Source organism: Harpia harpyja, chromosome Z (genome assembly GCF_026419915.1).
Source record: "Harpia harpyja isolate bHarHar1 chromosome Z, bHarHar1 primary haplotype, whole genome shotgun sequence".
Taxonomy (NCBI): Eukaryota; Metazoa; Chordata; class Aves; order Accipitriformes; family Accipitridae; genus Harpia; species Harpia harpyja.
In genome coordinates this window covers 11,419,423-11,488,289 of record NC_068969.1, presented here as the reverse complement: position 1 = coordinate 11,488,289, position 68,867 = coordinate 11,419,423, and the positions used below count along the sequence as shown (strand labels likewise).

General features: G+C 52.7%; 2 protein-coding genes across 9 annotated transcripts; one reads left to right on the top strand and one right to left on the bottom strand.

Moving 5' to 3' along the window:
• Positions 1-16,094: 16,094 nt before the first annotated feature.
• GATA2 (GATA binding protein 2) lies at positions 16,095-34,464 on the bottom strand. 5 transcript variants are annotated; one of them, XM_052777298.1, is made up of 6 exons: positions 34,278-34,464; positions 26,272-26,774; positions 24,905-25,504; positions 22,023-22,201; positions 18,852-18,977; positions 16,095-18,015 (listed from the first exon to the last, which is right to left on the bottom strand). In XM_052777298.1, the coding sequence occupies exons 2-6, from the start codon at positions 26,498-26,500 to the stop codon at positions 17,716-17,718; spliced, it is 1,434 nt and encodes a 477-aa protein (XP_052633258.1). In that variant the 5' UTR covers positions 26,501-26,774; positions 34,278-34,464; the 3' UTR covers positions 16,095-17,715. The 5 variants fall into 5 exon arrangements, with proteins under 5 accessions (XP_052633258.1, XP_052633256.1, XP_052633259.1 ...); XM_052777296.1 differs by lacking the exon at positions 34,278-34,464 and adding an exon at positions 27,293-27,400; XM_052777299.1 differs by lacking the exon at positions 34,278-34,464 and adding an exon at positions 27,056-27,213.
• Positions 30,425-37,608, top strand: LOC128136915 (uncharacterized). Of its 4 annotated transcripts, none has more exons than XR_008233523.1 (4): positions 30,425-32,180; positions 35,145-35,248; positions 35,979-36,612; positions 36,811-37,608. XR_008233523.1 is itself a non-coding variant. In XM_052777302.1 (4 exons), the coding sequence occupies exons 1-4, from the start codon at positions 32,005-32,007 to the stop codon at positions 36,894-36,896; spliced, it is 420 nt and encodes a 139-aa protein (XP_052633262.1). In that variant the 5' UTR covers positions 30,425-32,004; the 3' UTR covers positions 36,897-37,608. The 4 variants fall into 4 exon arrangements, 2 of the variants coding, with proteins under 2 accessions (XP_052633262.1, XP_052633261.1); XM_052777302.1 differs by lacking the exon at positions 35,145-35,248 and adding an exon at positions 32,989-33,040 and having other exon boundaries at positions 35,979-36,084; XM_052777301.1 differs by lacking the exon at positions 35,145-35,248 and adding an exon at positions 32,989-33,040 and having other exon boundaries at positions 35,979-36,414.
• The last annotated feature ends 31,259 nt before the right edge of the window (positions 37,609-68,867 follow it).

Here is a 68,867-nt window from a genome sequence, read left to right as displayed (position 1 = left end):
CACCTTCCCTTAGAGGCACTGTTGCATTGTCCTGCCTTCCCTCCCAGTCCCTCCCTGCTAGATAGCCCTTCCCCACGGGCCCACCAGATCACCTAGGTCCTCAGGACATCTACAGCAACTTCCTACAGGAATGTCATGTCAGGAAAGCATTTAAAGCCTTTGTAACTCTAAAGCCATGTAAACAAGGAGGTAAACCCACCCTACACCACCACTCCAAAGCCCTTTTGATGTTGATTTCTTTTATGGCCACCAGCCACACTTTGGGAATGGGGCACCTACAGAAGAACTGGCACTCCTGCAGCCTAATCCTACATAATGCTGAGTACTCAGAGCCCTAGCTGACTTTCAAGCCAAGTCAGGGTGTCCCTGGGAGCTTTGCCTGTATAAGGGCTCCAGCCTCTGGCACGTTGTCTGGAAAGCACTGTGTGAATAGGAGAGACAATTATCGCAGCCCTTTCCCGAAAGGAAATTCCATATTGGCACTGAACAGCAGGATAGTATGGCAGAGCACAGCCCTGACAGAGCAGGCTGGGCTGCGTGCGGGGCTCTGCCCTCCCCTGGCAGCGACTGACAGCATGTCGAGGGAAATTGGCTTTTCGGTGGGACATGCTGCTTTAGTGAAAGCCCATATGTTCCTGAGTTATCTGTTCTGAATCCCCATATTATCCCCATGCCTTTGTCACCACCCCCCTGCCTCTACCCTCCCCTCAGGCCCCCACCCTGATGCAGAGGTTAAATAAAATATCGTTTCCTTCTGATTTAGCCTTTGTCTTTGGCAATCAAAATGCCCTTCAGGCCCCTGTGGACTCAACCTTGCAGGTCAGGGTAGGACATGGGAAACCCCTTCCCAGGCATTTCACTGTAGATAATGTCGTGGCTGATTCATGAGATCATTCAAAGTGCTGCCTTCCGCTGTGGCTGCTGCTTTCGATGCTGATGCTTCTTGGCATAGGCTCTACCTCCTTTTCCCTCCCCGCAACACCACCTCTCCTTCTGGCTGGAATTTACAAACCATCTCCTGGGCAGCTGGGAGACAAAGGAGGGATGCTCAGAAGGAGAAGAAAAATAAAGGGCAGATTAGGTCTACTGCAGCAAGCCTCCCTGCAGGGGAGGAACAGGCTGGGTGAGTCGGGAGAGCCAGTGAACTCTGTCCCTCCTCCAGGAGGGGCTGACCCAGGGAAGCAGCAATGCTCTTGCAATCCTGCTGCTCCTGTTTGTGTCCCTGAGTGCCAGAGTGGACAGAGGAAGCATGAGCACTCCTGTTGAGATACTGCTGGGCAGATATAGCAAGAGATAGGGGAACTATATGTATATCTGCCTGTAGAAGCATCACCTGTGTGTCATTCCTCAGCTTGAGGGTGCAATACAAAACAATGGCATGTATTTTTATTTATTATAGCTCCTGTAATCTCCTGCTCAGCATCTTCTGGGAGACTCCCTCTAACATAACACCCAACATAACACCAACAGAGATCATGCTGGTAAAAGAACCAGTGGTGTAAGTAGAAGACCTATAAAGGACAGTATATTAGCTGTCTTTTATTATGGAGTGCTGTTATTTTAACCTCTCCTTCCTTGTGCAGTTTTACATACTTGGGTTGAAAGTGCAAAGAGACAGCAGGGAGATAGAGAGCACTGACTTCACCCTGTAAAGTGCAACACAGGTAAAAAGGGAGGAAGGTTGACTGTTTTTTGTCATTTGTGTGGTCTCCAAGGTAAGTAGAATGAGCATGGAAGGAAAGTCTCCAGTGTCGGTGTCCCATGCATTTTGCTGGCTGTGTTTATCCATTTCTGATGCAGTTAAGTGTGCCAAATATGTGGTGGGGGGAGCATGCTGCTGTCGTGGATGTGCAGCAGGTATACACAGGGATGCACTCTAGGTGAAAGCCTCTGTGAGTGCTGGGATTTCATCCACCTTTCTGTCTGATCAAAACTATTCTGGTTCAGCCCCATGTAGGGATACACATTGGTAGAAAATCACGCTAGTGAAAACTGTCCATGAACCATCAGCTGTCATCCCCAAACCAGTGTCTATTGGCATGGCTCAGTTACTGATATAATTGCCAAGTGTGTCCTAGGACTTGGCCCCAAGCATCTCCTCACTGTCTGCTCTCTGTAGGAGACCAGGTAGGGATGCAGGAAAAGGCAAGCATGGAGTAAAGGACAAGGTATGGGTTGTTTGTGTGCATCCACCTTACCATGGGGTTATCTGGGGGTCAAAGCACGTATCTTTGGTGGACGGAGCCGTAGGGAATTAGCTCACAGGAGTTTGGGCTATGAAGCCATTCCCTGGTTTTCCTTGCAGAAATAGAGCCTATTTATCTATTTATTTATTTATTTTTAATCAGCAGCCTCCTAAATAACTATCTAAAGCATTTCAAAAAGCCAAGCTGGCAAGACATAAAATCAGAGGGAGACAGCAGGGAGGGGAAAGCGCCTAAGAGCCGGGAATAGAGGACAAATGGCCCCTGCCTCAGCAATGGTCCCAGCCCCCCATTCTCACCCTGCTAACATCCCTCCCTTTGGTAAACAAAGACAGGCAGGTTGGCACCTTGTCTCCTCAGACAAAGGAGCTGACCCTTTGTTTCACTGTGTGACTCCCTGGCAGATGGGGGCTGGAGGGTGCCTGAGGGGTCTTGTTCAAGGAAAGCCTCCAGTATGCAAAACTCGCCCACAGGCAGACAGGAGGGCAATGGGTTTCCTCCTGTGAAAGAGCTGGGTGAAACAGTTTCTACCTCTTGATAGTTCTTTTTTGACTTTGCGAAAAGATAAATAGGCTGTAGTTTTCCTAACTGAGCCTCTTGTTTTTATAGGAACTGAGAGGGAAACCTGGGATTTGGAGCCAAACTTTATTTCTGGAGAGGGAGAAAGCCAAAATCCTGACGGCAGGAATGTGTGCATATCTTAAATATTTAAAATTCTTACGCAAAATTTCTTAGGAGGCTAGAATCTGGCCCACAAATCAGTGAGATGCAAGTTTTGCAAAGTCCTAATACTTGCCAATCCCTGCTTCCAGCCCCAAGGGATTTACTGGGTTTTATTCTTGTTGCTTTCAGGGGTTGAGCAAGGCAGATGGAGAGAAAATAGCCAAGCCAAGGCACAAGAGTTGATGACAAGCCCATAGTTGGTCAGTTAGTCTATCACCCACTGGTGTGTTTTAGCCAGGTCTTCTTCTAAGGCCATTGCACCACGTATGTGGCCTAATCTTGGTGTATGTGCATTCTGCAGCCTCCTATGCCACAAAAAGCTGGGCTTTCAATTAAATCACTGAAAATATATTGATTTCTTCAGGGAGGGTGTCAGGCACTGCATGGGGAGACCCATGGCACATTTCCATACCCAGCTCTACTGTGATGGGAGCTCAGATCTGTCTTTGTGGATGGGGAGTCTGTAGGTTGAAACCAGTTTCAGTCAATGGCCCTGTTGTGCTGGCTTGGAGGTCTTGGACCGGCTGGTAACAGGAAGATGCCCACACTGCTGTTGGCATGATTTGTCCCCTTGTTTCATTATTTTCCTTCCCTACTCTGACCTATTATTAACAGACCCACCTTCTACCTAGTGTTTCTGTTTCCCCTGATATATTTGTAAAAGGCCTCTTATTCTCCTTAATCCCTTTGGCTATAATTAACTCATTCTGCATTTTTGCTGCCCTTATCTTTTCCCTGCAAGCCTTAACTGACTGAATATTCTTGTTTGGTTGCCTCCCTGTTTTCCATTTCTACTAAAGGTTTTCTTTTTAATCCTTAGATCTCTGAGCAGGCTTTGCACACTCATATTTCTTGCATTCTTCTTCTTTATTTACTCTTCTTTTTCTCTCCCACCTTACTTATTGTGTGTGTAAGGACCCCTATCTGCCTTACACACAGGTAGATTTCAGGACCTCCTCATATGGCACCTTACTTGCTCAATTTCTTAATTCCCTTCAATGCATTCGCCTTTTACCTTTGGCACTATGCAATTTTTTTGGCAATGTTGAATTTGTCCGTCCCACTTGGGAGATTCCCACCTTCTCAGGCAGTTCCTTTCTTTCACCTAATACCTTTTATTCTACAGAAAACATGTGAAGTAAAAATTATGTCTTTTTTTTTTTAATTATTATTTGTGTAGGGTTTATTTTTGATCCAGAAAACTAAAAGGGCTGAACATGGGCTCCGTGCTATTCAGGAAAGTGGATCTTGGCTCTCGGTGCTTTGTCTTCAGAGTTTGGGTCTTTATAACATCCTGCCGTCTCTTCCCAACAGGACTCTCCAGACAGCCCTTTCCTTTACTCCTCTCAGTTCCCAGCTTTTCCACCCTTCTCAGCTGGGTTTGCCTTTACCATGATGGCTTTGAGCAGGTTTTATTTTCTTCTGAAACATTTTACCTCTCATGCCGACAGCGATATCTCCAAGGAGGCTGTGTTCCTGCTACTGGGGCTCAGCTGGGAAATGGGGTGTTCCCCCACACTCAGAGGAACAAACTTGTGGCACATGATGGGGATCCATTGTGTTTACCTGAGGGGAAGGTGCCAGGGGTCAGGCTGACGTTGTGTGGTTGTGGACCGGGGTGGTAAAAGCCCACAGGGGATGGTGGAGACCTGTTCACCATCGCAGTGCTGAGGCAGCTTGTCCTGACCGCCATTTTAGGCTGCAGAAGGAGGCAGCTTGGGCCACTCACTTGCTCCTCGGCCCGCTGCTAACACCCGCCTCAGGAGCAAGCATGGAGAGAGGAAACTTTTACTGCTAACAAAGAAGTGTAAGCAGAAGTGGGATCTCCAGCCACGCTTTTCCTCTTCCTCCCGCAAACCCTGCCCGGGCACCCCAAGGAGAGGCCACCGGCCGTGCAGGTACACCGCGTAATTCAGCGGGTGGGGATGGGGATAAACAGCCCATTCTTTTGTCCCCATTATTGTGGAAAAAGAGGCTAAAAGAAACCCCCTTGAGGGAGAGTCACAGGTGAACTTGTCCTGTGTGGTGTCAGCACCCAGGAGGCTGCCAGGGTGGGTGGTGAGGTCCTGGCCCAGACAGCCATCTTCTCCGTGAGAGGACAAGGCCGCCTGAGCCCTGCAGCCCGTGCTACTCACCCTGGGAGAGGGCAACCAGCTCACCGTGATTTGAAGAGGGGAGAAAGACAGCTAAATTGACTGTTCTTACCCCACTGCCAGCTCCCTTTGCCCTTCCCACCATGTTCCCCCAGGCCTCGGCCTCCATGGAGGCAAGGGCTGCGCTGCTTGGACAGCGGGGTGGCAGCAGGGAGGAGGGAGGTTTATGAGGGGCGGCACGTGGGCTGCCTTCCCTCCTCAGGGTCTCCCTCCCTCACACCAGGCAGGTCCCGCCAGAGCTGGCAGCTGGCTGCCCGCTCCGCTCCGCAGATGGCCATGCCCACAGCCTGTTTTGCCGGCCTTGGCCCCCAGCATCGCTCTCTGCAGCAGCCATGGACATTTTTTTGCCCTTTGCTCTCCTCCAGTTTCAGGCTCTGCCACTCCGGCACTGCGGTTCAGCGGGGCAGAGCGGGGGAGGGAAGGAGGAAGAAGTGGGGGGGCTGCTTTACAGAAAAAAGAAGAAAAAGTGAAAAGGCAGTCATTTGGGGCCTGGGCACGCTGGTGGTTTCGCCGCTTCCGTTGCCTGATCCACCTTTTCAGACACGCATGAGGAGACTTCTGAGAAACGGCCCTGGGCCGGCCCTGAGCGCTTTGGCATAACCGCGCACACGCATACGTGTATTTGCACGGCCCTGCGCGCAGGCTTGCACGCCGGGAAGGAGCCCGCGAGGCCGGGCTGCTCCCCAGCGCACACTCACGCATGCACACCTACCATCCTTCTTCCACAAAAGAGTTTTCTTTCATTTCCTGCGAGAAGAGGAGGTGGGAGAGAGGGAACTTGAAGGCTGCAAATTCCTCAGCCACATATCTCGCCTCCCTCTCCTTTCCTATGCTGCCTGCCAGCTCCACGTTCAGGAGCTGCGGCTCCTGCTTCCCATACAAATAGGCAAGGCTGAAAAACTGTGCTTTTAAACCTTGTGAGACATTTCTGCTGCTTTGCAGGTTATTTTTTTTCACAGTATTTGTGTGCTTCGCCTGTCAGAGCCACGTCAAGGCTGCTCTAACTCTATAGGGCCAAGCTGCTGTTTAGCTGGTTAGGAGCACAGGCATGCCTTGTGCTGTGGTTGAAGCATTTTTTCCACCCTTCTTGCCCCCAGCCCACCCCAGGAAGCTTGTCTTCATGCATATTAACAATTACCCTGTGGTGGAGCAAGGCTTTTCCAAACCCTGAGCAGTATACCTGGCATTTCAAAGGGATATTGCTGTCAAGCACCCAGCTTGTCACAAAACTGTGAGCTGGAGCCATTAAAGCAGCAGGTGGTACCCAGGTGTGTTAGGCTAATCCTCAGCTCTCCTAAGCCAGAGTTACTTTCCCTCATGAGTAACTAGGACAACCACAGCAGAGCCAGAGTGTTTCTGTTTCACAGTTATTTGGTGCTTGCAGGCTCTCCCTTATTTTCTACAAGGGAAGTAGTATTGCTTCTGTGTCATGGACAGAGACATTAAGGGTAGTGGGTGAGATCTTATCCTCTCCAGAGCTGTGGCAAAGCAGTTTACGCCAGCCACACCAAGGCTGCCATGGCTGTGAGGTGGTGTTTCTTAGCCTGTTGGGAGCATCCTGATGCAGTGTTGTGGCTCAGTTAGAACTGCTGCTGAAGTAGGAGGGAGTCCAGCTGGCTCTCCTGTTCTTTTGCCGGATGCTGCAGGCATAAATCAGTAGTATCAATCAGAAACTATGCCTGAAAAGGCAAGTAGATTTTTGTGTTCATCTAAATAGGGGAAATCCTGTGCACGGAGATTTCAGGACCTGGTGGCTGGAGTGCAGAATGCATGGAGAGAAAGTCCGCTTTTGCAGAACGTTTCCCAAGGCATCCAAGGACTCTCTCAAACCCACAAAGACTGCCCTAAAACCACAGCTGCAACAAAAGAGGAAGAGTCCACAGCAGAACTCGGAGCATATTAAACCTTGCAAAATAGGTCTCTTTCTGTGGTGGGGCTATGTGTATAAATACATACATACATGTACATGAAGAGAGAGCTGGGTTTGTTCAGCATCAGGGCTGAAAGTGAAAGCAGCCTGCAGGAATTCTGAGCAGGGGCGGTGATTTCAGGCAGGGCTAGCATTGGCAGGGCTGGATCACATGGAGGAGTGGCCTGCAGTGGTGGCTTCACAAGGAGAATGACCAGTCTTCCCAGGCCCTGGTGCAGCAGAAGTAAAGGACTCTGGCTGGTTTGTGAGCCACAGAGGTAAATTCAGCCAGGATTTAAATGGGAGAGTGAAACATTGGAAAGAGAGCACCAAGAAAGAAGGTGCAGATGAAAAGATGTCCAACTGGTGCAGGGTACGTAGGCCAAAAGGAGCGTAATTTCCAGGTGGCACTAAGAAAGAATGTAGGAAAAGAGAGTAAAAAGAGCATGTTAAAATACAGCCAGTTTTCTAACATGCTGGTACCATCTCAGTTCATGTCAGTCCTGACACAACTGAGTGCAGCCACTGTTGAGTTCAGAGTTGTGCAGGCTCCCATGAAGGCAGTGTTCAAGGCTGGCCCCAGTGAGACTCTACCTGAGGTGGCTGCATTCCTATGCATTGAGTCAGGAGCTCAGGGTTAACTCTTTCGAGGATGCAGGGCCTTTGCTGAGCAGGTGTGGGTCCCTCACAGACAGCCTTGCTGGAGCTGGAATGACACTGGCCAAAGGGATCTCGCCAAAGAAAGGAAATTCAAGGACATGTGTGCATGGACACAGTGTCTGTTAGAGCTGTTGCTTCATTTGGACAAGCCTCTGGCCCACAGTGCTAGTGCATACTTTGTGAACGTGCCTATGGTATGGTTTGCAGTCAGAGCTGCATATTTTGGTTGTTGTATGTACCCAGCTTCAAGTTTCCATTCCTGGGACGCGACCAGGTCCAAGGCCTGCACTAATACAGACTAGCGGATTGCCACAACCCTATGTGAGGTAGATAAATCCTGCCTTAACAGAGTGGGCAGAGACACTAACCCTCTGAGTTAAGCAGGTGTAGAGCCTATTCTAGATCTCAGGTGTCTGTAGCTCCTGGGCACAGTGGACTCACCTCCTGGATCACTTTAGAAAGTACAGAAGAAGGAAATGCACTGGAAATCCCTGCTACTATCTCAGCTCTTCTGAGCACAAGGTCAGCAGAAGAAAAGCTACTCCTTGCTATGTCTGGGCTGCAGGTAGACAGGCTCCACTGGGCAAGCCACAACCTTTGCTCCCTGGTCATCTCATCCAGGCCAGGGATGTGGCTGGAGCTCCCTGACCTCCTTTAGCCCATACAGCCAGTCTTTCTTCCTAGGAAGTTAGAACAGAGCTGCTGTAACCCTCAAGATGGAAGGACCAAGGGTGGCTGAGACCAGGGGTTACAGTAGCATTTCCATTCTGGGATTATCTGTGTCTCACCTTCCACTGGAGCAAAATTCAATTTCACATGCCTCAAAGTCAGCCTGCTGTGGAAGTGACGGAGAAAAAGAGTAAAGCAAGCAGATAATGCAGCGGAGGAGCATTTCTTTGCATCTTTCCTGGATAGAAGCATCATCTCCATTCCCACCACTTGCAGGACCAGCTGTGGTTTCTGGCAATGCCAGACACCACCGTCACCCTCTGGGTTCCTTTCCCTTTCATTGTCCCTGAGGAGAACAGGACTCCTGTAAAAAACCCTGCAAGTGTCAATGAGAGCCAGCTCTATTATTCACCAGCCAGTGAAGCAAGACAGGCATACTCTCCCACAACCTAGGGATGCCCCTCTGATCTATTACCAATGGGGCTATCTTTAATGGGATCAGAGCCTGCCCTTTTCCACATCCCAGTGGGACAACACCTGCCCACCAGAGAACAAAGAGGAAACCTGTTGTGATGGGAAAAAAGACAGAGTTCTCCCCAGAGAGGCAGGGAGGCCATTTGATTAAGAGCATCTTTCTCCCAGCCAGCTGGTTTGTTAGCAAAACAACTAACTAAACTTCATCTTTATGCAAGATAGAAAATCTCTGTGAAGCAAATGCCACAAGTCCAGTTTTACTCACCTACACAAACCATGAGAAATCGGGGGAAATCTTTGCAGAAAAAGACTGTAGGAGCAAGAGGGAAAATATTTCTGCCTGAAAACAGTATTTTAAAAATACTTTTAAACGGTAAATTCAGAGCAATATTTGAAATGCTGCAGCAAAGAGATCTAACTAGAAGCTTCATCTCTAACTTGTCCTCCTCAAAAGACCCAACGGTTACCCATTGCTGTACCTTTCTCTCAAGTGCCAGCCTTTGCAGAGGTGCAGCATCCCAGTCAGGCAGATTTAGTTCCAGCTGTGCCTTCTGCATGAATGTCCTCTGGACACTGACTGTCCCATGTGTGCACATCTGCCCAGGAGTGCCTTCATCTGTAGCAGTCCCAGCCCTGGGGCAAGGAACGAGGACAGGACCAACCAACCCACATCTCCTCGACAGTGGTGCCAAACTCCAAATCAGACTGTGCCTTCTTTTTCTCTGTCCATTTCTCAAATCAGAGACACTAGGCTTGGTTGCTGGTGCTTATCCCATGAGCTGCCCAGAGCAAAACTGGCATATGAGCATAGGTGCAGGCTCCAAGGGGATCAGAAGAAAGTTATCTATGACCCAGGGACCACTTTGTGGTACATGGTTCATTAGCCCTGTCCAGAGTTGGAGTAGGAGGACTCAGGCATGCTTGGGTGTGTTTGTGCATCCTAGTTTCTTTGGTGGTTTTGTGATTCTGGCAGAAGTGTAATTGTGAGCAAAGCTTTATTCCAGTGGATGCGGCACGTAACAAGAAGTTCACCTTCAGTTAGAGAGGATCTTAATATGACCTTCCATAAAAAAGAGGCATTGTTTTGAGTTGTTAAACAGCTGCAGTGTTCCACCCCAGTAATGGTTGCAATTCAGTAGTAAATAATATAAGCCTTAGATAAACACCCGGTAAAATAATTTGGGATCTTTCCTGGCAGGGGGAAGCAGGCAAGTTACTCTACAAAAATAAATTATTATTCTCTCTGCCTAGGAAATGAACTGTTCTCCTTTTCATCACCAAGTGGGCTGTCACACAAAATGTCTTCCCGCCCTCGTGTGCTGGAAGCAGCCCAATGCCGTCTGCGGTACTCTCTTGCCATCTTTACCTTCATAGGAACCAAGAGGACGTTTTAGTTTGGATTCATGTGTCTTCTCTGTCTTTTCCTCTGACCCTTGTCTGCTTCTCCATCCCATCCCCAATCTTCTTAAAAATAACCCTCCTAAACTGCCCATCTACTGTTCTGCGCAGGCATAAACACCATCTCTTTTCTTGAAGCAGCTACAACGTGACTGCAAGAGAAGCAAATGTTTCCCTAAACCACTCCCTCCCGTGAAACGCAGAGTGTCTGTTCAGTACATGCTGTGTCTGCCTGTGCTGGGGCAGGACTGAAAAGCGCCGGGCCTTGGGTCTTGGCCTCCATCGGATGAACAATTTCCCGTTGAAGGTTACTCACTTCCTGTTTTCCGTATTTAGACAATCTGGGCCTATAGGGAGGCTTTGATTTGTTGTAAACTTCAGCTGGTTTAAACGTTAAGTCGCGGGAGACCGAGGTGAGGGGGAGGAGGGGAAAGGCCTGGAGACAAATTAGGGCTATTTAATACCGCGACTGTGTTCTCTCGCAGTTTTCTAGTGACCATTAGAGCATGTGAAAGGAAGGTCAGGGGCTAACAGCATGGGAGATGGAGAAAGGGCTGCTTCACAATGGGCTGGGGCTGGAGGCTGTGCGTGCGTGTGTGTGCGTGTGCGTGGGGCTCTGTGTGTGTGTGTGTGTGCGCGCGTACAGCAGTTGGAAACAGCCGTGTGATACACTCCAATGACTAATTTCTCCAATGTGTCATTTTTGCCACAGACAGCTGTACAGAGGGGCTAAAGGCAGTGCAACAGCTCCACAGTGAAGGTAGGGAGGAGCCTCTAACCTAGAGAGGAGAGTGCAGTGCCCTTTCCCAGTGCCTATCAGTACACACCACACACTGACATTTGTTAGAACTTGCCCAGAAGTCTGCTAGACTGGAGCAAGTCAACACCTGTACATAGCTGATAGGGCAGGTCATGTCTTCTTTATGCCTGTTTTGCAAGGGGAAACTGAGGCATGGATTGCTATAACTTTGCTTGTTATCAGAAAGTGGGTGTGTGAGGGATTGGGGTGAGTCCCGGCACCAGTCAGGCAGTGGTATGTCTCCTGAGATGTGCTTCATCGTGAAGAAAATCTTCCCTGTGTTGGTGGGAGTTGTGCTTGGATAGAGAAAAATAGCGCACAGCCCAGAGCGCCTGTGGGCACAAAGGATACCTGAATGGTTTTGGTCTGCACCTTTTTGTTCATCTAGTTCTCTTCTAACAGATTAAGTCTCAAAATAGGGTGCTTTTACTCAAAATTTTACAAGGGTCTACAAAAAAGAAAAGAAAAAAAACGAGCGGGCGGGCTGAAATGCAGCAGGAGATGGTAAATTAATCTGAATTTTACAGCAAAATCCAGTAGGGATTTACAGGGACACCCTTAAATCACTCTAGCACTATAACCTGCTACCAGAATGATGGTGTGGGCAGGTGGGAGTGAATGAAAGAACCAGAGAGAAAAAATCACAACCAAAACAGCCAACATAATGCTCTTGTGTTCCAGGTAGAGAAATCTGCCTTGTCGTCTCTGCCTGATGGAGAGCAGGCAGGAACAGAATCAAGCTCCAGAGGAAAATAAAAGCACTGGGGAAAATTTTGGTGAAGCACTGAAGTGTTTAGAAGAAACAAGGGTCCACGTTCACGCTCTGGCATGGATAGGCCCAACTCCAAATGATTTACACATGCTTTTGACCCTCCTGAGGCAGAGCCAACTTCCCTCCAGGTAACTCCCTGCAGCCCAGAGTACAGAACCATAGAGAGAGGCACGGGAGCAGGGTACAGGCAGGTAGCTGTTTTCTCCCTGGTATTGCTGCATAGGCTGGGTTAACATTATACTTCCCTGATTCAGTTTTTATAGACCAAACAGTAGCAGTTCCTTCCCTCAGTGGTATGTCGAAGCCTTTCCCTGAAGGAGGGGTTAGTTCTCTATTGTGTTACTACCTGCTGGATGTTTTTTCTGCTGTATCTCCTACCCTGTAATTGCATTTTGCTCAGCTGAGCTTTTGGTGCTCAGAAATGCAACTTAGCTCTTACTGCAAATGCAAGGTAGTTCTTACTGCAGTCTCTCCCCGTAAGTTTCCTCTGATGGCACCATCGACTTCCCAGCAGCACCTTGGGGCAATCTGAGCCCTGGATTTAGGGTGAGATCTGGATCTGACAGGGACACATCAGACTGAATCAGGATTGACTGCAAAGCCAACACCATGGAGAATTGCACCCAAAGCTGTTCAAGCAAATGGTGTCTCTGAATTGGCACCAGCCGGCTGCCCTGATGCTGAGGTTTGATCTGTTAGATCCAGAGCAGCCTGGTTTGCACTCATATCACCATGCTTAAAGAACAGTCACTTAATCTCACCTAGAAATGTTTACTTGCGAGGACCAGATGGCCCAGGGAGTTGGGCTAAACAAAGCATTTTACTTCTAGGTCACACATTCTAATCCAGTCCAGGTTGGTGATAAATGAACATATTCACCTGATAGCCACTTTTGGCTTAATTTTTGGTGTTTTTCAGGCTGGTTTCCAAGGGGAGATGTCACACCACAAAATCTCCTTCTGTGCCCTGACACAGTTGGTACTGATTTGACTGTCTCTGTGGAGAAGCCAAGGATCAAATGCTCCATGGCGCCAGACTGTTTTCTTTTGCAGCCTGCAGGTAAGGGGAAGTTCTCCTGTGTCTGGCTGTGCCATGCCTGCTCTGTGGATGGGCAGGATTTCACTTTGCAAAGCTGTCAGTCCAACCCCCTCCACCAGCATGAAATTCATTAAAAAAATAGGGAAATGTTTAATTGCAGTTGACATATAGGCACTCTCTGCTATGAACTTTACACACAATCACAGATAACAGCATCAAAATTAATGCCTGCTTCCCACTTGTCCTGCTATAAGCAATAAACGTTTGGCAAGTCAGTAAATAACAAAATTCTCATGTGGCCATCTACAGGTCACCAGGATACTTAAGAAGTTTGCGTTAATTATACCATGTTTGCCATCAAAGAGGGGATATTAACCCTTTCGAGGTGCTGCAGGAAAGCAGTGGAGTCATTTGGAGGTAAGTAAATGAAATCTTATCACTAAAAGTGCAACCTTTGCAAAATAAAAAAATAAAAAGATGTTTGAGGCAAAAACCTCACTAGGCATCATGGAAAATACAGTACCTTTTCAGCTTTCCTTTTATTTATTTTGTATTTTGACATCAAACACTCCCTGTAACCTAATCTTCTTGGCTTTTGATGTGGCCGTGGAGACATGACAATTAAGCACGGCTTAAAACAATAATCCCAACAACGGGAACCAAAGGCAAGTAATGTCAGGGTTCCCCCCTCACAAATAGCCTGTCCCCCCAGTGTTTGGTGGTAGTGAAAGGACCGTAAATCCCAATTTGTTGCCTCGATATCTGCTCTGTGCTTACACTTTATGTTGAACTTTACACACTTGCTCCATTTCCATTCCCTGCTGTTTGTTTTTCTTCCGCTATGCAAAATGTCTGGAGACAAACACGATACACACGTTGCAGAGAGATGGTTTGATCTTTCACAGATTAGTGCCACCTGACAAACACAGGATTATTTGTTATCTGTGTTGCAAGAACCGCTGAAGACCCCGCTCAGAAGAGGCATGCCTCTCCAGGTGCTGGGGGGCTTCAGCACCCCTCCTGACAAGCTGATGGATTATGGCCCCAATTCTGCAAGCGGATCAGACCGACCCGGCAAAATGCCTGCAGAGAGGCAACACTAAGGTAAGCCGTCATCACAGCCTGAACAGGTGTGTAATGTGCAATCAAAGCAAATATCTTCATTATTCTAAATTATTTTAAAGAGATGTTGTTAGTTCTCCTGTTTCCTCCTCGTCTCAGCTATTCAAATATGGAGGGAGAGTGGCTGAGTTTAGTTATAACCTTTAAACCTGTCTGAAATCAAACATGTTTCTTTTTAAATGAAGCTTGCACGGTATGCTATAAACTGCCTTTTTTTTTTTTTAATGGCTGTTTGCACTAAGCCTCGCTAAACAAGTTAGAGAGATGATTAACTTGTCTGAAATGATGCAGGAAGGCCTCATCCTGGTTGCGTGTGCTTTCTTCAGCACATTTAGAGCTGCTGCGACTCCTTCTCATTTGTGAGCAGGGCTTGCAAACAGGGCTGGGGTGGAGGCTGCACGGTTAAAGAGAAGCAGTGATAGAAAGGGCTGGAATTTGCACGCAGGCGCTGAAAAAGGAACTCAGGTTATTTTTTTTTTAATGAGTAAGGAGTTATCCCCAAGTTGGTTTCCACAGAAGTGAGATGCAACTCCCGAGGGGTCAAAGGAGGAAACCCAAAGTTCATTAGCAGTTTTCTTGAAAATACTGTTTTAGTAGCAGCAGTACTCATCCCCACACACGGCAGGGGGACTTTGCAAGACTTCGCTTCACTTTGTAAGGCCCCAAGGAGTTCCTTGTGTGGGTCAGACTCAACCGCGTGATGAACACAGCCGCAAAGTTTTGGCCATGGGTGAGCTGCCTGGTAAGCGCTCTTCTCCAGCCTCACGTGCCAGCCCACATGCACAACCTCCTGCATCCACAGCTGCACCCCTTGTCAGCAGTTCCCAGGACAGCACCGAGCAGCTATGGGCTGGCCATCCCTCCTTGCTCCCTTCATGCCACTGATGATGCCAAATGGTAAGAAACAGGTTTCCAGGTTGATGGTGTTGCCTGTTACAGCAGTGCAAGAACCTATGGAGAGCTTTGCCCAGTCTACTACAGGCCCTGCCTTGAAACCCATTAGGCACCTGGCTGCTTTTCTGTTCACAGTGCTTTTTAAACTTGTTTTTAATTGAAAAGTATTTCTCCAAACACTTTTGGAAAAACAACCCAAAAAACAACAACAAAAAAAAACCCAGAGAAACCGCAGTTCATCATCTGCAATGTGGCTGCTGCCTTAGATTTTAAACTGGTTTAGAAACTTTAGCGCACTTAACTGCATGACCTCGTCACCCCAAAACAACACCGGAGAATGAGCTTTTGTACTTGTGCTTTTTATACTAAATCATTCACCAACCACTTTTTTTGTCCTACCCTGGTAGGTTTTTGAAATATCAATAGACGGCTCTGCATAAAGTTTAAGCTAATAATTCTACTGGCAACAATGGCAACGATAATTTTTCCTCTCTCCCTATTAAAAGCAGCCTTTATGACATGAAGCTGGGTACAGGTACTTTCACAAAAAAGGTATTTTATTATTCTTAGCAATATTCACCTTGAAGGAATATGAGGAAAGCATACACTTTTTACAGACAATATATAAACATGTTGTACATAATTAACAATAACTTAGTTCACTAATCCAAAAATAAGCAAAATAAAAATTAAAATAAAAACAGAAAATACTGAAGGATTTTTTTATGCTGATACAAGTACAAAATAATTTAAATCTCGACTGCCGTTGTCTATGCTGCAGTGACTGACAATATATTGCACTTTGTCAACTGTATCAGTAATCCCTGTCTTCCACCCACATCCCTTTCCCGCCCCCCTGCCCAAACCCTACAGAAATTTGAGTTGGGTACAAATAATGTAGAACTGTACCATTGTAAAAGGTAAAAAGTAAAAAGGACCCAATTTTTTACCTCAGTAGATTAAAAATTCTTGTGATTTCTCCCAACCAATTTAGTTTCCCGTTTATTTCCACTTCTTTACAAAGTGCACCTATATGCCTACGCAGACCAGAAAAAGGAAGAAAGCAGGATTTTCATGGCTGCTTGGTTCTTAAATCATTATCAAATATTTGAATTACATGTTCAGGAAAAAAATTAACATACATCCATTTTTATTTGTTTCGTGTTTTTTTCTTTAAAGCAGGACTTTTGCAGTAAAGATACAATTGGCTTGATCCAAAACAAAAAAAAAGAAAAACCCCAACAACAAAAAAGTTAAAAATTAAAAAAAAAAAGAAAAAAAAAAAAAGCTTGTCACAGAGTTAAGCTTACGTGGTTTACATTATCAAACCCCTCTGTTCATTGGGGCATTTTCATCAGAAGTATAGCTAAATATGTACATTGTATGTTATACTGGAGCTTGTGTTCACGAGAGGCATCAGATCATAACAATCAATAGAATACACTTCACATTGGCAATAGCTTTGTTCTCGGTCTTTACGTACAATATGGTTTAATAATGGGAGATTTAAATTTTTTCTTTTTTTTTGGTTTTTTTTTTTTTTCATATAAAATACGCTACGGAAAACGGACGTTCCCCTTAGAACGATGCTTTCCCTCGTCTCATCAGCTGTCGCTGTGTCTGGGATTTGACGGATGTGTGAAGCTCAAACTGATTGTCTCTCTCTTTCCCCTCTCCAGTGATCTCAACCTCATTTCTGCCCTTCCTCCCTGTGAAGTCCACCGGGGCCTGGATGCCTGAGACAGCACACGCGCTGGCTGGCTGCGTGTGGACATGGTGGCCACACTGCCGTAAGTTTACCCAAGCAGCTAATCTGCATTTTTAAGCGACAGCTGCCAACACAACAGAACAAAATGCTTCAACCTCTAAAGTCTGCGAGTTGGATGTTTTTATGCCCTGTGATGGTTTTTGCTGTGCTAGAAGTTAGCTGTGACACGGTTTGGTAAATGCCTGTATCTCACCCCTTGCTAGTGCAGGATTGCCTTCCCGAGAGTTTTTTCCCAACAGTTTGTCTGATCTAGCTGTCCGTTTTGAGGAATAATAGGGTAGTTGGGAGGGGGGCTGTTTTTTAAATAAATCTTTCATGTTAGGGAAAAGAATGAAGAAATTGTGTCAAAATAATCACCGTCTTGGGCACATTAAAACCCTGTATTGCAGCTACATTTTTGCTTTGTTCCCCCCCCTAATCTTTTCCCCCTTCCCAGTAGATATTTTGGTATGAAAGATAGATGGAGCTAATCCAAGGGGGTTGCTGAATATGTTCCCCCCTCTCCCCCTTGTTTTGAAGGCAGGCTTTCTTACAGGGTAGCCATTGCAAACAACAGCACAAAAACATGCAGTCAGAGGGGTTGAGGCTTTTTGTGGAAAACAAGAGCAAAATAAATATGACTTTGTGTCTGTTTTCATTTTAAAAATTACATTTGTATAAATGTGTCCTTTTTCTTCTTCTTCTCCTTTTTTCCCCATCCCAAACAAAGTCTGCGATAGAAATCCAGCATGTCTGGCTTCCAGTGAGCCGATTCCATCCTGGGAGGCTGCTTATATCTCTTTACAATATTCACAGTAATAACAAAGAGAGAAAGGAAAGCCAGTTCCAAGCCTTTTCCTTCAGCTTCTGCCACCTTTTGCTTCCTGCTGGACCATTAAGTATCGAACAGGTGAGTTCTTTTTCCTTATACCTGAGGGGGCAAAGTGCATTACAGGCACCACTACATGTTTCTGCAGAAGACCCATCATTTGCAAGGTTTTAGTCCAGCATTAAGAGTTAAACCACATGGGAGCAAAGATCCCCTTTTGCCATCCCTACATTCTCCTCTTGGCAGAACGTTTTCTTACTTTGTGTCATCTTAGGCAAAGCCCCATGTTCTTAATCTCTGGGTGGGTCTCTTGGTCATCAGGTTTTATCCCATGGCTGTAACCATGCTGGATGGGTGTGGATGTCCAAATGAGATGCTGGAAGATGGGTGGATGGGGGTAGGTGTTGGTAGGATGTGTCCAGAGTGGCTGAAAGGTGGCAAATGCCCCATGGGCGCCATGTGGCTAGCAAGGGCAGCAGCGCTGAAGGGAGACGATTTCTCCTGCATGCACTTGGACAGTTCCTCAAAACACTCAGAGCCTTTCTTGCTTTTCTTTGATTTGTTGGACATTTTCCTATTCCTGGTCTGAATTCCTTCCTTTTTCATGGTCAGAGGCCTGTTCACCTGCAAGAAATGAGAAAATCAGGCTCATGCAGACAAAATGACCTTATTGTGCAAAAATGAAAATATTTGGACAGCCCCCATGTGTTTTTCCTGGATGGAGACCTTTTTCTGGCCAAAAAAAACGGTGTTTCTCTCTGCAGAACTTGTTTATATTGATTTGTTTAATAAAACCACACACACAAAAAACCCATAGACATGAAAAACAAATTGAACTGAATTTGGCAGCTGATGACTCTCTTTCCCGTAGGCTTACCCTCAGTCCTCATTCATTTCCTAATAGAAGAAATAAAACTAGGAGGCACACATTGACCCAAATTCAGTCCTAAGACATGAGCAATCTTGTACCAGTAACCTCTGTTACTTACAGTTTAAATAACGTTCCAATGTGTCAAGTGATTCCTGCTTAGGATTAATATCTTTTAAAAAAATATATATAATAAAACAAAGCCTTAGATATAATTATTTTTTTTAAAAATCAAAATGAAGATGCCTGATCAGGATTAATTTTTGCAGAGAGACTGTTCCAAATGGCCTCTGTGTTTCTGGAGGGAAACAGCACGCAAAACACGCTTAGATAAAACCAAGTGTGGTAGCTCTATTTTGCCTGATTTGCCCAAGCGTTAGAAGCCAAGCTAATACATTGTAATGTCACTGAACTTAGCATCACTATGCTGACAAAGAACGGCTGTCACTTCCCAGGGGAACCTTAGAGACGGGGGAAGGAATAAAACAACAACCAAAACCCTGAAACCAATAAAAGCCTAGTGTACACCATGCAGTTAAGACATCAATCCCAGCTAGGCAAGCAGCGACACATGAGATGAGTAAATACTCACATTGTGCAATTTGTAGTAGAGTCCGCAGGCATTACAAACTGGGTCCCCGTTTGCATTACGTCGCCATAAGGTCGTGGTGGTTGTCTGACAGTTGGCACAACAAGTCCCTGCTCTCCTAGCCGCTGACTAACCAAAAGAAAAAGAAAATTAAAAATGTATCGGCAGGAGGAGGGAGATCATGAGAAAGGTCAAGTTGGACTCAGTATTTAGGTTGGGTAGAATGAATTACTACAATTTTTACAGAGCATCAGGGCTGAAGGGAAGCTCCTGTCAGTTTTACATTTTGTGGCCGTTGTTAGGTTTTTGTTTAAATTCAAGTATTCTCCTATGCGGACTGCAGCTTCAAGCCCCATGGCACCGTGTGTGCAGGGGAAGTAAGGAGAGAAACAATGCATCTCTAACTCCACAAAAATTTTAGAGGGGGAAACATCATCCAATTTGTTCAGGTTTTTCCTTTGCAGGATTTTAGAATGCATCATGAAAATGCATTTGCCTTTTTTTTTTTTTTTTGACTGATTTAGTTTGTGCCAATGTTGGGACTGGGTTTGAAAAGAGGGAATGATCTTCAAGAATGTGATTTTTACCCATACTCTGGCCCTTTAAAGATGGACACAAAAGAAAACTAACTGCATTTACTTAACTGGGTGCAGTATTTATCAGAGCCATCACTGAAAAATCAGTTTCCATTTACAAGTGAAAGGGAGAAAACAAAACCGGCTCCAACTTTCTTTAAATATTTAGCAAACCAAATTTCATGCCTTGCAGCAATGATTCCGCTGACCCGTCTGTGTCTGCTGCCTCTGTCCCTACTCAGTTCCTTGGCTGACAAGCCCTCAAACAACTGTCTTAAAAGAGGGAAAAAAAAAAAAAAAAAAACAACAACCCAACAAAAAATCCACCACCCTTTCCTAAAACTATTGTTCTGCTGAAACCAAGGTGGGGGGAAAGAAAAATGCCCAAACATTCACCCACCTCCCAAAACAAGAACAGGAAAAGTAGAACAGCAGGCAGCCAGTAATTTCTGGATGGGCCCTTGTCTAGCAGACCCCACAATAATACGTTCTTTGTGCAAGCATGGTATCGTATAAAGTGTTATGGACAGACTAATTGCACCCCATATTTTGGGAAATAATTTTGTATTAGAAAGCTTCAGCCCTGCCTCTGGAAGTGGTCAAAATACTGTCCATTTTGTGCAATTGGATTAATGCTGAGGACTCAATATTTTCTTTTCTTAAATTAGCAGAGTTTACTTTCTAATGCATATCAGTCATGGTAATTTCCCCGGGGCCTTGGTCCCTGGATATTTTTGCTATTAGCCACCGAGAGCCATAGGGTGAAGCAGCAGCGAAGCTCACGTTAATGTGCAGGGCATCTCCGTGAGCAGAGAGCAGAGTCCCGGAGTGGTGGGTTTCCCAGACAAGAAGTTTGTGCGCTTCCCTGCCTGCCGGCTCTGCTGGGGAGCTGGCGCCGCTCGAAGCACAGACCGACCCGCCTTGCAAGAGGAGCACCGGGTTCTGTTCTCACTTGCTCCCGATTTACACCATGGGCCTCTGTAACTTTCCCAAAGATGACGGACGGCTCAGCAGCTTAAGGCAAGAATCAGGCCCTCGGAGACTCATATATTTAAGTCCCTTACTCGCCTGTGAGAACAGGCCAAAGGCAGAAAGAGGGGGTACCCCCTACTGCAAGTACACTCATGCAACCCAAACACAATTAATGCCAGACGTCCAAACACTGACATTATTAATATGATCACTTTGCTATTGCATGTCAGATGAACAAATTCCCAAAGATGGCCATCTCCTCTCCCCCGCAAACAAGCAAACTACAGTGGAAAAAGGGGCAATAAACAAAGCTGTAAATCAATTAAAACAAAACAAAACATTAAAACAACTACACTAAAAGAAAACCTTTCTAGTGCCCCCCAAAACCCCTCGCAGTGAGCTAAGTATAACAGTCTCCCAACACACTGGAAGGTGGAGATCTATGTTTGCATATCTGAGATGGCTTACTGATACTCAACTATGCTGCTTAACTCTACGGCCTGTCCCATTCAGACTGGAAAGCACTTGAGCCCGAGAGACGATAATGTTACACTGTTGTCTTAACATTTTTCTATATGTCAGTCACTTAAGAAGGCAAGTCATTAAGAAGCTTGCATAGTTGAAATTCTGACTCACGACAGAAATCTTCTGTATCCCATCCCAGTGTTAGAGCAGTAATGCCAATTTTCTGCTCTCCAAACCTCATTGAAACGTGCCCACAAATAGCTAAGAGACTTAGGCACCATAAATCACAAAGCTTCAAAAAATATATTTATTATTCTTAGCATTTTACGCATTATTTGTGGAGTAGAGTGTATTAGAAATTTCAAAACAGCAAGCATGACTGGCAAGGCTTGCCTATAGAAACTCTCTAAAGCTTTTAGAGTCAGGAAACAGATACACAAAGTTTCCTTATCTTTAACGTACAGATATCCGGATAGGAAACTACTACCAGGAGCTTAGAAAGGACATTTTTTTTAAATCACTCAAATGAAAATACAAAGTATAGGTGACTCCATGGAAAAATAATAGGATTTTTTTTTTTTTTAAACAGTAGGGGATTGTCTGGGGAGGGAACCAATATTAATATTGCCAGAGAATATAAGAGTGAAAATTACTTCATGGCTTTTAGACAAATAATTATTAAGTAGGGAGCAGTAGCTTTGACTCATCTGATTTGTTTTGCTTTTTGGAGCTGAAACTTTTTTTTAGTACACAGTGGAGGACATTCACGCTCATAACCCTTTCGATCCCGGTATGCGCCCAAAACGTCCCAAGAGGCCAAATAAAGGAGGAATTAAATTAAAAGCTGTCATCCGAGGATGAACGGGGAGACGGATACACGATATCCCGCATGTATTGTGAGCGGCAGGGGGGCTCGGGACAGAGGCGCGCGCGCGGCAGGCCGCGGCGGCGCAGTGGTCTGTGCCGGGATGCTGGGGCTGGGGGTGGAGGGGGGGGAGATCTGCCCCGAGGCACGGCAGTGACCTCGACGTGACTGACCCCCATGTACAGTACAGCTCCGCTCTGCGCAGGGGCTGAGCAGAGATGAGACACGTTTGACTGGTGCCTGCGTGTGGTCCCTTCGCCTAATTTATCCCCAAACCCAGGACAAACAGACACCTACCAGCCTTCGCTTAGGTTTAATGAGAGGTCGGTTTTGACCATTCATTTTGTGGTAGAGCCCGCAGGCGTTACACAGGTAATGCCCGGTGCCGTCTCTTCTCCAGAGAGGGGTAGCAGTTGCTCCACAGTTCACACACTCTCTGCCTTCTAAATGGAAACACGAAGAAACCGGATTTCTTTCTTTAAAAACAAATTCACAAAAGCTTTTTGCATTGTCCTTTAGGCATTTTCCAGAAGTCAAAACAGTGTGTTAATTCAAGCACAATCAGACAGCAGTGACATCTACAGCACATGCAGCAAGGAGCTCAGTGTTTCGAGAACGCCCAGACTCCAGCGAGTATTTTATGTCATGATCAGAAACAGGCAGCTCTCTCTGCAAGGTGAGAAAGAGTGACACTCTTATTGTGTCAGATGGAAGTTATCGTTTCAGTAACGAGAACTCCCTTAATCTGCGCTGGGCACCGCTCCCCTCTCGTATCTATTGCACTCGGATGGTTAGATCCTGTGTTCTCCTGACACAAATACACACATACACGTGTACACAAACACACACACCTGCAAACACACAACATGTAAAGAGAGAGTCAAAGGAAGAGGTTTTCTAGAATTAAATCTAAGCAAAAAGACCTCCCATTCTCTGCTTTCCTTTTTGTTGCAAATGCCACGGGATGAGAAAGTAAAGCTGAGCAGACTGGGAATGGATACAGAATGCCAAAGGCTCAGTTATGATTTTTGTTCTAAAGGCAGAAAAACGCTGTTAATGCTGATCTTAGAGAAAGTTCAGTTTCAGCAAGCACTCTGGAAATTACTGTTAAAAACAGGCTTTGACTTCTTTTCTGTTTCTGTGATTTTTCAACAATACAGTTCGGACTTAGTAGGGAGCAGTTTACCTTATTACTGCTTCATTATTAGTTTAGTAGCACAACGTGGGAAACACGGCATTGTAGAATGTTTCTATTAAAACCCAGCATGTAACTCCTAGATATCTGTTTCTGCCTCAGAAAGCTCTCTGCTAAAAGTTCATTTGCCTCTGATGGTTCGAGGGCAGGTCTGCTTAATATAGAAATCTCTCTTAATATAGTTTATGCAAATCCTACAGTATTTAACTGGAGAGGAAATTCTTTTTGCTAATAACTGAAGCAGGCCATGTTGAGTTCAGCGGGGCTTGTGTCTCCTTTAATCTAGGGAGTGGGTGGCTTTTAAACAACACAGTCTAGAGTGAAAAATGAGGGGAGCTCTGCGGCGCTGCATTTGTAGCTTTTGTCCCTCCTAGGGCAGGAAGCTGCAGGAGTCGCCGTGTCGTGAGTCTTAGTTTTCCTACAAAAACACTGAGTGGTCACGAACTTTCCCCAGTTCCTTGCACAGGGGGCTCCCTTACAGAAAAAAAAACCCCAACACCCAACCATAAAACAAAACAAAAGAGCTCCTTACTTCCCCCATCTAATAAAATCATCGGCAACTACAGGACAGAAATAAAAAGCTGCTCAAGATCCCTTTATCTTCAGATACCTGGGTCTTGAATCTGTTTCCTCAAACTCGGGGGGCTCGAGCTGCTAATTGCTTTTACTTTCTACTCTTTGCACTACTAAAAAATACATATACATAGTAGCAACTAAATTTAAATAACAGGAGAGGGAGTGTATTTTTCCCTTCAGAGGAGCCATTTGAAAAAGAGCCGATGAGCTTGAAAAGTAGCTGATATTTTTGTTGCAAAACTCTTAAGAGATCACATTTCTAAATTATTGTCTGCTTTAAAAATACATGTAGTGTATTCATAAGCATATATGTGCAATGATATATAAGAATACACACGTGCATGCATATATAGCCATTTATTTTTAAAGGGCTATCTAAATTCAGTCCCAATATACCGTAATTCATCTCCTTCCATTGCTGAGGATGTTAAGCCAGGAAGGTTAGTAGAATTACACAAATTGTCTTAATTTGTCTGTCTAGTTGTACAACTAATGTCATTTCAAAGTGGGATCAAAACTTCACCCATCACCTAATTTGCTGATTTAGGACTGCTCTTTCGGGAAGAAATGCAAGGAGGGGTTGTGAACACGGGAAAGGTCTGCAGTCTGTCGTTTGGAAGCAGAGATATGTCTGGTTCGGGGTGGGGGGGGGGGGGAGTATTTTCTAGTTAAAGTTAGGCTGGAGTAACTTAGCGATGACTGGACACCTTAGTCTTTCGCACTGGTATGTAAACTATATTTGAACTTTTGCTCCTGTAAAACGCGAAGGAAATAAGGCCCTCTGCGATTTGAAGCAGACTGGCCGGGTAAGTTTCGCTTTCATCCTGCGCTGGGGCCTTGCTTCGTATTAATGAAGAGATGTGGAAATTATTGAGAGAGAAATACCTATCGCTAGGAAGTCCCCACGTGTAATCCGTGGGGGTTTGGCTGGCTTGGGGGAGCAGGGTCAGGCCTGAGCCCCTTGGGTGGCTGAGGCCAGCTTTTCTCCGAGGGAAAGGGTTTTTTCTCCTATAAATCCCTCTTTGTACAACTCGATCTGCCAGCTCACACTGCACCGGTCCCCGTGTCCCTCGGCGCCATCTGAGCGCCCCGGGGCCGGTGGCTCAGCAGCCGCTACGGATGTGTTGCCACCCACAGAAGCCTGGTACAAGCTCCATCTCCTAGATTAAAAACCCAGAAAAGCGGGACCAGGCAGCCACCTGCCCCTCTGTCCCCAAGAGAGCTGACACAAGCACCCAGCCTCACAGCAGCCTGCAACCTCACCCAACAGCCAGCGAAGCCACCCACCCATGACACACACACGCACCCACCCACCCCCCCCCCAGCAGCACGGCTGTCACCTCGGCCCTTCCACCGCGGGGGGTACAGCTGGTGCGTGACGGGGCAGGCCACGGGCTGCAACACTTACCCGAACAGGATCTGGCCTTGCTTCGCGGCTTGGGGGTGAAGCTGGACGCGGGGCCCCCCAGGAAGCTGCCAGGGTGGAAGAGGCTGCTGCTGTAGTCGTGGGCGGCCGGCACGTAGGAAGGGTAGGTGGGGATGGGGTGGTGGGTGGAGGGCTGGGCCCCCATGCTGGTGAGGCTGCTCCTGAGCGGGCTGGCGCTCTCCATCTTCATCCCCTCCGACAGCGACACTTGGTACTTGATGCTGTCTTTGTCCTCCTGCCGGGCCCCGGCGGAGGATGAAGGGGAGGCGGCGCTGGTGGAGTTGGGGTCCGGGGACACTTCCTTGGGAGGGGTCGGGGGGAAGCCGAAGAGGTGGGAGCCGGAGTGCGAGGCCGGGGTGAGCGAAGACACCGAGGCGGTGCTGGACGTGCTGCTGCCTGGGTACACCGAGATGGCCCCGGGCGCTCCGGCCGCCGAGGGGTGCAGGGGTGTCTTGGTGAAGGGGTTGACGGTCCAGGGGTTGTGGTGATGGGCAGACAGTGCCGCCTTGCTGCTGTCCAGCCAAGGGATCCCGGGGCTGTGGATAAGATGAGGCCGGCACATTTGACTCCCGGTCAGGCGGGCTGTAGAAACACAAGAGCGTTTGGGATCAGCGCGGGGCAGCTCAGCCAGGAGCAGCTCAGCCCGGAGCGGCTCTGGGAAGTCCCCCAGCTCCCGGGGCGGGCAGCTCCCCAGCCCGCGGGCAGCCGGAGGGGAGCCGGGCATGGGGAGAGGTTTCACAACCCGGAGAAGAGCAGCCAGACTGGCGGCGGCCCCTTCGCCCTGTCCCCTCCGAGGGAGGTAACAGCCAGCCCAGCAAGAAAGAGCGATGGGCAGCAGGAGGGGGACCCCAGGCAGCCGGGGCAGGAGTAGAGGCACCCCCTTTCCTCCCGCCCCACCCCTGCGAGTAGGCAGCAAACCCCTTTCTGCTCTGTCTCCCGAGCTGCTGCAGCGTGCTTTCTCCGGCTCCTAAAAACACCCCCAAATAAAATCCATCGCCAATTTGAATCGATTTGTATTTCGCATCCGGGAAGTAGCCGTGTCTGCGAAGTTTTAGCCTGTGCGCACACTATTTCCCCTTCCTCTCTCACCTCCCCCCCTTTTCTTTCCCTCCCCTCCGCCGGTCCTTGGTTATCTCTAGGGTTAAAATCCACCCCTGCTTCCCTTTCTATCCTGTTTTCTTAGATCTCCTTTCCCCCCGGCTCCAACACACCGAGGCGGCCCCCGAGTGAAGCTCCTCGCCTCCACGTAGGACACCCGCCGGCCCGCACGGAGGGGCCCGGGGAGCGCAGGCGGAGGCGGGCAGGGAAGGGGCCGGGGATGCAAAGGAGAGCAGCGGGTGCCGATTTACCGTGTGCCTGGCTGTAGGAGACCCTGGCCCGGGCATGGGCGGAATTGGCGTAGTAGGGGTTGCCCTGGGAGTCCAGGTGGTTGAAGAAGACGTCGACTTCATCCGGAGGTAGGAGCTGCGCTGGTTCCATGTAGTTGTGAGCCAGTCCGGGATGGTGGCTCTCGGGGTGCTGCCCGTTGAGCACGGCGTGGTGGGCCATCCAGCGAGGCTGGTCCGTGGCCACCTCCATGGCCTCGGGCCTCCCCTCCCACCCACCCCCGGGCCAGGAGCGAGCGGCGCTCGGTGGGGGGGGGGGGTGTGCTGCTGCTGCTGCTGCTGCTCGGGGGGTGGCTTTTGGCGCTGCTGGTGGGTTTTAGGAGATGGGGTGGCTTTTCTTAGAAAGAAAACCGCCGGGTGATTGGAGTGCGCCCTCGGAAGGGTGGGGGAGGACCCTCGAAGTCAGCGTGTCCCTCTATCAACAGGCGGGTGGCGGAGGCAGGTCCGGGGAAGCGCCGGGGCAGCACCTGTAGGGAGAGACGGGCGGGTTAGCGGCTCGGCAGCCCCGGGGTGCGCTGCCCGCCGGGCCGGCTCCCGACCGGCTTGTTTCCCCAGCGGTAGATGGATGGGGAGGGGGAAGCGGAGCCCCTCCCCCCCTCCAAAAATATCCTCTCCCCCAAAGTCCTCGCCTTGCGCCCTCCCTGCTCATTGCCCCACAAAATAAACAGAGATCCCATTTCAAACTCTTTACAAAAAAAAAAAAAAAAAGGCAAAAAGCTTCCTCCCCCCCCCAGCTCTCGCTACAAACGTCAACAGGAGTTTTTCCAGCTGGCTTCAAAACTGGAGTAAAAAAGGAAGAACGGCAGATCTAATATAGCGTACTTTTAGCAAGAACTCCGACTGACACAAAAGGAAAAGGAGGGGGAGAAAGGGGGGGGGGGGGGAGAGAAGGAAAAGAGAGGGGAGAAGGGTGTCCAGCGAAAGCAGCGAGTGCGTCCCGGCAGCGGCGCGGCGGCCCCCCCCCCCCCCCGCGCCCCACACTTACCCGGCGCGGAAGGCAGGGTGCCTCCGCGGGGTGGGTGGTGATGGATGCCTGCTTGGAGGATGCGAGTGCCGCAAAGAGGGGGAGAAAGGAGGGGGGAAAAAAAAAAACAACAAAAAACCAACAACCAAAACCAACAAGAAAAAAAAAAAGGCGAGGAGGGAGAGGGGGGGAAAGGCAGCGGGAGCGCGGGAGGAGGAGAGCAGGCTGGATGGAGGGTGTTACTCAGATGGCAAAGCCGCGGCTCTGGCCGGCTCGGTCCCATCCCCGCGCATCCTATATGAGCGCTGGCGCCAGCTGGCCGCGGCGCCGCAGACGGGCCGGGGCGCGCAGGGCCGGCGGCCGGGCCAGCCAATCCCGCCGCCCCACACCGCCCCCAACCGCACCCCCGGCCCCAAACGGAGCCGGCCCGGGGGGGGGGAAGCGCGGCGCAGACCCCCTCCTCCGCCCCCCTTTCCCCGCCCGCAGCATCCTCGCCCGACAGCGCCGTGGGGGCTTTCCCCGCCCGGGCTCGCTGCACGCCCCTGCGGGGCGGGGACGGCAAAATAGGGGGGTCCCGCCGGGGTGTGCGGGGGAGGGGGTCGGGGCGGGGGTCGGGGCGGGCGGGCGGGCGAGGACGGAGTGCGGGAAGGGCTCGGCGGTGGGGCCGGCTTCATCGGGTGCTGCCCGGCCGCGGAGCCGCGGCTCCCAGCGCCGCCGCCGGGATGCCCGGGGCTGGGGGGATGGAAGTTGGCACCGGGGAGATAAATATGTTAAAATCCCCTAAATCAGGCACAGCAGCGCGCGGCCGGGAGCGGGACAAACCCCAGCGTGGTCGTCCCATCACGCTAGTTTGAAATAACTGTCTGAATCGGGGATTAAAAAAAAAATTAAAAAACCAAAAACCAAAAAACAAATAAATTCGAGGCTCCGCGCCGGCCCCGGGGACCGACAGGGCGAGAAGGGCCCGGGCAGCGGGGCCACTCCGGCCGGCGCTACCCTCCATGCCGCCCCGGGCAGGCAGCGGGGCAGAGAGGGATCCTCCTGCTCGGCTCCCCGGCCTGCAGCGCTCGGGCCGGACCCGGGCTGGGGTTTGCTGGCGGCTGCAGCAGCAAACGGCCAGGCCCGGGGAGCCGAGCCGGGCCGGGGCAGGAGAAGGGTGCCCGGGCTTGAGCTGCAGCCTCCCCGCTGGGGCTGCGGCGTCGCACCCCTGGGTTTTTTTCGTCTCCCCTTTTTTAAAAAAAGCAAAACCAACACCTCCCCCCCAAAAAAACCAAAAAAACCCAACGGTTTTAATATTTGCAGTTACTTGTGCGCTTTGGGCCGGGGAGGAGAGGCGCAGCCCGAATCAACAGGCGTTTGCTGCGGAGCTTGCGGCGCGGCTCGGCTGTAGCCGGGGGCGCGGGTCGGTCTCTGCCGCCCCCGAAGGTGCCGATAAACCCGTCCGCTTTTGGGGCGGAAAAAAAAAATAATGGGAAAGTAACGACCAACACACACACACAGACCCCCCCGAGAGCGCGGCCGGGCGCTGCTGCAGGTCCCGTTTCCCAGGCGCTCCCCTCCCATTCCTCAGCCGCTGCTTTCGGGCGGGGAGGGAAACGCTCGTCGCAACCCCTTAAACCTCCGAGCCGGTCCCAGGGCGAGGAAACCGCCCCCCCCGCCCGGGGAGCGGGGCAGGGGGCTGGCGTGGAGCGGCCCCTTCGCCCGCCGGGCAGCGGCCGCGGCTCCAGCCCGACGGCGCGGCCGGGGCAGGGGGCGCGGGAGCCGGTCGGTGCCGTGCGGGCTGTGCCGGGCCCCGCTGCGGGGGGCGGGGGGGGGGGGAGCGGGGCGACCCTGGGGATGCTGCTTGCTGCTGCCCCCAGGGCAGCCCCCCCTTCCCCTGCCCGGCGGGCAGCGCTGGGGGCTGGGAGCCGGAGCCGGCCTCCCCCGGCCCGGCCGCCCCAGTCACTACGACGCCGGGGCTCTGACGTCACCCGTCACTGCCAAATTCGCCAGGAAATGAACTTTTTTTTTTTTTAAATAATAACAATAATAATAATAATGATGACGGTAATAATAATAAAACTCCCTTTCCTCGCTGCGGAGCCCGTCTGGCCGGAGAGACACGGGGCTCCCTCCCTAACTATTTCCCCACTACCAGCACCCGGTGTGCCCCCCCCAAGCCTCCCCCCAGGGGATCCCCAGCGCAGCCCCCCAGGGGACCCACAGCACAGCCCGGCGGGGCGGGGAAGCGGGGGCCGGGCTGGGGGCGCCGGAGGCTTGGGCAGGGGGAGCCGGCATTGCTCCCCCCCCCCCCCCCCCCCCCGCATCCTTTCCTCCGCCGGCCTTCTGCACCCAAAGCCGGGGTTGCCCCGCTCCCCCCACACACACCCCCGGCCCCCTGCCCTCGGGGCTGCCCAGCGGCGCCGGGACCGCGGCGATCCTCGCCCCCTCCTGCCGCCGGGGGGGTAGCAAGCGGCGGGTCGGGCGGCAGCTCCTCCGTCGGCTGCCGGGAGCGGAGGGGGCGGTGGAGCCGGCTTCTCCCGGGACGGGCTGGTTGGCGCGGGCAGGCCGGGGACAGGCGCTGGGCCGGGCTCGGTGGGAGAGGGGCCGGGGCTCGGCAGGGCAAGTGCCCCCCGCGCTGCGGAGCTGCTGCCCGCGGCGGAGCGTGCCCGGGTGCCTTAGGCCGGAGGTGCCAGGGAGGAAAGGGAAACAAAGCAAAAAAGAAAAAAAAAAAGAAAAAGGAAAGTTAAAAGGCAGAGAGAGAACCAAGAGAGCTTTCTAAAAATCCGGCTGCTCCCTCCGAAGCGATTTTCTTCCTACGTGCACCAAAAATCCCCCAACAAAACCACCCTAATATCCCCCCAAAACGGACTTTTTTTTTTTTTTTTTGTGAAAGAAGGGCGAGTATAAAATAAACTCTAGCGTTTGCAGGTAGGTCCCCTCGGCGCCTCGTTCCACCCACAGCCCGGAGGCTGCCGGAGTCGGGGAGCACCGTGCCTGGGGGGCTCTCTCCCGCTGCAGCAGGGCGGCGGGCAGCCGGGATCACCCCAGCCCCTCCGGCTCCGGCTCCCGGCGAAGCCTAGCGCCTCGCTATGCCCTTATTAATTAATATGGATGTTTTAATTATTGCCCGCCTGCCATCAGCACGGGGCCGCGATTTTTTTTGGGGGGGGAGTGGGGTGGGCTGTTTGTTTTAGGCGGGTGATAAAATCGCAGTTAACGAGCTGATAATTCGTTCGTGTTTGTTTTAAAAGACAAATTGTAAAGATTAATCAGGCGGCTTGATTTATGGCGAGGCAGACCCCGGCGCTGCCCGGCCAGGGCTCCCTGAAGCCCCCGGCTCGGGTTACCCGGGGGCCGGCAGGCGAAGCAAAACAAAAGGGGCGAGCGGGCAGCGGCTCCGGCCGCGCTGCCTCGGGCCTGGCCCCCCGCCCCGGCGCCCGCCCCCACCCCCCCACCCTCCCCCTCGGGCCGGGGGGTCCGGCGGCCCCCTCCCCGCCGCCGGGGTGCTGGCACTGCGGCCGGCGCCTCTCCTCGCACCCAACTCTCGCGTTTTGCAGCTCCCCCCCCTTCCATTAAAACCCTTTGTAAAATGAAATGACCCCCTCCAGCAGGGATGAACGATTTCTGCTGAGGGAGCGGTTTAATTCCCGTGGCTGAGCTGGGAGATTTCCTAGCCAGCCGGCTCTCAGGATTTTACTTTATTTTATTTTATTTCTTTCCCCGCCGCGTCCCGTTCCCGCTGCCTGCGTTTGGCGAACCGGCTGCCGGCTCCGGTCTCGGCCGCTAAATGCCCCGGCGGCACGGCTGGGGTTTTTTAATTGAATTAATTCACCCATCGGGAACATCGGCAGCCCGCGCTGGCTGCTGGAGGCGAGCAGCTTAGCTCCGCTCCGCAGCCCGCTTCACACGGCTGGTTAAGCAGCTCTCCCCTCAATTTTCTGCCAAGCCTCCGGGGAGAGGGTCCTGCCGGGCCCGGGACGCGCCCTGCTCCCTCACCCCGCTCCTTGCAAACCCCCATTTGCCGCCTTTTCTCCCCTTTTTTTCCTTTTTTTTTTTTTTCCCCCGACACAACGGGCTCCGCTTTATTAACTTTATTTTGTTATTGCCGTTGCAATTTTTTTTCTTTTTCAATAAGGGAGCTTTCCCAGATCTGGAAGCACAACTGGTTATTTTGATTTGATTGACAAGTGATGTCATATCGTTAAGGGAGGGGGGAGACGACAACATGTTTTAGCAACAGTTAGCAGCGCCATGTGATGGAGTTGACACCTATGCCCGGGCAGAGGCGAAGGCAGAAAACAAATACCCCCGGCCGTGCACGCAGACTATTTATTTACACACCCGGGCTGGCGTTTCTTCCTCTTCCTCACCCCCCCCCCCCCCCCCCCCCCCGATCCTGGGTGCTTGGACCTGAGAAAAAGTGTACCTGAGCAAACGGGGCTGGGCTGGGTGGGACCCGCAGCCCCCGGGGCACTTTCCTCCAGACACCCCCCTTCCCGGGGTGCCCCCGGCGCCCCCCCCGCCCTGTCCAGGGGCCACGCTCCCTCCCGGTGAACGGAGACCCGGGGGTCAAGACCTCCCGGGGCGGCCGTGCAGCATCCTTCCCCCCCCCCGCTCCGCGCTCCGCCCCGAAGTGCAACCGGCGGCGGCCGCAAGCAGGGAGGGCAGGAAAAACTCCTCGAAAAGGAAGAAAAAGAGGGAGAGGAGCGCTCAGCCCCGCGCCGGGCCGCGGTGCTCCCGGCCGCCGGGCGATGTGCGAGCCCCGGGGCGGGCCGGGGAAGGCGGCTGCCCTCCGGCGGGGAGGGGGCTGGGAGGGCCGGCGGCGGGCTGTGGGCGTACCGCCCCGACCCCCCCCTCCCGCCCCGCCGGGGGCCGCGGCAGGTAGAGGACCAGCCGGCCGGTGCGAGCGGCTGCCGCCCGCCCGCAGGTAGGAGCCCCGCGTCCGTCCGTCCTTCGCCCCCCCCGGGGCGGCCAGCACCGGCCGCGGCGAGCAGCCCCCCCTCCCCGCCTCGGGTTTATTTCCTTGGGTGTGATTTTTTGGGGAGGGGAAGTTCTTGCTTTCTGCCTTTTTTTCGGTGTTTTCCTCCCTCTGGTCTTGTCTCCGCTTTGCTTTTCTTCTCCCCCGGCCCCCCCCGTCCTGCGTTACTGGCACGCATTAATGGCTGCTAATAGGGTTATAAAATGACACAGTTACCTCTTAACCACAAGACCCTATTTAAGCTGCATTAAAAAAAAAAAACAACGAAGAGACGGCTCGGGGAATAAATCACGGAATACTTAATCTTTTTTCTTTTTTTTTTTTTTGTAAATACTGGAGGAGCCTCCTCGCTATCCCCCCATCCCGCAGACGATTTCTGCGGGGTATGTTATGTCCCCCTCCGTGGGAACCCTCGGTCCCAGCCTCCCTCCCGGCCCGCTCCCGCACACTCCTTCACCTGCACTTTGTCCGCAATTTCCCCGGTGCCCGCCGCCCCCCGCACACCCCCGCAGCCCCACGGCTCGCTCGGCTGCAAATAAAGGGGAGCAAAAGCCTCGAGTCGACCCCAAACTGCACACAAAAACGCCTTTTGTGCAAGTTCCCGAAGAAAAACGCATGCGGCGGGGGGTGGGGGGTGCACACGCACGGCTTTGTCCAGAAAAAGGTATAAACATATTTTTTCAGGCTCTGCCAGGAAAGATTTCGTTCGCAGGAGCTCGCTTTAATTTTATATGTATATATATTTTTTTCTTGCAAGGTTATTTCGGGTGCAGCTGTTGCAGGAGGGAGGAAAGAGGCCGATCTCGCAGGTTCGATTTGTTTCTCCGCAGGCAAAACTTCGCTGGGGAGGGACCGAGCCCGGAACGGGGAGCGGGGCTCGTCTCTCGCCCGGCACCGGCACCGCCCGCGGCTGTCTCTCTCTCTCCCCTGCCAGCCGCGGGGCTTGGGCCAGGCCGGGGTTTAGACTTCCGAGGAAAAAAAAAAAAATTGCGTTTAATAAAGATGCTCCGTGCTCTGGGGGAGAACAATCCCCGCGACTGAAATCCGCACCCCCCTTAGTGAAATCGCTTTTCTTATTGAAATCGCCTCAAATCCAGGCAGGCTCTGCTCCTGGTTTCTTCTATTTTTTAATTTTTTTTTTTGCCTTGCCTTCCAGCCTCAGCACCCCAAAGCAAAAGGAGGATAAAGAGGGGAACTTTGCACCATACAACAACAAAAAAAAAAAAAAGAGAGAGAGAGGGGGGTAAAAGAGCCGGCGGAGAGGAGCGGCCCGGTCCCCGATGTGGCTGGGTAATTTTAAATCATGCAAAGCCCCGTAAAGCTGCCGCACGGGACTGGGACGGGGAGGACTCCCCGGCAGGCAGGTGCAGGGGGAGCGGGGCCGGGCCCTGCCGGCTTTCCAGGGCAGAACAAACCCTTGCATCTTTTTTTTTTTTTTTTTTATGCCCAAATCTGCCAACAATAGGAGCGAGGAGATAGGATGTGGCTGCGGGGAGGGGGCGCGGGGCTCTGCACACCCTGTCTCCGGGAAGTGTCTGCCTGGCCGCCCTGGGTGAAATGCAACTTTCCAAGATGGAGATTTAAATAATTACCCCGGTGACAATGGGGGGGGGGAACAAACAAACAAACAAAAAAACCAACCCCAAAAACCCAACAAACCAACTGAAACTGAAACACGGCCCGGTGGTCCCGCTCCCCGCAGGGTGCCAGTGCGGGGAGCGCACCGGGTGCGCCCCCGCCGCCGGGCAGAGCCCCCGCCGTGCCTCCGAGCCGGCGGGCGCTGCACCGGGCTCAGCCCGGCCGGGCAGCCCCGGTCCTGGTCGGGCGGGAGGAGGCGGCCCGAGGCGGGGGGGGGGGTGTCCGGGCGCGCTGGGGGCATTTTTTCGTTCTTTGCAAAACCCTGCCAGGCTTGTCCCCGGGGGAAACTGCCCCGAGCGATGCGCTCCAGCAGCGGGACCCGCATCCCGGTGCGCTGCGGCGGCGGAGCCGCCGTGCCGGTACGGCAGCCCCCGGGCCGCGCAGAGCCGCGCAGCCGCATCCCCTTACCTTGCCTTTCGCCCGTCCTCGTTTTTCTTTCAGTTTTCCGCCCGGTGCCTGGAAAGCGCCGGCTCTCCTCCTCCGCGGGGCCGCTCCGCGGGCTGGGGAGGGGGCGCCGGCCGTAGGGAGCCTCCCCCGCCTGCCCGCGCCGGGAGCGGCGGCTCTGCCGCGGGCGGTGGGTGCGCGCAGCCCGGCGGAGGGGCTGCCCGAGGTGCGCGCTGCTTAAAACTGGCAGCGGATTTCGAGCTGAGCCCTTTTTTTTTTTTTCCTCTCCCTTCCCTCCTTCCCCCCTTCCCTTCCTCCCTCCCTCCCTCCCTCTCTCGCTCTCTTTTCCTCTCTCCCTTCTTTCCCTCCCCTTCTCTCTCTCACTCTCCTGCATTCAAGGATGGCACAGCGAGCCACTGTGTATTTATGTACATAATAAGGCAGCTCGTCCCCTCCACTTCATTTGCATCATTACAATATCTGTACAAGCACATCACATTGTCTGTTGCTTGCACCTTTTGTTACGGTTGCTGTCACAGTCTACGCGACTTGACTTTCATATTTTAAATGAATTGATATTATACCAACAACACACACTCGCATCCCAGGCGCTGGGAAACCGGGCTCCGGCGCGCTGGGCGCCACAGCCCCAGCCTCTCCCCAGCCGCTCGCTTCTTCCACTGGATCCCAAGGAAGGTGGGGTGCGGGGAGCCGCTTTGTAGGATCAATTATTCGTATAAATTATTCCTATTCGTATTAATTTTGTTTCCATTCCCCAGTGAAGGGAACGTTTGTTGGCGGGTGGATTTCTTTTTTTTTTTTTTGCATTGGCCAACCTGGCTTTTGTATAACCTCGTGTTTCTTCTCCCCCCTCTCCCTTCCCAAACTCAGTCTTTCGGGCAATGCACCTGCACGTAAGGGAGGCAGCGGAGAAGCTGGAAGAGGCGCAAGCAGATATTACGCGACGAGTCGTTGTTATAGCTAGGAAAGAAACGGTAAAATACATATCTCGTAGACCACTAGGAAATTCAGCCAGAACGAATGTTTTTGGAAGTGTTTGCGCGCCCCAGCCCCGGCTTGGCAATCCTCACCTGCTGGGTATTTTCCTCCCGGTGCGTGCGTGTGTGCCGGGCTGGGGGGATCCCCTAGCCAAGCGCCCGGTGGCTGGATGGGGTGGCGGGCGCCAGTGCCGGCCGCGGGGGGCCGCGCGGCGGGGGGCCGCAGGGGCCGCGCCGAGGCGCCGCGGGGCGCGGCGCGGTTCCCCGGGTGGGGCAGGCGAGACCCCCGCCCGAGGCTGCGGGAAAACCATATTAATGGAAAGACAAAGGCCGGACCGTCCGGCGGGGGCCCTGCGGGACCGAGGGAACGAAATACGGTTCAGGAAGGGAAGGAGAAAAGTTTCGCGGGAGAGGAATTATCATCATAATGGAGGTAAAAATGTGAGCAGGGGAAAGGGGGGGTGTGTGTCCTATTCTGCTGGCATTTTCTGTCTGTCTTTTGTGATATGGTTCGGGGGAAAAAGGGTCCTTGATATGCGGCTGATAATTCTTATCAGCCCCACGCAGCCCATTTCCAAAGTAAGTGTTTTAATTACTCCTCCTGTATTACCCTTCATCCTCTGAGAGGAGATACATCGCCAGATTTATGCAGGGGGAAAAAAATACAAAAGAATGCGGTATTAAAATATATACATATATATATCGCCCTTTTTTCCCTTGTGCCCAGGAAGAGGGAGATGCTGTCGCCAGCCGCGCCCTGGGATCGCCCCTGCACGGAACGACTCTAAAACGAGGGACCGTCGCTCAGGCGGACAAACTACGGCAAAAGCGGGGTTTGAAGCCTGCAGATTTTTCCCCGAGCTGGGACAGACGGGGGTGTCCGAGCCGGGGGCCGGGGGGGCTGAGCCCGGCGGAGGCGCAGGGCTGCCCACCCGAGGCTCACCGCGCTGCTGCCTGCTCGCCGGCCAGGCTGTCCCGGGGCCAGGGCCGACCCCCCAAGTGCCACCAGAGGCATTTGGGGCCGGAGGGGCGGGGGGTTGCGATTTTCCCCTCATGTCGGCTGGAAGAGAAGGATGTTTTCCTCTGCTGTTTAGCTTTCGTGCTAAAGATGTCATCTGAAAGTCTGGGAGGAAGGGGGGAATTGTGCTCTGCTCTCTTCCACGGTAACAACCATATTCTGCATATTGAAAAATATGATAGACAGTGGGGAAGGCGCACTTCCCCCCCACCCCCTTTAAAAAAAAAAAAAAAAAAGACCCAACCTTTTCAATATTGATTCAACAAAAAAGAGAGGGAGAGAATTTAAAAAGAGAAGAAGCAGCACCAGCAGCAGGGAGAATATAGGCTCAGCAACTCTCCAGGTTCGCTTCCTTATTATTACTATCCAGGGGTAATTTTTCATCTCTGCTAGCTAATCTTTGTTCCTTGTGAAGATAATGAATAGCCCAATCCTTATCTCCTGGGCTCCTGGAGGCTGCTGGAGAATGGGGTTGAACAGGGTTGAAAATTGGTTCCAAAGTGCTGCTGAATAAATGGTGTTCCTTATCTCTCTCTTCCAGATTATCGGAACCCTTTCAAAACTCACACAACAAATACAGCCACCGCATCTAATGCATCATTTACCAGAGCAGATCTCCGCGTTTGATCGGCAGATAGGCAAAATCTATGTATTCCTTGCTTTACTTAGTATGCATGGACGCGGGGCTGCTGTGCATGCAGGGTGCCCCCCGGCTGGGCCTGGGACACCCCCGAGGCTCTTAGCACACGCAGGTCTTTGCTGTGGACTCCGTGGAGTGACAAGAGTGTCCCCTGCCTGTTCTGGACCCGGGGGAGCAGGGTGGGACAGCAACCCACCTTGCAAGGTGCTGCCGTGCGGCATGCTTGGAAATTTGGGGTTGCTCTGCTGGGGAGCTAGTGGATTTGCAGGGAGAGAGGAAGAGGTGTGAGCATCATCCTGGGCACCCCAGGCACCCGCTCACACTCACGCTCCCTCCTGCACCCACAGTTGCATTCACCCCTGCCCACAAGCGGCTGCTGAGCCCCAGCTGCGTGGCAGCACCCCTGTGCTCCAGAAAACCACTTTTAGGCTCAGCTGTGCCCTAGTCCTGCCTCAGCCCTCGGCAGTCTCGGGGCCCAGCTGGACCAGTCTGGTAAAACCTCCCGGTGCCCCCCCCAGCTTGTCCCCCCCGCAAATCCTGGCAGGCCAGCCGTGGAGTCCCCCAGGGGCTGGGGCCAGCTTCCAGCCCTCCCCGATGGTGCTGGGTGCCCCCCCCACATCCCAGCCCCAGGCAAAACAGGGCACCCAGGGCAGCCCAGATTTGGGGAGCAACTGGTGATCCTGGGGGAGAAGAATAAACTCCACAGAAAGGGAGTCCTTCTGTGCTCCTGGAGTTAGTGTGAACTCTGTCCCTTCCAGCTCAGGGCAGTATCAGGTTTTCCTTTCTTTCTTTCTTTCTCTCTTTCTCTCTTCCCCCCCCCCAGGTTTTCTTGTTTCTTACTTCCACCCCCCCCAAAAAACCCCCCATCTGCATGACAGTAAATGCCTTCCAGTCTGGCTGTGCAGCCCCCAGCTCCAGAGCAGATCCCTCAGCCCCGAGCTGGGGACAGATGTCCCCTCAACTCTCACCTACCCCTTCTTTCCCTAGCAGCGCCTAAGCTTGTGCCCAGGTACCAAACAAGGTGGCATTTTATTCTGTGCCACTACAGCACACCCCTGTGTCCCCAGCTCTGCCCTGGACCCCCCAGCCCAGGGGGCCAGCAAGATTCTGGGTTGGGGACGGGACACCCACAGTGTCCCAGTCCCCTCTGGCTGTCCAGCAATGCTCATCCCTCCCCTGCCTGGAAAGGGAGAGAAACTTTCGTGGGAAGTTGTGGGCAAGCAGCAGCCCTAGCCAGCCCCTGCCCATGCTCAAGAGTTTTGCAAATGTTCAACTTGTACTAATTTTTTTATGGCTGTATTCACAGTTGTTCCCTGTAAAAAATGGACCTGTGTTAGTTTATTAATAACCTAAACATTACGTATTAAAGACCTATGAGTGACACAAGATGACAAAAAGCTGTATTTTTCCAATATACACAAGCACACATTTAATAACCTTCTATTGCATCTCAGCTAGGCCTTCTCTCTGATGGTTCCCATGGCAACTGAGATAAAAAAGCAGCCATTTTCCATATCTCTATGAAAGTCTATTATATTGCAGGATTAGTTCATCTTCTGCTAAGGTCAAACACAAAGTCATACAACCTGAAATATTTAGAATCCATGTACATTCATTTTTTTATATGCCCTTTCATTTTCCACAAAAGACTGGGCTCCTCTGAGGTTTTATTCCCCAGAAAATGCTAAGCAAAGCAATAAAAAAATCATGATTAGCAGCTGATGAAAAGTTCAATTGTTTTTTTTTTTTCCCCAGGTTTTTTTTTTTTCTTCCCCCCTTTAAAAAAAACCCACCACTATTGTTGAGCAGATAGTGCCTTCCCCATTTATCTCTATCAGCAGCCGTGATTGCAGCCGATACCGGCCGCCTAATTGGGCTGGGAGCAATTTGCAGGCGGACGGCGTCACCTTCTGGCTAAGGCGGGTGAGACAGCGGCGGTGCAGGGTCAGGCCCGGGGGGGTGGTGCTGGAGCCGCCCCCCACGCCCTTTATTTAGCATCCCCCAGCCCGCAAACCGGCGGCCCCGGAGCGGGATGTGCCCGGGTGGCTCCGGGCGGTTCCCCACCGGGGGTACCCCGGGGCGCGCAGCTACGGGACGGCACCGTGCAACTCTGCGCTGCTCCGTAAAAATTAATATAATCTTGCTACCAGCTTGCAAACATTTCAAGAGTCCGTGTCTGCTTATTCCTGCCATGATTAAACATTTTTATTTGTTGGTGTGGCATGATGAGGTGCTCAAAGGCTTTCACCTGTAAGTTTCAGCTATTGCACACTTGCAAAAAAAAATGAAAAATGCGTAGAACACATCTGAGTTGCTCCTGCGAGCCCCAATCTCCGGCATGCTGTGGAGAGGGAAAGCAAAGTCACTTTTCTTTTGTTATGAAGGAGTTGGCAATGTAATTCAGCTGAGTCTTGGTGACACCTAGAAATGCAATAAAATAAAACCTGGGCAGCCTTCAGACAGTTTGAATGGTGACAAACGTGTTATCGCCTATGACATGAAGAACTACGGCTCACACTTTTTCCAAGGTCACTCCTGAAAACCTGGAAAATCAGGGGAGAGAATTTGTGCATGTGGCCATCCACACTTGTGGCTTTGTTCACAGTTACCTGCTGCAATGTGACATTTGTTCCAGCCCCTTTTAATATGGAAAAATAGAGGCTCTGGAAATACGTGCAAAAGGGGAGAAGCTCATGAGTGGCAGAAGGATTAAAACTTTTTTTTTTTTTTCCTTCTTTTCTCCATCCCCTGGGGGCCCCACAGGGATGTGCCAGTGGCTCTGGCCATGCTGTTGGAGCAGCCTGGGGTGGGGCAGGCAGGGGGTTGGCAGGGATGGTGTATGCCAGGCTATCCCTGCAGATGACCTGCACCTGCTGCAGAGAGGGGGAGTGGGAGATAGGAGCCAGTGTGGGCAAAGCCAAATCCCAGCCCCAACACTCCATCCCCCGCTGCCTCAGGTTCCCCCAGCCTGGGTGAGGTGGGCGGCACAGGGTGCACACCCGCACGGTGTTGCCAGAGGTCGGCATGTACCCGAATGTGTTTTTAATAAGATGTTTGCAGGTAGGTGTTGCACAGCAGTGGCCAGAGCCATGCCCACCTCCCCAAAGCAGGCAGCAGCCCCTGCTCTCTCTCGGCAGCACACCTGGGAGGGGGATGCGGGGGCGGCTTCCCCACCTGGGACCCGCTCACCTGGGCCATCTGCACACCCATAAAAGTCCACACCTGTACCCTTCCTATCCTTTTGGGCTCTGTTTCCTTGGGCTCCTTTTGGTGGAGGGCAGATGGCTATATTTTTAGGGCTAATGCAAAGCTATCTATTCTTAAGCCTTGGATCTTGGGACTGGAGGTCTCGTGGTTTTTTGGGGTTGTTTTTTTTTAAATAAGGTGGCAGTATTTCTAGTCTCAGGGCTTGTACTAAAGGGAAGAAGCCTGAAAACATGTCCTGAAAGTTTGAAGAGGAGTACATAGTATCAGCAAATGTAGGTGGTTTTCTGTTTCAAGTCCTGTGGTTTATTTTCTTCCCTACTTCATCCTTGCCACCCTGGGCAGCAGCTGGTGTGGTATTTGCATGTCTGGGGTCTGCGGCCCTGAGAAAGCCTCTAGAAATCTTGAGAGTAACTGTGTTCTTCAGCTAAAAAGGGGTGTTCCCCTGCCTACAGTGCTAGCACCCTCTTCTTGGAGTGGTGGTGGTGGTCTTCTCGTGAAATCCACTGCTGAGGGTAGATAGAGGCTGAGCTGCTCCAGTGCTGGCAGCGTGGTTGCTATGTGGGGGCTGTGACAGAGCTCACTGTGAGGGTCCCTGTCCTCCAGCAAGTGGGAATGTTTGTGCGCCAGTGCCCATCAGGGCTGCTGGGAACTCTGCAGAGCCATGCTAGGTGCTGTGCTGTGTGCCATTCAAACCCAGCACAGGGCAAAAATGGGAAAAAAACCCAAGTCCCCTTTGGGCTGCAAATATTTAGATTATTTTCAGGGGCTGGTCATTGCTTGGGGAAGCCTGGAGGCATGTGGGGCTGCTGTCATGTGGCTTTTTGCAGGAGCAGGGTGGCTGCTCGTGCCTGGGAGGAAGGGGCTCCTTCCAACCCTGGGGGGCCAGGGGGCCAAGGGTGCCACCGAGGGGATGCTCTCTGCTCCCCCTCCCCAGCGAGCCTGGCGCCGTGTGGTTTGGGATTCAGGGCAGTGGTGAAATGCCCCAGTTTGGCCCCCGGTTGTTTTTCTGTCTCCCAGTGACATCTGGTGTGTTGCTGCGAGTTCCCAGAAAGAGGCCCTGATGGAGGATGTCAGGGTAGGAAGAAAGGAGCTGACCTTGCTATTAAAAGGCAACAGAAATGGAAATGTTTCAGGCTGTTTCTAGCAGACATCTCTGGGAAGAAAATCTCCTTGCTCTGCTCCATCAGGCCCTCATGGGCAGCTTTTCTCTGCTAATTGTTCACTTGATGCCACGCTGGAGATGCTTAATTTATCCTCGCCCCAATTGCTGCGTCTGAAAAGATCTTGTGGAGTTTGAGAAGGATTTAAGTCCTATTGATCCCTCATGACTTCATATGTTCCTGGCCTTATAGTGACACCAACCACCCCAATGCTCTCAGATCAAAGATGCTTATCTCAAGTGGGAAGAGTTTGGGGCCAGATCCTGCTCCGAGTCCGGAGCAATCCTGTTGAATTCAGCCCAGCATTCCCAGCAGCACCTCTTTAAAGAGGGAATTTCTTGCAAATTTCTGATCCCTGCTCTAAGCAGGGTGCTGTGAAGGAAGGAAACCTTGCCATTGCCTGGCTGCTCTTTGTGATGGGGGAGAAGTGGAGTAATTATCGAGATTAGCAAGAATAAGCTTTGCTTACAGCTTGAGATGAATGAATGTTTTAAACCCTCTTGGCTTTTTGGCTGAGATCAAATGTGGCATCAGTTTAACATCTGTATCCTTTATCTGGGGAGTGGGAAGACTAACCTTTGTTGACGCAGGGTGTGAACTTGATTTAAAAGGGCTTTCCTTCAATTTTTTTCCCCTGGGCTGTTCGATCCTGCTAGGTGATACTATGGGGAGCAGGGGCTGCTTTGCCTGCCTGCAAGGGAAGGGGAGGAGGGAGGACAGCATGGTAGGCTGTGCTGGATATTTGGAGAATGATGAGAGCAGCGCGTGTGATATGTGCCTTGGGGTGGACCTGTGTGCTTGAGGACAGTGCGGGCACGGTGACGGTGCAGTGACAGCAGGCAGCCATTGGGATTGAGATGTACGGATAGTCCCTGCTGGCCGGAGAGCGATCGGTTCCCCTGGTTCAGGCTCGTCCAAGCTGTTGTCTGCTGAGCCGCGGCTGACAGCGTATCTTGGAAAACCCAAACAGTGTATCTGCTGCAAAGCCATAAATCATCCCGGGTGCCGTCTACCTGTGCCCCAGCATGTGGTGCGTGATGCTGTGGCTTTGTCCTGGGAAGCACAGGGCCGGGAGCGAGCTGACAGCCGGCATTCACCCAGCACGGGTGGCAGAGGGGGTTTGGTAGCAACCACAGGAGCTAATGATTTAAATGATTAGCACGGGAAGCACAGGCAGCCGCTATTGACTGCAGCCAAGGTGCTCCCGTTCTTCAGGCTGGTGTTTTCCAGCTGCTGCCCACAGAGATGTCGCCGGTGCTGCCAACAGCCACCTCACCGGGGCTGTGGCGGTGGCATGCGTGGTGGGTGATGAAACACTTTCCAGAAGCCATGGGTACAGAGCAGGGGCAGCCAAAGGCTTTCTGAGCTCTGCCTTCAAATGTTTTTTGGTGATGAAAGTGGCCATTTCCTTGGGATGCGAGTGCCTGGTTTGGCTTGCTGAACATCATCTCCTCTTGCCTGCCCTGGCTCTGGGGTGCCAAGCATGGGCAGGCTGTGCCTGGGCTAGTGGCCTGCAATGCCACAGCAGTGGCCAAAGCTGGGCAGCGAGGCTGGCGTGTCCCAAATGGGGAAGATTGGTGTGGCTGTGCCCAGTGTGGGAGCGCAGGGAGAGGCTCTCCTGTGGGGTTTCTGCATCCTCAGAGCATGTAGTCTGTACTGGGCTGAAGGCACCGGCTTCACCTTCCCTGTTGCTTTCTCTTGGCATGTTGCTCTTGGTCTGTGCTAAGGAAGTCCTTAATGGTGACAAGCCCCTGAGCAAAAGAGCACCAGATAACTTTTTTTTGCACCCAACAGAGAGGGAGATGGTATCTGGTAGAGCCCAGGAGGTTTTCACCTCCTCAGGGGCCAGGCTTGGCACTTGTTTGAAAAAAAAATCAGCCTGGGCTGGCTTTGCCCATCCTTGCAAAGTGAACCGCATGGATGTTGGAAGGAGGTTTTGTTTGCTGGGCCAGAGACAGTGAAACGCAACCTCAGAGCAGGGCTGGAGCCCAACTCACCCACCATGCTCTGGCAAGTGGCACACAAAGCAGCAGAGCTGCAACCTGCACCCCTGGTCCTCAAAGCCCCCCCACATCTGAGCAGCCCCTCGAAGAGTGTTGCTCCAGCCCCACACAGGCAGCCATCAGGTCAGTGGGTGGATGTGATGCCTGTACCCGAAGGGTCTCCAGGAAGGTCCTCTTCCCTTCAGAGACTAAGACAGCCGATGCTGGGAGGCAGAGCAGATTGTGTTTGTCTACTGTGGGCTCTTAAGACCCAGTGGAGCATCTGGTCGAGCCACTGCTGGGGACAGGATATTGCAGCGGGGGATATTGGAGCTAGTCCACCAGCCGGTTCCTGTGCTGTGTGGATGTGTAATGCACACCGGCACGGTATATACTGTGCAGAGTGTGTGACTGTGGATGCAGTATTTATTTAGGTGTTGAAGGTGAAATGAATCTCTGTTGTTTCCCTCTGGGCTGAATCTTTACCTGCTCCCCCGGCTGAAAGCCAACACTGCTTCTCTGGAGCACGGGAACCTCCTCCCGGCATGGTGGGTGGATGCTTCCTGGACTTCAGGAGAAAAGCCCTTTCCCCCTCCACCCCTTAATGAAACACTCGCTCCCCCTTACCCTTACCCATCTTCCCACTCACTTTTGCCTTTGTTTCTAAAGGCTGGTTAGGCTGCTGCTGCTCTGCCCCTTTCTTTTGTTTTTCCCTAGCTGTTTTGGAGCCCAGTGGGTGGCTTGGGACAGAAACCTGCCCAGCCCACAGAAGCCATCGAAATGCTTCCTATCAGGCTGATAAAAGTGGGGGGGGGGGGTGCTAGAACCCAAAATAGTAATTTCCAGTGCAACAGGCATATCCCACCAAGTCAGCTCAGCACAGTAACTGTAAATCCTGCTGGATGGTGATGCTCCGGAGGAGGCAGCAGGGCTGCTGCTCTTCCCCAGCATGCACAGGTGAACTGGGAGTAATCGCACCGGGGCCAGTGGGGCCACTGGGAGCATCCCTCAAGGCAGCACTTTCCTTAACCCATTGATCTCAACCCTTGCCTGCTGGGCTATTCTCAGGGCTCCTAAACAAAGCCCATCCTTCATTTGGTAACATGGCTGCATTTTTTTTTTTTTTTTTTTTTGATGAATGGATGGATTTCTTCATAAATCACTTTTTTTTTTTCACCAAATTAAGAGAGAAGGGGAGGAAGGGAAACCCCCCAGCCCTTGTCTTGGTGGTTTGTCATGCCTGTCTTTAATTGACAGACCTTGTTATTAATGTTTTCCAGCCGCCTCTCATCCAGGGCTCAAACCTCCCTTTTAAAGCCCTGTCATGTTAAAAATTGACATGTGTTGACTTTGGCCTGGGAGAAGCTGGGCCCTGGCTGTAGGTAGGAACTGCATGTGTTTAGTCTGGCTTACATTTTATTTTCCCCTTTCATCAAATTAGTTCAGCTGTATTTTTTTTCTGCAGGAAAGAAAAGAAAAGAAAAACTGTTTGACAATCTGAGGCTCTCGGTTAGAATTGCAGCATTGCGTTAAAACAACAAAAAATAGCTTACAAATGTGGGCTGCGGCAGGCCGGGTGGAGATGGGGCCACCGGAGCAGGGACGGGAAAAGCTGCTGCAAGTAAACACCATCTCCGAGGAGGCGCATAGAGATTCCTCCTGCAGCCCCTCAGCCACAGCTGTTTGTTTGTTTGATTTTTTCCAGTTGGGGTAGTTGCATTCAGCCTTGCTAAAATTAGTGCTGTCCTGACTGCATCAGGTTTTTTTTCCCCCCTCTTTCTAGTTCAGCCCGTGCAGCAGCCTTGCTGCAGGTACCCAAGTGCTCCACCCCAAAGCTCAGCCAGGGATGTGCTGCAAGCCCATAGAGTGAGCACCAGGCTGAACTGGGGCTGGAAAGCCAAGAAAATCCTGCTTCTTGCCCACTAAGTGCCTGGGATTAGGAGCTATGTTGCATGTTTCATTGAGATTGCAGTTAAGGTCTAAACTGCATCCATCAGGGATGCTCCTGCCTGTGAATGTGGAGGAGTTCCCACACGCTGGGGAGAGCATGTCCTATTCCTGCTGCCCCAGGGTTTTACTGACACCTTAGTGCCTTGCTGTGGGAGGCATCTTCCCCCCTCCCGGTGCATTTCCCCAGGTCCTTCAGGGTTAAATGCACCTGAAACGTCAGTGGGGTTCATTTAACCTGTAGGAGGTCTCCCCAGCCCCAAGTCACTGAGGACCAGGGAAGCACCAGCTGCTGTTTCAGTGCCAAATGGAAAGAAATAGCTGAAACCTCAGGAAGTTACTAATGTGCTGGTGTCACCATCCTGCCTGCGCTCAATCCAACCCTGCTCTGCCCAGGGCGGATGAGAGACACCGGCTCAGGGCTGGAAACAGTGAGGGGGGAAAACCCCAGATGGGGCTGCCAGGAGGCTCCATGGGGGTAAGAGGGATCTCCACTCCCGCCCCCTCAAGGGCATGGCAGTGGCATGTCCCCGTGCGCCCAGTGGGGTTTCTCCTGCAGTGCCTGTGGACATAGGAGCAATGGGGCTCAGCATCTGCTCCTTGGTCGATGCCATGTCCACACAGAGCCAGTGTTGCTCCTGCAAGGAGTGACAACCCTATCGCACCTGAACAGTGTAAGTGAAATGGAAACAGGCAGAGAAGGATCCTTGTTTGCCCCGGGGCGTGTTGGGGACAACCTGCCTCTGCCTCTTGAAAGGTCTCGCAGGTGGATGCTGGCTTAGCATGTCCCCTTGTAGCAATTCCCATGCATCCTTTTTTTCTGCATCGCGTGATGGTGTTTCTGTGGGCCCTGTGGGATGCCCACCATGCAGCTCTGTACCCTCAGTGCCCACCAAGTGCGGTGCCAGACCCCACCATCCTGGCAGCCCTGGGACCCTCAACCTGGATTAACCCCCCAGGTTTTGGCCTGGGCAGACAAAAGCAGGTCCCATCTGTGATGCTGGCTGCCCCACAGGTGTCATTGCAAACCGGGGTGGGGGGCCTGGATGGTTCCTGCCTCCCTGATGGACCCATAATGAAATGGTTGCACTCAGGGAAGTGTGAAGAGATTTGGTGCCAAGACCTCTTCTCCCCACAGCCACGAACCCTTTCCGAAGAGCCTAGCTGGGCAGTGTGCCCATACACACGAGGACCCAGCCCCTCATGGGGGGGCTGCAATATTTTCTAACAGCTACTTTTGTAACATTAGAGAAATCAAAGCAAAACGTGTCAAAATTCCCATTAAGACACATTTAACTTCCCTTGTTTCAAGACAAAGTGTCTTTGCCTTGAGGCAGGTTTCGGGTTTGCTGTGCGGCCGTGGGAGACTATTGGATTACAGGCAGCACAGAGCCAGATTTTGCTCTCTTCAGGGTAAAGGCTTTTTCTAATCAGGATCAGTTTAATTCTGTTATCTGAATTATTAGCTTGGCTCTGTTTCTGGCCTGTGCAGGAAGGAGATGAGGGAAAGGAGCCTGTTGCTGGAGGAGGGGAGATGAGCGGGGAGAGGGTCCGAGCCCCAAAGGGCAGAGCCTCTCCCTGCCTGGGACCTGCTCTTTGCACTGCAAAAACCCTGTGTTCTTGTTCTAGATGATGATGGATGGTGGAAGGTGTGAAGGCCTCCGAGGGCTTTACAGCTACAGATTAAGCCTTGCCACATGGCTTTACCATAGATGAGGATCAACCTGATTTACTGGTGGGGAAACTGAGGCACAGGGCAGAGATCAGGGACATGGAGCTGTGGTGCTGGCAATGCCGAGCTGCCCTTGCCTGCAGAGAGGTAAGATGAATTCCTCATGAAATAGAGGAGATGGCAAAATCCCTCCTTTCCTCCTGGAAAAAACAGCATCTCTGTATCCTGGCTCGTGTGTCAGGGGAGGCTATTTGGGCCTTACCACATCCTTGCTTTGAAAAGGATACTTTTTTCCCTTCCCTTCCTTTTTTTTTTTTTTCCTCCCCCCCCCCCCCCCCCCCCCCCGAGAGTAAGGGTGTGTATGGAAATTTAAAGGTAGTGTTTTCCACGTTATTGCTCCAACATCCTCACTCCCTGTGTCATGGGTCCTGTCTGTGGTCCCCATTCCCAAGTGGAACTGGATGCTTGTGCTCCGGACACACGCAGTCCTGCTGCTTTCAGTCCAGGCCCTCCAGGGAGCATTTTGGCTGTTTAACCTGCTCAGAGGGCACCAGGCAGCAGCAGTAACAAATAATAACTAACCTGGTGGGTATTGCTGATGGCATCGTAAGGAGAGTGTGGAGGGGAATGTTAGCATGGCCGTGCTGAGAAGGGCTGGTCTTGGGTGAAGGGGCTGGGCAACGCATCCTGAGCGGCTGGCAGCCGAGGTTTGGGTTATCTGCACCTCTAAATGGGGTGAAATCAGGCTGGACTGAGACATCAAAGGAAAACTGGTGCTTGCTCTTGGGAGAGCAGCCAGCTCTGCTGCCTGCACGTTCCTAGGTGGTTCCTCAAAAGGAAGGGAAAGTTGCTAGCATGAGGATGACCCCATTTTTGTTTCACCCATGCAATTCAGGGGATAGGGGAGCCTCGCTTCAGCCATGAGCTGCATATCTGCTTGTCCAAAGGTGGCACCAAGACATCTAAAATGAGAGGATGCAGGCATAGGTGGTGTGGTCAGGATTAGCCAGGCCACGAGAAGCACAGCTGGGGTGGCTGAGGCTTACAGGAGTGTGCAAGGGCTCCAGTGCATCCAGTTTAAGCTGGTGAGCAAATCGACAGGCAAAGGCACCCAGCATGGAGTCATGCTGGGTCTGAGCAGCATAGGTGAGTGCAGGCAGTCCTACAACAAGGACGATCCTTGCAAAATAATGGGAGACGCTGGAAGAGACAGGAATAAGGTGGTGGGTGAAGCCACTGCTTGGAGTGAGCATCTGGGAGTCCAGAACCCATCTGAAAAAGGGAAGAAAATTGCTTCCAGCTGCCTTTAAGGAGAGGAGAGCCTGTGAGGAGAGGGGCTGGTCAGGTGATTGCCAGGCTAGCTGGTGGGAGGGCAGGCAGTCCTGCAGCCAGGCTAGTTGGCGGACTCACCTGCAATGGGCACCCTTGGGAGACCCCAAGGTTTCTCCTGGGCTGCTAACATCTGCCCTGCAGCTGAAGTGCCAACTGCTGCCAAAGAGTACTTCCAGAGCAAGAGACTGAAAAAAGCAGCGTAGGGTGTCCTCTCCCTCATGCCAATGGGAATGTGGCTCCTCAGGTGCATTTACCCTGGGGCAAGAGGTAATTCAATGAGACCTTCCCCATCCTGTGGCAGTGAGACACCTCTGCTTAATAAACTGTCTGCTCTTTGATTACACTCAGGTCATGGTCATTCAGAGGTCTGAGCGCAGGTAGGACTGAGGTGTGTTGGCAGAGCTGGGGAAAATGGATGAGTTGCAAAAGACCTGAGGAGTCCTTAGCAGATCTACCACTGAGCTGTCTTACTGGGTTTTTATAAGGTTTCCTTAACACCCGTGAAGAACAACAGAGACCTAGCTGGTACATGAAGGGTCTTCAACCCATTAGATTTGAGGACAAAAGAGCTGCTTGTTTCCTGGCTGGGACAGTCCTGGGGTGGGAGCAGGGAGATCCAGCACAGGGCAGGGGGTTGATGTGAACGGCACTGGGTCTGGCTCATCGGTGATGGGGAACCTGTGATGGGACCCATATTGGTCAGCATGTAGGGGTTCCCACATGTGGCAGAGCTCAGCTCCAAGGGGATGGAGTCTGACGTGATGTTTTTGGCTTCATTCCTTGCTGGCATAATCAATCTTCTGCAAGAGATGCTCTCCACTGAGCATTTCTGACGTTATCTCATCCCTACTGTCAAGTGCAGGCTGAAAAAGTGTCCCAGCACTTTAATTTTCAGCCACTTAAGCCTTGAGCATCGTTAAAGCCTTGGCTCCATGCTTCCCTCTGCACCCACATCTCCTCACTGATGAGCGGCTGTTGCATAGGGAAGCCAGCCTGTGTCTTTGGTGTCCTGCCCCTGCAAGGTGCTTTTTTCCCCATGGCCTGTTTTGGTCTGTAGAGTCCTTTAGGTTCCCTGTGTCGGATATTATCTCTGTCCTCCTAAATCAGGAGCTGATGGTTGCATGTCTGAGTCCAGGAACACAGCGATCCTGGAGTCCTCTTTCCTTGGCCTCCTTAATGTGATGGAGTCAACACACTGGCTCTTTTGCTGGGCCCAGAATTTTTCCAAAGAAGGTAATTTTGTGGGGATACTGCTGTGGGGTGTGCTAGTTTGCATTTGGGATTGTGCTTTATATTTTAAGATTGTTGAGGGTTGCGAGATGTAACGCCAATGCGTGAGCTGACGTTGAGAGTCAATGTTTCTTCGGGTCACTGCTGTGGACTTCTGCCATGGAGCTGCTGGAGCTGGTGTCCAGAACGCGTGAGGTATCAGCTGGGCTGGTGCCTCTTTGAACATCTTCAGTAACATCTTCCAGCTCAGTCCATGTGTCCTGAAGTCCCTTTCCCTCTTCTAGAAAGGCCGAGGACATGGGAGATGGCGTGAGCTCAGGCCATGGGAACCTCCAGCATGAGCCACTGAACCTAGGTGACAGGGATGGTGCTTCCCAGGGCTATCAGCTGGGACAGCCCACAGCCACCCTTGGCTGCTGGCCAACATCTCTGTCGCGCTTCAGCAGCGCTTCTTCCCCAGAGAGGTTGGTGTCACCTCAAGCCCTGTCTTGCAGCTACTCCTCGGTGAGTGCAGGCTGTGTCTGCGGCTCCCGTCCAGGTGTTTCATGGCGTGCTGCCACCCACCCATGGGAGAGGGACCTTCTCCCACCTGCTGGGGGTGGGCAGAGCTGTGAGCAAGCCCGCTGGGCTGGTGTGCCTCCAAAGCTGGCTGGTGCCGTCTCCCCTCACCCCAGGGTGCCTCACCAAAATAGCTGCTATGGAAAGAGGTTTGTTGACATTTTTCTTTTCCTTTTCTTTTTCTTTCTTTTTTTCTTCCTGTGCTCAAACTTCCCCAGACCTCCTCAGAAGGCTCTGGCATATCATCCTACAGATGTGGCATAGAAGCCCTGGTTGCAAAATATATCCGGCATGGCAGTTGGTAGTGTTATGCAATCTCCATCAACTTACGGAAACCACTGTGAGATACTATTAAAGAGAGACTCCGGTCCCATCCATCACTCCAGCCGCAGTCACGTGTCCTGCTGTCAGGCAGAAGGGCACAGGCAGGCAGCACAGGGGCTGTAGGCACCAGGAGAGCTTTCCCTTGCAGTGGGTGCTCTTGTGCGGGGGCAGTTGGGATATCACCTCTCTTCCGACACCCTTTGCTGTTCAGACCAGATCTGTTGCATTGCCATTTATGTCCTACCATTAAATATTCCTCTTCAGTGTCTGTCAGTGCTGCTGGTTTCATGCCAGTGGTCAAAATCTGGGTGATTGTGAATGGCCATGCAAAGCTCAGTGGGGACACATGGCAGAGATGATGGTTATGGTATCTCTGAGAGGCCAGACATGGGATGGGAGCGTGAAAGCCGCTGTTCAGATCTCAACATGTTTCCTTTTTCTTAATCCAGCAGAGACCTTCCTGTGGGCTCCGTGACCCAGGCTGTCCCCTGTGGCAGTCAGTGCAGTGTGTTCAATCAGACTGTCCTAGCGTGGGACAGCCTGTGCCACCACATCTGACACCAGCAAGCGTGTGTGAGAAGGAGCTGTGCCAGCTGGAGACCCCAGGTATCTCCCTTGCAGGAGAAGGACCTTGTGCAGGTCAGAGGATGCTGTAGGGACTCAAAGTCAGAGGAGGGAAGGGGATTGCAGGTGTTTGCAGGAACAAGGGCATCTACACTGTTCCTATGCAGCTGGCCGGCTTTTTTCAACTAAAAGGGAACCCTCTGGATGAGCAAAACCAAATGGGGAGCAGGACTCTACCTGCCCATGTGCAGAGAGGCTCCTGGAGACAATGGCTGGGCTGGCGATGAGGCATCCCCCTCTCATCCTGCACCTCTGTTCTCTGGGGCTCTTGCTAGTCGCCATCTGAAATAAGTGGGGCCTTGGCTGCAAGGGGGCACTTGCACAACAACCCGGGTCTCCTGGATTGGCAAGAACATCAAGGGCTGCGAGGCTGGATTGGCAACCTTCAACCATGGCAGACTTGGGCAAAGGGCCGCAGGACATGGGTCTCACCACCCCTACCCATCCCTGTCCTCGGAGCACCTTCCCCATCCACCCCAACAGCTGTGGCAGACACCACAGAGCACTGGGAAGGGACACAGCACTGGTGTGAGCAGCCATTGCTTACCCATCACTGATGAACCATGCTCAGCATGGCGGGCTCTTTATCACCGCGGCTTTATTGCACATTATTGCACAGCACCTCCTGGCCCAGCTCACCCTCTCCTCCCGAGCCGCCTCTCACCCATCTCTCTCTCTCTGCAGGCATATTAAATCCCTGAGGTCTGCCCAGGAGAAATTGCCACTGCTCCATTACCCTGCTGTCAGCATCCGCTGCACTTGTGAGAATCAGGCTCCGCATCAGAAAATAATAAAGGCAATATTATGAGCAGAGGGGAGAGGAGATTAAAAAACCTGTTTAAAGAGCCTTCTGGTCCCCATGCTGTTTATTGCACATCGTGACTTTGGGTTATTTTTGTTGTCACTGCAGTTGGACTTTTAATTTTCCTCTGATCTTCAAGTGACTGGTTTGTAATTTCCCTGTGGCTCCAAGGATTAAAAAAGGCTGGTGGTTTTTTTTTAAAGTACCTGTTGCTCCCCAAGATCAGCTAGTGATACTTTCTCTGCTAGTTGAAGTGCTAATTAAATCCTTTACTTAGCCAGGCCACAGTCATGGCATGCACTGAGTCCAACCCTGAGGCTGAGTCAAACTCACAGTGGCAGTGACAGAGCTGCTTGGGGAGGACTTCGTGTCCCAGTGCTGGACTAGTTCTCTTCTCCTTGGGATCTTGCTGTCTCACTCATGTTTATCCAGGACTTTTTTTCTTTGGGGGATGTGATTTACTTTCCAGGGTGTTTTGGTCAATTTTCACCCTTAATACCTTTGGCTAATGAGCCTGCTGAATTTCACAGAATGATTTTCATGCACTGACATGTTTGTGCTGTGGGTTGGCAGCACTATAAAGGGAAGGTATTTAAGTCCTCCAGCCAAAAATGCTGTCTCCTCCACCTCCATGCCAAATACTTTATCTGTGATAGGATTTTTTGTTGTTGGTGGTGGTTTTTTAATTAATGGGTAAGTGCATACATAAATCCCATGAGCTGCAGAAGCAGTGCTGCGTGTTGGTACCGTGGAGCTGTCACGGGCTGATGCCACAGCAAGGGCTGTGTGGATGCGTGGCAGCCCTGGCAAGTGTGCAGCGTCCAGCATGGACATGCAGCTGCTGCCACCTGCGCTGCTTGGGTACTGCCTGCCCCTGTGCCCATCTCTGTGCTGACGGGTTTGTGTTATACCTCCTCAGCCAAGGGGGTCAAGGTTACCTGGGGTGGCTTAATGAATTTTCTTGCAGTGCAGGTCCTTGTCAAGCCTGGAGAGTTTCACCAGTGTGAATCTGGGATCCGTCACATAAGCAGCTCTGCCTGCAGCTCCAGGGCAGGCATCACTTCAGCTGGCACGGCCACAAGAAAGGAAGGTCAGTCTTGGAGATGTTGGCTGGAAGCAGCTCCTGGAGGGCTCCAGACTAAGAGAGCAGGACTGTTGCTGGCGCTAGATCAGCTCAGCTCTGGTTTTGCTCAGTCAAGTCCTGCAAACATCCAAGGATGGGACTCCTCACCCCTCCAGGGAGCCAGCCCACTGCTGTGCTCTCATCCTGCCGATGGCAATAAGGAGCAGGTGGAGATGAGCATGATGCTGCGTACAGCTCCTTCAGGCACAGCACTCGGATATGGGGCCATGGCAGACACCATTGATGCGAGGGCCTGGTGGACAAAGATGGGCCATGACAGATGTAGTCACTGGCTGCTACATGGCACAGCTCCTGCAGGCACTACTGGGATGCCCTATATGTGTCTCCGCATTGGGTTTACTTATCCCCTGAGATGCGAGTGCAACCAGACCTGTGCTGTGCACACACCCAAAGAGAGCTGGAGGTGAAAACCCATCATCTCAGGAGCTACTGCTTCATTTTGGTTTGCCATGCCCTCTTTCCCCACCCTGCTCCCTGGGGGTTAGCATGGGCAGACCTGTGTTACCTTCCCAAAGGCAAAGAAGTTGCCTGGCTTTGCTGGAGAGGAGCCCAGGTCCAGTCCCTGCTCCCATCCCACCACTGCCCAAGTGCCACCAGGGTGCTTATCTGGCAGGAGGAGAGCAAAACTCTGCCTCTCTTCTGGTCCATCCCTCTCCCTCCTCCCAGTCCCAGGGACCTGGGTTTGGGACTCCCCCACCAACAGGTCATGCTGGAACCAAAGATTAAGATTAAAAAAATTTTAAAAAATCCACATGTTTCTAAAGAAAACTCCAGGCTGAGCTTTCCCAGCTGGAGGGTAGGGGACGGTTGCTTTGTAATCACTCCCGGCTTACTGTTGAAAACATCTTGGTCAGATTTTTATCAGTGCCTGAACAGGAACAGCCTTGAAGGACTGTCTCTGGGGAGATTAGGTGGTTGCCTAGTACAGCATGAGACGCTCCTGCCCAGCCAGCTGAGGTGCATTTTAAGTGACACTGATTTGGTGTCTGGCTGGGGACCGGCATCCCTGGTGTTTCATGGCAGAGCTGGGTGGCCACTGTCTGGCCCAGGGAAGACCATTAGCTGTTGGGTGATGGCCACGGTGGGGTGTAAGCGTGTGGTTGACTCCTGCTTGTAGTGTCAAGGAAGGACTGGGGATGCCCAGAAGGCAGGTGGGGTGAACTTACCCATGCTCAGAATGGGGTGAAAGGAGAAAAAGGCAAGGAGGCTTGGGGCTGCCCTGGGGGGAGAGGACTGATATTGGGGATGAGGCTTGAGCTGTGAAAAGGGGACCCTGCAGGGACCTGGCAGGGAGATGTCTCAGCTGCAGAGACAGGGTCAAGATGAGACCAGGCCGTGTAGGGGTAACTGGGCTAGAAGTGGTGAGATTTGGTCTGTGGTGTTTCTAAGCAGCTTTGGGGCTAAGGTGTGTCCTGAGAAGGTTATAGCATCCCCCAGGGAATGCGATGGGGGCTGGGAGAGGAATCTGCACAAGAGGTGGGTGTTGAAGAGCAACAAACTGCTGGTCCAGGCTGGGATGGATGTACGATGGGCAGGGAGAAGACTGAGCCAGTCCCCTGGGGGTGAGCCTGGGTGCAGGGCCTGGGCAATGAGAGGGAGGGTGGGCTGGAAGGCAAGGGGAATGAAGAGCCGTCCTCCCACCAGGCAGTCAGCACAGCTCTGCGAGCCCAAACCCTGCAGGGATGAAGCCTGTGCTTGGCTGATGCTGCTGCAAATCAGGTGGGACCATGCTAGATGATTTCCATGGAGAGCGCCTGCCCCAAAAGCCCAGCCACCAAGTGGGATGGGTTGGCTTGCACTCCCCATGGCCTTGAATGCCAACGTCGTTTCCCACTGCTAGGGCTTGTGGCATTCCTCCCCTCTGCCTTCGCTGTCCCGTTCCCTTTCATATCCCTATGGAAAGAAAACAAGCCCTTTGTTCCAGCAGCAGCACAAACCAGAGGGGAAGGGAGAGAGCGAGGCTGTGGCTCGCACCAGCCCTTTGCCACCTGGACAATGTTGGTGGCCAGGCTGGGAGCTTTGGGCAGCACTCAGGGTTTCCAGTAAGGCTGGGGCCGTGGCGGGGGGCAGGGATGGGGGCAGGAAGCGTGCAGCAGGCAGCAGGAAGCTGGCCACTGCGCCGCCCGGCATTCCTGCGTGCTGGAAACCCGAGTCACGCTTCCTGCGGCGTGCCGGGAGCGCCTCCGCCCCGAGCAGCGCCTGCCACCAGGCTGGATGCGGCCCTGGGGCTGCAAGGCCACTGCTCTCGGGGATGGGAGCAAAGCGGTGCTCGGTGGCTTCAGTCCTCAGTGCGGGATGCAGCCCAGCGGCTGTCCTGAGAATGCTCCAGGCACAGGTCCAAGCTGCAGTACCTCTAGTGATGATTGCACCCCAACAAGGAGACAGTTATGCGGAGGTGAGATGACAGCTAACTGCAACAGTAGACAGCACACGTGTGTTTTAGGTGACCTCAGTGTAGAAACAAGCAGTGCCCTGTGGCAATGAGTCCCAGACGGAGACCAGTGCCCCCATGGCAGTGCCCCATTGCTCCTCTCCCGCCACAGGCTCGTCCCAGTGTGTCTCCTCCATGCCATGCACCCACGCTGCCCACAGGGGTCCTGTCTCCGTGTGCACCTCCGCTCTGCACCTCCTGGGGTTTGGCCCCAGGGAAACCCGAGCTGCAGTGTGTTAGGACAGTTGGCAACAGACCCATCCCTAAGGGATGGCATTATTTTTTCTCCTCCACCTGCATGTGGCCCACAGCAGGGCCGTGGCCAAGAGGGGGGCTTGTTACCATGTCCCCTCCAGCTGGGGTTTCCCCATTTCCTCCTGCCTATCCTGCTGCCTGCAATCCAGGCAGGGGGACGAGTCTTTGGGGTTTTCTCCCAAAACCTCTTCCACACCTATGCTTTGGGTTATTTCCTTTGTCAAGGTGCTTGAGCTTTAGCCGGAAAGACCTCAACTGATGAATAATTGTTGCGACTCCCTTTGCTTTCCTCCTAGTTCTCTGTGATTCCCCCTTGCTTATGCCCATAGATGGTTCCATTAATCAATGTGATGATTAAACAAGCCTGGGCTCTGCGCTGGCACAACAGCATGTCTCAAAGAGGGTTGTCAGCTTTGTTCTCCTCTGACAGCCCACCAGGTGAGTTCAACCCTCTGCGAGATGCTAATGTCCAAGTTTACTCTTGCACCAGAAAGTCCATCCAGTGGTCATGTCCTGACTGCATTTTGTCTGACATCTTACAGTCATGCAAAACCACTGCTGCCCTTGGTTGCAACATTGCTGCTCTGTTGCCCTGTCCTTTCTTTCAGCATGAGGGTGAGATTTCCCTCTCAGGGTGCTAGACAGTGTTGACAGCCATTCTGGATGGTGCTGAGCATTGTCAGTGGGAGTGCGAGCAGTGGGATGGCTGCAGGAGTCCCCTGCTTCAGAGCTGGGCTGGCATAGCTGGCAAAGGGGAAAGGTGGATGTGTACAGGTGGTGAGAAATGTCCCACTGGGCAACTTTTTGGATAGAAAGCGGGTCCTGGTGTTCCTGTCTGAAGCTGACACATGCCAACATAGCTTAGGGGAGCAAACCGGAGCAATCGAAGCCCCACAGTTCACAGCAGGAGAAAATATCATACTCCCAACCAACATCACGAGGCCAGTGCCATGTATTCTCTAGGCCCAGAAAACATATTTTTCTGTTATCGCTCATTCTAGTACAAGTCTAACTACCCTGGTGAATAGGGTAAGCCTCTTCGCTGCAGGATTTTTCCAACGCAGCTCTGCCATGGAGAGGGTGAGTCTGGTTCAGCCTGCAAACCCCCAGTGCTTTTTCCTTGGCAGTCCTTGCACTGGGAGCGTAAGCCTGCCAGCTTAAGCCTAGCCCACCAGCAATCTCTCTGCTGCCTTGGCTACCTTTCACAGCACACCTGGAAACAGAGTCATCCCTGTTTGAAAGCCAAGCTTGACCTGTGAGCTTCACCAAGCCCCTCGAGCGCAACCCAGCCCACGGGCTTTGATGGCTCCGAAGCGGCTTGCAGCAAGACCATGTTAGCGCGGTCCCTGTGTCCCTGCCACCTCAGTCCAGCAGCAAGCCCCACTTGCTAAAAAAAAAAACCAAAACCCCACTGCCAGCTTTCCTCCGGCCAATCCCCGCCTGCAGAGGGGTCAGCCCTCTGCCAACCTGCTGCCGTAGGAAGCGGGAGCGTGGCTGGCGGCTGCGGTTTCCCGCGCGGCTGCTTTCCCAGCTGAGATTGCAGGGTCGGAGTAATGAGTTACCCAGCCCTCCGAGGAGAGGAGAGCACAGCGGAGCCGGCGGTGTTCCCAGGGAAGGAAATCCCAGCGCTTCATGAGCTTCACATAATCGTGGGCAGCAAGGAGCAGGAAGCACTTGTTAGGAAGGAGCGAGGAAATGGAGCCGCTGCCTCGACCCAAGCACACTTTTTAGGACCGGAAAGTGGGAGTAGGAAGGCATAAAAGTGCTTTGAGCTTTCGCAGAGGATTGCAAAGGGCAAAGGGTGAGGGGAGAAGGAACAAATACCGGCGTGGCACTCGAGGAAGGGGGAGCCGGCGTGTGCGTGCCATGGAGGGGACTTCACGGTGGAGCTGCTAATTAAGTAAGAAAGGCTCGTCTCCATGCTTGTTAGGTTAACTCAGCAGGGATATTGCAAAAGCAAATTCCTCCCAGCAAGTGTAATTAGGGGGCCGGAATTCCTCTGGTTCCTAGTCCTCACTGCGAATCCTGCTAAAGCCATCAGGTGAGGACATGGGGTGAGGGGGCGAGGGGGGAACACGTAAGTCCTGTGCAATAACAACTCCCCTCCCGGAGTGGCAAGGATTTCACATCAAGGCTTGACATTTTTCTCTGATTATTCCAGGGTGGAAAATACTTGTTGAACAAAACAGGCTCCCTCTGTGGGCTAGGTCACAGGGCTGCTTCCCCCAGGTCAACATACTTGTGTTGGAGGTGGAAAGAGGACTGCGAGGGGTCTGGGCAGGGCACCAGCAGCTCCCAGCCCACAGGATTTGGGAGGTGTCCGTGCACAGCATGGCAATCCTGGATGGTGCTGTGGACCTGTCAGCAATCTGCCTCATCTTCCTTACCAAGGGGTGCGTGGCTTTAACCCAGCACATCACTGCAGCGGGACGTTTCGGGGCTCGCCTGGTGCATCGTGGCAAGTGTTGCTGTGTTTGTGCCAGTGCTGCCTGTGCAGGCAAAGGAGGATGCTTATGGGGGGCAGCACTTGAAGATGTGTCTCGCCTGGCACTGGGGGATACCAGGTACCTCTGGAAACACAGGGACAACGGGAGTTAGGTGGCATGGGTGGAAGGGGAGAGCCCAGGGCTGGCTGGAGGGGATGGAGGGCACGGATGGAGGGTGAGGGGTTGGGAGAGGAAATGTGGGGGGAGGAGAAAGGGTGAGCCTGGGACCTTAAAGAGCAATTAGTCAAAGCTGAATTGTTTTTCTAAACTCTTAATGAAAACAAAGAGTGGGGCATGGCCCAGATGGTGCCAGGGGATCAAATAAATGTCGCACTCAGGAAGCAGCTGCTACTGGGAATGTTTCCTGCCAGCCCTGCTGCTGCTCACAGCCACTTTTATTATTTGTTATTTTTCAGGACTGCAGCTGGGGTTTCCCTCCAGCTGTGTGGAAATATGCTTAAGGCTGGTCCATGCCGTGAGGCAAAGGGCCTGCTAGGGATCATCCCTGGCCGGTGGCAGCAGGCAGCCCCAGGGCACGCAGCCTCCCTGCCCAGCATCTGCAGCCACCCTTCTCCATGGCAAGCCCTCTGATGGAGTGGTCTTGTCCTACGGCTCCCACCCAGCTTAGTCCAGCACCATCCCTGGCTTATACATTGTGTGCCTTTATCTTGTGTAGGGTTTTATCCAAAGGCTTTGTCCTGTTTCCCTGCCCCAATCCAAGCATCTGCCAGTGGAGGTTCAACCTGTCCCTGCTCCGTGTTGTTGGTGTGAACAACCAGAAATCAAGAAATTTGACAAAAATGAACATTTTGGGTGTTGTTTTCATCTGCCTGCTGCTTTTTGCAGCCAGAGAGGGTTTTTTTCTGTAATCCCAAGGGATAAAATACCATTGTTTTTAGGAAAAAAATAAATCTCAACCAAACCAAAGGTCCCCTGACTCCAGCAGTTTGGATTTAAGAAAAATACCAAACCCAGCCAGATTAGCTCACTAGTCATGAACTGGCAGCCATGGGCATTGGTCAGCCTGAGAGCTGGCAAAAGGTAGCTGAGAAGGGATGTGTGGGCTGAGCAGATCATGGAGGCTGGTGTCCCCTTGGTGGAAGGGATGGTGGCTGAATGGAGGGGGACTGTGCCCTGTCCCCCACACTGGCTGGTCTCATCCAGTCCACCAGCAGCCCCCCTGCTCCCTTTTTGGGGGGCACAAGAGACCTGACTGTCTCATGCACACTTTTCTGTGCACATCAGTCATGCAAGCTCAGGTTGTGCCAGTCCCACAGATTTTCTGGATTTTCCGAGGCCTCTGAAAATGTGTGTGCAAAGAGCTGACCTGGTAGAGAAAAGGGCCCATCAGTGCTACCATGGAGGGAAAGAGCACAACATGTGTTCAACCTCTTATTAGTCAGCAGAGACTCTACAAGGGGCTGTGCTTTTGTGGCACAAAACAGTTGGAAAGCTGGCTTTGTAGGGCAGCTGCTCCCAGACCAATGTGCTTTTAACACATAAAGATCATGGTGGGTTGGTGTATATTCAAGTATTTTACTGGGAGATGAGATATAGGGACCACTCATGCCCCTCCTGAGGAATCATATGCTCAGCTCCTGCCCCTTGCTTTTTATATGTGGAAAAAATATGTCAAACATGCAATGTTATGGTACAGGCTGATCTCTAGAGGATCTCATTTTCCACCTAAGCCCTTCTCTGTGTCCCCAGGAGGATGAGCATGGATGGTTTGCTGAGGCTGGTGGCTGGCTTTCATCCACTGTTCCTGCCCAGGGCGGGGTCAGATACCTCTGAGCAGGCTGCTCCACTGCTCAGGGATGGGGATTGCCCCAGACAGCAGGTATGGGGGGGCCCGTGAGGTCCCAAACAAGGGGAATGAGCTGGGCAAAAGGAAGCAGCCGTGGAGCAGTTGGCACCAGCTAGGATGGTGCAGGAAACCCCCGCGTGCCTGGGGTTCGGCAGCACAGCGCCGGTGCTGTGGTCTGGTGCGCTGGCAGGGCAGGACCCTCGCTATTGAGCCGTGTTGCAGGAATTTTGCTCCAGCCAAACCGTCGGCTCCAGCTGTTGCGGCAATTTGGAGATGCCTGCTGCAGGTTTGGGGCTGGGTCAGGGTGGGGGGTTGTTTCCCGGCTGTGATAGCCGAGGCTTTGCCAACTCATGCTGGAGGCACCACTTCCCTGCCCGTCATAGCGTGTCCCGGGATTTGCGGTTATGTCCTCAGAGCTGTTTGATCCACTAAAATCACAGCTGATCAAAGGGGCAGTTTACGAGAACAAAACACAGGGTGACTTCCTCCGGTGGTGCCAGAGGCAGCCCTTCGGAGGCGAGATACAAGAAAAGGAGAAATCTTTTAACTACTGAGTGTCTTGGCTCTTCAGATAGCTGCCTCTGTGGGACAGTCCTGCTGCACAGCCCAGGCAAGAGCTGAGTGATAGAGTTTTTTTAAAAAATAATTTTTTTTTATATATATACACACACACACATATATATATTCTGATAGATGACCTTGGATTTCCACTTCTACATGCGCACACATTTAAAAAAATGTGAATTCCTGCATTTACAGGCTTGGGAGCAAGCTTGGCTGGTGCAGTAACTCGAAAGCAAAAGCCCTCAATAGCTCGTCTACTGAACAAGTGCAGAGCAACAGCCCAACAGGCCCATCAGGTTTGAGGTTTGCACATCAGTTGGGAGAGGGAAATGACAGCAAAAGTGGAGGCACCTGCCAGCTAGCCATAATCACCCCATTCCCTCTGGTCCCATGTTTCTTTTGATGAATGTTTTGGTTGTTAACATAGGATTTAATTATTTTTGCTCAGACAGAGGAAGAAAGAGCTAATGATGGCTGTCCTGCAGCAATAAGCATGCAGCGGTGGCCATACATTGCCCTCCTGCCTGAGACATGGGGAGTGCTACCAGTGTGGAAAGCGGCTTGTCCCAGGTAGGTGCTGCCAGGCTGGATCTCCGCTGCAGAATCCCCCATGGTCCCTGCGCTGGGTGACCCTCCAAAGCTTCCTGGCTCTCTTTTTGGCCTATCTAGTGAATTGGGAGGCTTGCTGTCAAACAAGGACTGTGTTGAGCACTGTTTCTGGAAGCTGGAGCATCGTCAGGGATGATTGCACCAACCCTGATGGTCTCAGGAGTGGATGGGATGGGCTTTTTGGAGGGACTGTGTAGGACTGACCACCACTCCGAAGCGAGCTCAGGTAGGGGTTCAGAGCAGTGCTCCTGAGAGGGATGTTTCTGTGCTGGTCCGTGTACTACCAGAACATCAAACTGCTGAAAACTGAATCAGTCCCATTGTGCAGGAGCGGGAGGAGACAGGCAGAGAGCGGAAAGTCACCCAGCAGTGGGAAGCATTAAAGAGGGCTGGGCAGAGGGGTGCTCCCCACCCGCCCTCCATGCTCTGGAAAAAGCCTGCTCCCCAGGTAGAGGAGGAAGCTGGCAGTGACAATGCACTCCGGATGTCACCATGCAATCAGGGAGGCTATTTATAGGTCGCTAATTGATTAGGGCAGCCACAGCAGGAGGAAATGACTTTCAGGAGTGACAGAAAACCGCAGTGCCCAGCCAGCTTTGGAGAGGTCTCAGGGACAGCAGAAAGTCCTGAAACAATCAAAACAGTTTGGAAAGAGGCATTTCACTGGGATGGCACCTGACTTTGAGTACAGCCTGAAGAGAAGTTGCATACCTGCCTGTGCTGTTTGTGGGGGTCCCTCAGTCAGACAGAGCTGTCGTTGGTCTGGGAAGCCCCATGGAAATGCTCATGGCTGTACTCTGCGCTGGAGCATGAGATGGAGCTTTTGGCTCTCCTCTGTAGCCATCCCCCAAGGAACTTTCTATCTCTTCTGAGCTCCAGTTAGAGGCTTTGTCCCCAGGAGGGGCTCTCAGGATTAGTTCATTAAAAGCTGTTAAGTAGAACTGACACCAGCTCAGAGAACATCTTAAATGCCAGTTGACGTCCTCCTAGGTGGGACGCTTGTCTTCCTTGATTTCTTGAGCAAGACATGTTCCCTCCAGCCAGGGATTGACCTCACTGTTGGCCATAGGGCTACTCAAGTCAGAGCATCTCAGAGCAATTGCAGCTTTTCCTTACAGCCTGGAAGATGCCAAGCTGATCTCAAGAATAAACCTGGGCAATGTCATGTGCCTGTGACAGGGAAGACACCATTTTCTGGAGGTCCTGATGTGAGATCCCAGCCTGCAGGGATGTGAATAGTGGGGAGCTGGTCCCGACCGTGCCAGGGCTGCCTGAGGCAGAGTGTGCTGAGCTGGTGTGAGCTGCAGGAATGCACTGTCTCCGAGTCCGCTTGTTTGGAAATGGTGCTCTTTTCAACGGTTCTGTTATCAGATGGAGCATTTCCTTCATCAGTGTTAATATCCATGTAGTGAAACAATGAAAGGGCTTCCTATCAGTTCCAAATAGGACGTGAAAAGCTCTCAGCGTTAAGAGTAGAGGATGCTGGAATAGGGCAATGGGAAACGCCTGAGTCACTGAAATGCCTCTTTGATTCCATGAGGCTGATATGTTCAAAAGGGAAGAAGAAAAAAATAAAAAGAGAGAGAGCAGAGCTAGTTAATGATCTGTGGGACAGAGGACAGGAAGGGCCAGCGCTTGCAGCGTGGGCCCTGCAGAAGAGGGGAGGCACAGAGGGATGTCTGGCAAGGGCTTTGGAAAGTGCAGAGTGCAGCAGGGAGCTGAGTGCAGTGAGCTGCCTAGTTTGTTTTCAGAGTCAGGAGGCATGATGGAGAAAGCCTTCCCCAGCCTAACCCTGTGCCTCTCGTCCTGCTGCCTCTTGGCCAGTGTGTGTGCCAGCTTTGCCCCCCCTTGCCTGAGCACTGCTGGGCCTCTGATCCTGGACAGCCTGTATAGGGTTGTGCAGTCAGTGCAGCACAGGATGGGGCAAGGAAACAGGCCAGGGCAATGGTCTTCAGCAAAAATTGGAAGGGCTGAATATGTCCCCGATGCTCTGCGCGAGTGTAGGACATAGTGGTATCTTTTCTTCACATCTCGCTTTTGCACTGGCAGACCCAGCTGGGGTGAAGCTGCTGGAGGGGCTGCTCTCGGGCTTCGTTGAGCAGTATTGGCAGCACCACAAGTCTGTCCTGGGGACTCCTGGTGCACAGAGGCAGTACCAGCCATCCTCCATCCCATGTGCGGGAAACTCGCCTGCAAGCTGCCCCTGCAGCCTGTGGGATTTAGGCTGTCAGTCCTGCTCAACTTGGGGCCGATGAGCTGCAAAACAAACTTTTAAATCACTGTGATTTAATGGTCCCTCCAAGCACTGCAGACTTGGAGTAGGGGACTGGAAAAACTGCTTTGCAAAGCACCCAGGGTCACCAGCCCGCAGCACAGAGGAGTTGACCCTTTCCATTGCCTGTTGTCCAGGCTGGAGGACGTGCACGGCTGCTTGTGCTGGAGCTGTGCGTGCAGGCAGGAGCGAGGGATTTGCTGAGATTGGGCAGCACCTGCTGTCCCGGGACAGAAGGAGCAGGATATCCCGAACCCACAGAAATCCCTGGCCTGGAGCAGGGCAGGCGGCCAGGGCAGCACAGTCACTGGCTGCTCTTCTGCTGGGACTGAAGGTCTCCCTGCCCATCCCTGCTGGCCAGGTGTAAATCTCAAGGCCACTGAACAAACACACGGGCTGTGACGTGTGCCAGGTCAGCGGCTGCGAGCAGATTTTTTGCTGTTACAGGAAGAGCTACAAATATGTAATTTGCTTTCTCTCTCTGTTTTGCAAACCATTCCCAGTCTCCTGCAGGCAAACACCCCATGGGGCATAATGGCAACTGCCTCACTGTCCTCCCTGGGGAAATTCCTCAATGAAATGAGTTAGAAACTGCAAAGAGAAGGAACTGGAGGAGAGGAGGAGATCAGACTTACTCCTTCATGGTGGTAAGATCATTTGCCATTGCAAAGCTCAGTGAAAAGCAAATCCCTTTAGCGAGCAGCAGGTTTCTCCCAGCCCTGAGAAGCGGGAGGGCCTGTGGAGGGCTGTACCTGAGGGGCACAGCTGCTCCCTGCTCAGGTTGATAGAGCAGTGCACATCCAGAATCACTCCTTTCCTGGCTGCATGGCCGCAGGCAGGAGGTGTGGAGGTGTCCCCTTGCTGGGAGGCATGCAAGAGTCCCCATGAGCCTACTCTCCAGGGTTGTGTCCTGTCCTCCATCCTGGCTTGCCCAGAAGATGCATCTGGCTCCCCGCTTCCCCGACTCTGTGGGGAGACCAACCTCCGGGCAACGTGCAGCGCATGCCGTCCCACTGCAGCTCCCATTCCCACGCAGGACAGCGCTGCCCTTTGTGACAGGTGAGAGGAGAGGCGATGAAAAGCTGGGAGGAGATGTGCCAGGGCTGGAGGGAGCCCGGTGCCGGGGGTGAGGGTGGCTGGGGAAGGCTCGCACACAAAGGGCCGTCCTGTCTTCACACCTGCAGGGCGGCCAGGGCGCTGACAGGGGGGATAACGCCACTGACAGAGGCATGTTGCTGGCAGATAGCAGCAAGGCGCTTCAAATAAAGGCAAGCGGCACGGTGACAGGAGACGTGCCTGGGCTTGACTGTGCAGGGGAAGGCAGCCGCTATGGGCATGGGCTGTGGACAGTGCTGTGGACCCTGTGAAGGGGACAGGGGAAGGTCAGGCGGTTGCCTCTCCTCTGTCTCTACAATGCTCAAGCCTAGGCAGTAATTTGGTGTTTGCTTGGATATGTCTTGGCCAGCCTGTTGTCTACCACTGTGGGAGAAATAGGTGGTCTGTGTGAGCAGGGGCTGGAGCCAGGGCTTGGGCGAAGACTTGGAGAGGCTCTCAGAAAAGGCTTCCCCCATCTCCACCTTCTTGAAAAATATACAGCAGACCCCAGCACATACATCAAGTCTTTCCAAGAGTTTGCTAAGTCCCAAATCAGGAACCACTGTGGGTTTCCAGCTACTTTTCCTACTAGTCAGGTGTGACTGTGTGTGAACCCACAGTCATGCGTTTCCCTTGGCTTTCTGTGTCTTGTCCAGGGCACATTTACACCCAGGACTGGAGGCAGTCCCTGGGTGGGGCTGGGGTACTGCGGGAACCAACAAGGTTGAATTCAGATGGGCATTCAGCAATGTTTTGCCCCTACCACACTTTGGTGGGTTTCAGCATGGGGCTGTGGTGGGCACCCATCACCAGAAGGTGATGAACCCAGGCTACCCAGCCCTTTCCTTACAGTGTGTGCCAAACCACACTGCTTCTAACCCCGAAGTAGGGACCTTGCCTCCGCTGGGAGAGATGTAGCCCAGGACTGTGAGACTTCTCTTGCTCCCCAGGAGCCGTCAGGAGCAGGGAGCTCCCATGTTGTGGGATCGCCTCCTCTCATTGGGAAGCTGAGGTAACATCTCCCTTTGGTCCTGCTCCCTCCTGCCTGTTGTCACCGGCGCGGGGACATCTGTGCCGGCTTCTCACGCATCCCCCTGTGCGTGTGGGGAGTGAACAGGGGTTAGGGATGCTGGAGGAGGGCGGGGGAGGGGTGTCCGTGCATTCGAAAGCAGGTTGTAGATTTAAGCAGCCTTAACGTCCCTTTGCACAGCTTGAGGTCCCAGCTGCTTTGGGGACAGCCGGGCCGGGGCTGAGCCTCGGGTGCTCCCGGCAGCCGCCCGTGCGGGGCCGCCTGCCCCCGGCCGCGGGCAAAAGCGGGCGGATGGTGCCCTCCTGCGGCCCCGGGCCGGGCTCGCCTCCCTCCCGGAGCACGGCCGAGGCCGGGGACCCCCCAGGCTTGTTGAACCAGGCTCTGGGCCGGGGAGTTTGGATGTCTCTTCAGTTCGTTTGTTTGTCGGGATGTTTTCCCTCCTCTGGCCTCTGCTTTTCCCTGGCTTCCCATCTGCTGAACTCCCACCTCTGTACAGCAGCCAGGGGACAGACAGCTGAGACACTGCGCAGGCATCGAGCTGCTCCGGCGCTGCTCGGCCGGTCCCTGCAGCCCCACCTGCCTCTCCTGGATCCCCCCCGGGACCCCGAGCCTGGCAGGCTCCCAGTCAAGGGCTGGCAACAGACCCTTGTCTTGAGGTTCAGGGGATCTGGGAGCCTTCTGGCCCTGCGTGAGCAGTGAAGGGGCCATGAAGGGATGGGGTGACCCTGAGAGGAGTCTGAGAGATGGTCACCCTGGGGTGAGCTCTGTTCGGTCCTTGGGTGTCCCCATTGCGGCTGCCAGTGTGCCCAGCTGAGGCCCTGAGCACGACCCAGTGTGTCTCTTTCCTGTCCCAGCTGGAAAGGGCTGGGTCCCTGCCAGCTTTCCTGTTTGTGTTACACCCCACCGCTCCCCAGCAGCCTGTCCCTCGCAGGATGGGGGCGAGGGCAGCAGCGCTGCCCGGGGTGCCCCCATGGCTGGCAGGGCACTGCAACCCTGCTCCCCTCCCACTGGGACCCACTGCATCCCCCGACCTCCCGCAGGAGGGGGATGGAGAAATATCTGGGCTGGGCAGATTAGCCCCTGCTGAGGTCTGAGCAGCCCCAGAGCCCCTTGCAAGCCTCCCCAAGCCATCAGCCCTTGGGGTTCTGGCCGGGGGGGGCAACAGGCAGATCCCAACAGTGGCTTGCAGGATCCTTTCCGCTCCAGCTGGGTTTTGCTGCAGCAGTGGAAGCGGGAGACGATGGGCTCCCGGGGCCCCCTCCAACAGACTCTGCTGTCCTGCCTGCACGCTCGCACCAGGCCAGTGGTGAGAGATGCCTCCTGGAGCTGTCAGGGGACGACAATGGAGGACAGAGGCTCCCAGCCCTGCCCGGCAGATGGGCTGAGGCAGGGCTGCCTTCAAAGCAAAGTGTGGGTGCTCCCCAGCCTGCCGGGATTAGAAAGTTAAGGGCTGGCATTGTTTTCCCAGGTCCAGAGGGGGTGGATACCAGGCAGGATTAGTCTGGCAAAGCTTCCCAATGTGCTCAAAGGGGCACAATAGGACCTTGAAGAGAAGAAGCTGCACTGATGACAGGCAAGAGGAGCATCTCTCAGCAGCCTCTGCCTCCTGACACAGGCGGGATGTACTTGGGGCAGGTGCTTCTGCTTTATGGCTCCGTCTCTGCCAGGACACCCTTCCCATGTGCCGCAGTCGTCCCTTCCCTGCCCCCCCAGCACCACTGGTCCTGCAGGCAGGCAAATGGGGTGCAGGGCTCTCTGTGGCGGGGGGAGGGAGGAGGTTCGATGGGGGTAAGTGATCTCAGTGCCTCTCTGCTGCTGACAGCCCAGGTAACCCCTGCGAGTCCCTCGGGGTCTTTGCTGCCTGTCCCAAGCTGCAGACAGGGGGTGAGCCCCCCCCCAGGCAATGTCTGTTCATAGAGTACAAAGGTGCCTGTATTGAGGGCCAGATATTTGTTTCTCCAGTTACTGGTTTTATAAGTGATATTTGGCTCAAGAGGAACTAAATGCACTGTTGAATCTGGGGGACTCTGACAGTACCTTGGGGCAGGGGGAGCTCACCTTGGCATGGAGCATCCCCTGCAGCAGCCAGCTTTTTCTCAGGGCATGTCTCTGTGCCACCCAAGGCCATCACTGCCATCAAGGAGCTCTGGAGACCACTGAGATGATGGGATGCGACATGTGTGCAGATACCAGCAGAGCCTGGGAAAAGGGGAGGGCATGCAGGTAAACAGGTAATGCATGCATAGGGTTATTTCTTTTTTTTTTTTTTTAAATCATTTGCAATTGGGAGCAATTAGAAGCTAAAACCTGGAGAGCAACAAAACTCCTGCCTTGCTGGGTTGCTGCTCCCCAGGGCTTTCTTGCCCGGAGACCCACACCAGCTCCGCAGCAGCTACACTGTGCTCCAGTGCAGCTGTAGAAAGTGTGGTCGCAAGGGGACTGGCAACTCGTGTGGGTAGCCAGCTGCTGGGTGGCACCTCCTGCCTGAAAATGGGTCCTCCGTGGGCATGGGTGGGGGGCCCAGGCCTCCTCAGGCGGCTGGGGGACAGATGGGCTGGATGCAGCCCCAGCAGCAGCACTGCAGGAAGGGTATCACCTGCAAGGCGATGCCCTGAGCAGGCCCAGGGCAGGGGGGAGCCTGTGCCCATGCATGGGATTTCCCAGAGCTGCTTTCCTGCTCCATGCAGGCCATTTTGTACCTGCTCAGTCACGTTTCTTCTTACCAGATTTTTGCTAAAGCCTCAGTCACCAGGAACCAAATTTAACTGAGTAGAAACGTGTACCCGAGCAGAGCTGTGGAGGTTGGCAAACCAGTGCCAGAGGCATTTACTGCAGTGTAAGGAGCTGCTCCATCAGTGAGCTGCAGTGATTGCCCGAACTCCTTGCTGAAACCACAGCTTTGCCCAACAGCACACAGCACCAGCTTTTGTTTGTCTGTGATAACTTATTAGCTCTGATAACCTGATAAGTCATGGAGAACTTGAGCACGTGCCATCACCTGCTTGGCTCAGCTCCTCCAGCATGGATCACGCATGGACTTAGCACTATCCTGCTCTGCAACAGCCTGGCTCACACAACTGTGTCTGGTGGAGGCAGGTCTGCTCTGTGCCATGGATGCACCTGAGCTGCCGGGAGAAAGCAGACAGCCACCGCGGAGCCTCTGCCTTGCTCACGGCCTGCCATGTGCTATCTGAAGTGCTGCAAACCAGGCTGAGAACCAAAGAGGCTCAACACACCTCAGGCTTCTCACCCACCTGGCCCCAGGATGGCTGGCCTGGAGCAGAGACACCAGACCTGGGCTGGCCTTGCTTTGGGGAGGCTGTGGGGGATCTCACTGTCGGTGTGGTCTCACGGAGTAGCCGGAGCATCCGTTAAGCTGCGTGGGGCTGGCGTGCCATGTTTGTGAAACCTGCCGCGCTTGCGGTTG

Coding starts and splice junctions, on each gene's coding strand:
- GATA2 (XM_052777298.1), bottom strand. CDS start 26,500: ATGGAGGTGGCCACGGACCAGCCTCGCTGGATGGCCCACCACGCCGTG. Junction 25,505..26,271: donor CTCCTACAGCCAGGCACACG/GTAAATCGGCAC, acceptor GTGTTTCTACAG/CCCGCCTGACCGGGAGTCAA. Junction 18,978..22,022: donor TTAAACCTAAGCGAAGGCTG/GTAGGTGTCTGT, acceptor TCTTTTGGTTAG/TCAGCGGCTAGGAGAGCAGG.
- LOC128136915 (XM_052777301.1), top strand. CDS start 32,005: ATGTGCGAGCCCCGGGGCGGGCCGGGGAAGGCGGCTGCCCTCCGGCGG. Junction 33,041..35,978: donor GAAAGAGGCCGATCTCGCAG/GTTCGATTTGTT, acceptor CCTTGTGCCCAG/GAAGAGGGAGATGCTGTCGC. Junction 36,415..36,810: donor GTGCTCTGCTCTCTTCCACG/GTAACAACCATA, acceptor TCTCTCTTCCAG/ATTATCGGAACCCTTTCAAA.